General features: G+C 49.8%; 1 protein-coding gene across 4 annotated transcripts; it reads left to right on the top strand.

Moving 5' to 3' along the window:
- Window positions 1-27,114: 27,114 nt before the first annotated feature.
- Window positions 27,115-63,222, top strand: LOC138649236 (uncharacterized). 4 transcript variants are annotated; one of them, XM_069739457.1, is made up of 11 exons: window positions 27,115-27,219; window positions 40,838-40,911; window positions 41,405-41,526; window positions 43,984-44,052; window positions 44,166-44,279; window positions 48,110-48,225; window positions 48,303-48,358; window positions 48,494-48,546; window positions 49,156-49,283; window positions 53,446-53,618; window positions 62,816-62,951. In XM_069739457.1, exons 3-11 carry the CDS (start codon window positions 41,426-41,428, stop codon window positions 62,819-62,821), a joined length of 816 nt encoding a protein of 271 aa, XP_069595558.1. In that variant the 5' UTR covers window positions 27,115-27,219; window positions 40,838-40,911; window positions 41,405-41,425; the 3' UTR covers window positions 62,822-62,951. The 4 variants fall into 4 exon arrangements, with proteins under 4 accessions (XP_069595558.1, XP_069595555.1, XP_069595554.1 ...); XM_069739454.1 differs by having other exon boundaries at window positions 27,133-27,219; window positions 40,838-40,925; window positions 62,816-63,222; XM_069739453.1 differs by lacking the exon at window positions 27,115-27,219 and adding an exon at window positions 29,557-29,849 and having other exon boundaries at window positions 40,838-40,925; window positions 62,816-63,222.
- The last annotated feature ends 2,389 nt before the right edge of the window (window positions 63,223-65,611 follow it).

The following is a 65,611-nucleotide window of genomic DNA, read 5'->3' as shown; positions in this document are numbered from 1 at the left end:
AATGCAGTTCAATTTTCGTATTTCATGTTTGCATGTTTCAGCGCAGTGTGCTGCCTTATTTACTTAACAAAACCTGAGGAAATGAACAACACAGAAAGCCGCATCCCCAGGAAAAGAAGTCAGTAACATGCGCCATGCTGTATGACCGGTGATTACCTCAATGTAATGTCACGATGGAGGCCCAGTGCTATCACATCGGGAGGGCGGTAATGTCACGATGGAGGCCCAGTGCTATCACATCGGGAGGGCGGTAATGTCACGATGGAGGCCCAGTGCTATCACATCGGGAGGGCGGTAATGTCACGATGGAGGCCCAGTGCTATCACATCGGGAGGGCGGTAATGTCACGATGGAGGCCCAGTGCTATCACATCGGGAGGGCGGTAATGTCACGATGGAGGCCCAGTGCTATCACATCGGGAGGGCGGTAATGTCACGATGGAGGCTCAGTGCTATCACGTCGGGAGGGCGGTAATGTCACGATGGGGGCCCAGTGCTATCACATCGGGAGGGCGGTAATGTCACGATGGAGGCCCAGTGCTATCACATTGGGAGGGCGGTAATGTCACGATGGAGGCCCAGTGCTATCACATCAGGAGGGCGGTGATGTCGTGATGGGGGCCCAGTGCTATCACATCGGGAGGGCGGTAATGTCACGATAGAGGCCCAGTGCTATCACATCAGGAGGGCGGTGATGTCGTGATGGGGGCCCAGTGCTATCACATCGGGAGGGCGGTAATGTCACGATAGAGGCCCAGTGCTATCACATCAGGAGGGCGGTAATGTCACGATGGAGGCTCAGTGCTATCACATCAGGAGGGCGGTAATGTCACGATGGAGGCCCAGTGCTATCACATCAGGAGGGCGGTAATGTCACGATAGAGGCCCAGTGCTATCACATCGGGAGGGTGGTAATGTCACGATGGAGGCCCAGTGCTATCACATCGGGAGGGTGGTAATGTCACGATGGAGGCCCAGTGCTATCACATCAGGAGGGCGGTAATGTCACGATGGAGGCCCAGTGCTATCACATCAGGAGGGCGGTAATGTCACGATGGAGGCCCAGAGCTATCACATCGGGAGGGCGGTAATGTCACGATGGAGGCCCAGAGCTATCACATCGGGAGGGCGGTAATGTCACGATGAGGCCCAGTGCTATCACATCGGGAGGGCGGTAATGTCACGATGGAGGCTCAGTGCTATCACATCGGGAGGGCGGTAATGTCACGATAGAGGCCCAGTGCTATCACATCAGGAGGGCGGTAATGTCACGATGGAGGCCCAGTGCTATCACATCAGGAGGGCGGTAATGTCACGATGGAGGCCCAGTGCTATCACATCAGGAGGGCGGTAATGTCACGATGGAGGCCCAGTGCTATCACATCGGGAGGGCGGTAATGTCACGATGGAGGCCCAGTGCTATCACATCGGGAGGGCGGTAATGTCACGATGGAGGCTCAGTGCTATCACATCGGGAGGGCGGTAATGTCACGATGGAGGCCCAGTGCTATCACATCGGGAGGGCGGTAATGTCACGATGGAGGCTCAGTGCTATCACATCGGGAGGGTGGTAATGTCGTGATGGAGGCCCAGTGCTATCACATCGGGAGGGCGGTAATGTCGTGATGGGGGCCCAGTGCTATCACATCGGGAGGGCGGTAATGTCGTGATGGGGGCCCAGTGCTATCACATCGGGAGGGTGGTAATGTCGTGATGGGGGCTGGCTTTGCAACACTGAGAATCTCTCCCCCCATGTGCTCACAGCTCCTGGACAGGGGAGGAAGCAAAAGATAATACTGACAACACAGCAGGAGATCGCAGAGGATACGTTTTGTGAGGTAAAATATTTTTTAAAAACAGTCAGTGAAATATTTTACCTGACGAAATGAATCCTCTGTTATCCCCTGCTGTAATGTCAGTATTGTCTTTTGCTTCCTCCCCTGCCCAGGAGATGTGCTATGCTCCGTACACGGTCAGACACAGACAATCTTTAAAATGAACTTTCGTTCGAGGGAAAACCCCTTTAATGTGAGCGGCTTCCTCTGCCTACAGACACGTCGTGCATCTGCCACCGGGATCAGCCGAAAGATTCACTGAACCTGCCCGTAATTCGGGCAGATGCTGTAAATCCGACCCTCGCCATCTTTGTATAGACAAATAGCGGCGGTCACATTAAAACTGCGCTTGCGCTTCTCCTTACAAAGATGGCGGCATGTTCGCAACGGTGTTACCGTGCAAGAAGCTGCGTGAGAGTGTGTGAGATGCGTACAGTGTATATTATGTGTGTGAGGTGCGACGGTGTTCTGCTGGTGGTACCGCGCAATAGGTTGGTGACAGCAGCAGTTTCCATATTGAGACACCCATCACTTGGGTGTCAAAATATGGCGGTCGATGACCTTCCTCCGCTTGGATTTCTGGGATACGGTGACATCTGGACAGAACAGGAAATAAAAACATTACAAGGCAATTATATAAATAGATGTGGGGCAGTGCAGCACTGTGGAGGGGACACATGGGTGATAGACAGATGAGGAGATGTAGTGCAGTGCAGCACTGTGGAGAGGACAGGTAGGTGGTAGACAGAGATGAGATGTAGGGCGGTGCAGCACTGTGGAGAGGACGGGTAGGTGGTAGACAGAGATGAAGAGGAGATGTAGGGCGGTGCAGCACTGTGGAGAGGACGGGTAGGTGGTAGAGATGAGTAAATGTAGAGCAGTGCAGCACTGTGGAGAGGATGGGTAGGTGGTAGAGATGAGTAGATGTGGGGTGGTGCAGCACTGTAGAGAGGATGGGTAGGTGGTAGACAGATGAGATGGGCGATGCAGCACTGTGAAGAGGACAGGTAGGTGGTAGACAGAGATGAGATGTAGGACGGTGCAGCACTGTGGAGAGGACGGGTAGGTGGTAGACAGATGAGGAGATGTAGGGCGGTGCAGCAGTGTGGAGAGGACAGGTAGGTGGTAGACAAAGATGAGGATTAGATGTAGGGCGGTGCAGCACTGTGGAGAGGACAGGTAGGTGGTAGAAGGAGATGAGGAGGAGATGTAGGGCAGTGCAGCACTGTGGAGAGAACAGGTAGGTGGTAGACAGATGAGGAGGAGATGTAGGGCGGTGCAGCACTGTGGAGAGGACAGGTAGGTGGTAGACAGATGAAGAGGAGATGTAGGACAGTGCAGCACTGGAGAGTACAGGGAGATGGTAGACAGAGATGAGGAGGAGATGTAGGGTAGTGCAGCACTGTGGAGAGGACAGGGAGGTGGTACACAGATGAAGAGGAGATGTAGAGCAGTGCAGCACTGGAGAGGACAGGGAGGTGGTAGACAGATGAAGAGGAGATGTAGGGCGATGCAGCACTGGAGAGGACAGGTAGGTGGTAGACAGATGAGGAGGAGATGTAGGGTGGTGCAGCACTGTGGAGAGCACAGGTAGGTCGTAGACAGAGATGAGGAGGAGATGTAGGGCAGTGCAGCACTGGAGAGGACGGGTAGGTGGTAGACAGAGATGAGGAGGAGATGTAGGGCGGTGCAGCACTGGAGAGGACGGGTAGGTGGTAGACAGAGATGAGGAGGAGATGTAGGGCAATGCAGCACTGAAGAGGACGGGTAGGTGGCAGACAGAGATGAGGAGATGTAGGGCGGTGCAGCACTGTGGAGAGCACAGGTAGGTCGTAGACAGATGAGGAGGAGATGTAGGGTGGTGCAGCACTGTGGAGAGGACGGGTAGGTGGTAGACAGATGAGGAGATGTAGGGCAGTGCAGCACTGTGGAGAGGACAGGTAGGTGGTAGACAGAGATGAGGAGGAGATGTAGGGCGGTGCAGCACTGTGGAGAGGATGGGTAGGTGGTAGACAGAGATGAGGAGGAGATGTAGGGCAGTGCAGCACTGGAGAGGACAGGTAGGTGGTAGACAGAGATGAGGAGATGTAGGGCAGTGCAGCACTGGAGAGGACAGGTAGGTGGTAGACAGAGATGAGGAGGAGATGTAGGGCGATGCAGCACTGGAGAGGACGGGTAGGTGGTAGACAGATGAGGAGGAGATGTAGGGCGGTGCAGCACTGTGGAGAGGACGGGTAGGTGGTAGACAGAGATGAGGAGGAGATGTAGGGCAGTGCAGCACTGGAGAGGACAGGTAGGTGGTAGACAGAGATGAGGAGGAGATATAGGGAAGTGCAGCACTGTGGAGAGGACAGGTAGGTGGTAGACAGAGATGAGGAGGAGATGTAGGGCGGTGCAGCACTGTGGAGAGGACAGGTAGGTGGTAGACAGAGATGAGGAGGAGATGTAGGGCAGTGCAGCACTGGAGAGGACAGGTAGGTGGTAGACAGAGATGAGGAGGATATGTAGGGCGATGCCGCACTGGAGAGGACGGGTAGGTGGTAGACAGAGATGAGGAGGAGATGTAGGGCGGTGCAGCACTGTGGAGAGCACAGGTAGGTCGTAGACAGAGATGAGGAGGAGATGTAGGGTGGTGCAGCACTGTGGAGAGGACGGGTAGGTGGTAGACAGAGATGAGGAGGAGATGTAGGGCAGTGCAGCACTGTGGAGAGGACGGGTAGGTGGTAGACAGATGAGGAGATGTAGGGCGGTGCAGCAGTGTGGAGAGGACAGGTAGGTGGTAGACAAAGATGAGGATTAGATGTAGGGCGGTGCAGCACTGTGGAGAGGACAGGTAGGTGGTAGAAGGAGATGAGGAGGAGATGTAGGGCGGTGCAGCACTGTGGAGAGGACAGGTAGGTGGTAGACAGATGAAGAGGAGATGTAGGGCAGTGCAGCACTGGAGAGTACAGGGAGATGGTAGACAGAGATGAGGAGGAGATGTAGGGTAGTGCAGCACTGTGGAGAGGACAGGGAGGTGGTACACAGATGAAGAGGAGATGTAGAGCAGTGCAGCACTGGAGAGGACAGGGAGGTGGTAGACAGATGAAGAGGAGATGTAGGGCGATGCAGCACTGGAGAGGACAGGTAGGTGGTAGACAGATGAGGAGGAGATGTAGGGCGGTGCAGCACTGTGGAGAGCACAGGTAGGTCGTAGACAGAGATGAGGAGGAGATGTAGGGCAGTGCAGCATTGGAGAGGACGGGTAGGTGGTAGACAGAGATGAGGAGGAGATGTAGGGCGGTGCAGCACTGGAGAGGACGGGTAGGTGGTAGACAGAGATGAGGAGGAGATGTAGGGCGATGCAGCACTGAAGAGGACGGGTAGGTGGCAGACAGAGATGAGGAGATGTAGGGCGGTGCAGCACTGTGGAGAGCACAGGTAGGTCGTAGACAGATGAGGAGGAGATGTAGGGTGGTGCAGCACTGTGGAGAGGACGGGTAGGTGGTAGACAGATGAGGAGATGTAGGGCAGTGCAGCACTGTGGAGAGGACAGGTAGGTGGTAGACAGAGATGAGGAGGAGATGTAGGGCGGTGCAGCACTGTGGAGAGGATGGGTAGGTGGTAGACAGAGATGAGGAGGAGATGTAGGGCAGTGCAGCACTGGAGAGGACAGGTAGGTGGTAGACAGAGATGAGGAGGAGATGTAGGGCGATGCAGCACTGGAGAGGATGGGTAGGTGGTAGACAGAGATGAGGAGGAGATGTAGGGCGGTGCCGCACTGTGGAGAGGATGGGTAGGTGGTAGACAGAGATGAGGAGATGTAGGGCAGTGCAGCACTGGAGAGAACAGGTAGGTGGTAGACAGAGATGAGGAGGAGATGTAGGGCGATGCAGCACTGGAGAGGACGGGTAGGTGGTAGACAGATGAGGAGGAGATGTAGGGCGGTGCAGCACTGTGGAGAGGACGGGTAGGTGGTAAACAGAGATGAGGAGGAGATGTAGGGCAGTGCAGCACTGGAGAGGACAGGTAGGTGGTAGACAGAGATGAGGAGGAGATATAGGGAAGTGCAGCACTGTGGAGAGGACAGGTAGGTGGTAGACAGAGATGAGGAGGAGATGTAGGGCGGTGCAGCACTGTGGAGAGGACAGGTAGGTGGTAGACAGAGATGAGGAGGAGATGTAGGGCAGTGCAGCACTGGAGAGGACAGGTAGGTGGTAGACAGAGATGAGGAGGATATGTAGGGCGATGCCGCACTGGAGAGGACGGGTAGGTGGTAGACAGAGATGAGGAGGAGATGTAGGGCGGTGCAGCACTGTGGAGAGCACAGGTAGGTCGTAGACAGAGATGAGGAGGAGATGTAGGGTGGTGCAGCACTGTGGAGAGGACGGGTAGGTGGTAGACAGAGATGAGGAGGAGATGTAGGACAGTGCAGCACTGTGGAGAGGACAGGTAGGTGGTAGACAGAGATGAGGAGGAGATGTAGGGCAGTGCAGCACTGGAGAGGACAGGTAGGTGGTAGACAGAGATGAGGAAGAGATGTAGGGTGGTGCAGCACTGGAGAGGACAGGTAGGTGGTAGACAGAGATGAGGAGGAGATGTAGGGCGGTGCAGCACTGGAGAGGACAGGTAGGTGGTAGACAGAGATGAGGAGGAGATGTAGGGCGGTGCAGCACTGTGGAGAGGACAGGTAGGTGATAGACAGAGATGAGGAGGAGATGTAGGGCAGTGCAGCACTGGAGAGGACAGGTAGGTGGTAGACAGAGATGAGGAGGAGATGTAGGGTGGTGCAGCACTGGAGAGGACAGGTAGGTGGTAGACAGAGATGAGGAGGAGATGTAGGGCGGTGCAGCACTGTGGAGAGGACAGGTAGGTGGTAGACAGAGATGAGGAGGAGATGTAGGGCAGTGCAGCACTGGAGAGGACAGGTAGGTGGTAGACAGAGAAGTTGAGATGTAGGGCGGTGCAGCACTGTGGAGAGGACAGGTAGGTGGTAGACAGAGATGAGGAGGAGATGTAGGGCAGTGCAGCACTGGAGAGGACAGGTAGGTGGTAGACAGAGATGAGGAGGATATGTAGGGCGATGCCGCACTGGAGAGGACGGGTAGGTGGTAGACAGAGATGAGGAGGAGATGTAGGGCGGTGCAGCACTGTGGAGAGCACAGGTAGGTCGTAGACAGAGATGAGGAGGAGATGTAGGGTGGTGCAGCACTGTGGAGAGGACGGGTAGGTGGTAGACAGAGATGAGGAGGAGATGTAGGGCAGTGCAGCACTGTGGAGAGGACGGGTAGGTGGTAGACAGATGAGGAGATGTAGGGCGGTGCAGCAGTGTGGAGAGGACAGGTAGGTGGTAGACAAAGATGAGGATTAGATGTAGGGCGGTGCAGCACTGTGGAGAGGACAGGTAGGTGGTAGAAGGAGATGAGGAGGAGATGTAGGGCGGTGCAGCACTGTGGAGAGGACAGGTAGGTGGTAGACAGATGAAGAGGAGATGTAGGGCAGTGCAGCACTGGAGAGTACAGGGAGATGGTAGACAGAGATGAGGAGGAGATGTAGGGTAGTGCAGCACTGTGGAGAGGACAGGGAGGTGGTACACAGATGAAGAGGAGATGTAGAGCAGTGCAGCACTGGAGAGGACAGGGAGGTGGTAGACAGATGAAGAGGAGATGTAGGGCGATGCAGCACTGGAGAGGACAGGTAGGTGGTAGACAGATGAGGAGGAGATGTAGGGCGGTGCAGCACTGTGGAGAGCACAGGTAGGTCGTAGACAGAGATGAGGAGGAGATGTAGGGCAGTGCAGCATTGGAGAGGACGGGTAGGTGGTAGACAGAGATGAGGAGGAGATGTAGGGCGGTGCAGCACTGGAGAGGACGGGTAGGTGGTAGACAGAGATGAGGAGGAGATGTAGGGCGATGCAGCACTGAAGAGGACGGGTAGGTGGCAGACAGAGATGAGGAGATGTAGGGCGGTGCAGCACTGTGGAGAGCACAGGTAGGTCGTAGACAGATGAGGAGGAGATGTAGGGTGGTGCAGCACTGTGGAGAGGACGGGTAGGTGGTAGACAGATGAGGAGATGTAGGGCAGTGCAGCACTGTGGAGAGGACAGGTAGGTGGTAGACAGAGATGAGGAGGAGATGTAGGGCGGTGCAGCACTGTGGAGAGGATGGGTAGGTGGTAGACAGAGATGAGGAGGAGATGTAGGGCAGTGCAGCACTGGAGAGGACAGGTAGGTGGTAGACAGAGATGAGGAGGAGATGTAGGGCGATGCAGCACTGGAGAGGATGGGTAGGTGGTAGACAGAGATGAGGAGGAGATGTAGGGCGGTGCCGCACTGTGGAGAGGATGGGTAGGTGGTAGACAGAGATGAGGAGATGTAGGGCAGTGCAGCACTGGAGAGAACAGGTAGGTGGTAGACAGAGATGAGGAGGAGATGTAGGGCGATGCAGCACTGGAGAGGACGGGTAGGTGGTAGACAGATGAGGAGGAGATGTAGGGCGGTGCAGCACTGTGGAGAGGACGGGTAGGTGGTAAACAGAGATGAGGAGGAGATGTAGGGCAGTGCAGCACTGGAGAGGACAGGTAGGTGGTAGACAGAGATGAGGAGGAGATATAGGGAAGTGCAGCACTGTGGAGAGGACAGGTAGGTGGTAGACAGAGATGAGGAGGAGATGTAGGGCGGTGCAGCACTGTGGAGAGGACAGGTAGGTGGTAGACAGAGATGAGGAGGAGATGTAGGGCAGTGCAGCACTGGAGAGGACAGGTAGGTGGTAGACAGAGATGAGGAGGATATGTAGGGCGATGCCGCACTGGAGAGGACGGGTAGGTGGTAGACAGAGATGAGGAGGAGATGTAGGGCGGTGCAGCACTGTGGAGAGCACAGGTAGGTCGTAGACAGAGATGAGGAGGAGATGTAGGGTGGTGCAGCACTGTGGAGAGGACGGGTAGGTGGTAGACAGAGATGAGGAGGAGATGTAGGACAGTGCAGCACTGTGGAGAGGACAGGTAGGTGGTAGACAGAGATGAGGAGGAGATGTAGGGCAGTGCAGCACTGGAGAGGACAGGTAGGTGGTAGACAGATGAGGAAGAGATGTAGGGTGGTGCAGCACTGGAGAGGACAGGTAGGTGGTAGACAGAGATGAGGAGGAGATGTAGGGCGGTGCAGCACTGGAGAGGACAGGTAGGTGGTAGACAGAGATGAGGAGGAGATGTAGGGCGGTGCAGCACTGTGGAGAGGACAGGTAGGTGATAGACAGAGATGAGGAGGAGATGTAGGGCAGTGCAGCACTGGAGAGGACAGGTAGGTGGTAGACAGAGATGAGGAGGAGATGTAGGGTGGTGCAGCACTGGAGAGGACAGGTAGGTGGTAGACAGAGATGAGGAGGAGATGTAGGGCGGTGCAGCACTGTGGAGAGGACAGGTAGGTGGTAGACAGAGATGAGGAGGAGATGTAGGGCAGTGCAGCACTGGAGAGGACAGGTAGGTGGTAGACAGAGAAGTTGAGATGTAGGGCGGTGCAGCACCGTGGAGAGGACAGGTAGGTGGTAGACAGAGATGAGGAGGAGATGTAGGGCAGTGCAGCACTGGAGAGGACGGGTAGGTGTCTTTGTTAAAACTCTTGAAATCTAGTTTTGATTAATACTTATATTTTCCTGGGTGTTGTACCTTTTTTTTTTCTTTTTTTTTTTTGTTATCTGACATCTATCCATGACCATCATCATTGTATTTTTTCTTTGCATCTGAACCCATGATTGTGTGTTTTTGGCATTGGGTACATGGGTTAATCCTTTGAACACACTCACATCTCTATGACCGATCAATATGCACAAATGTTCTTATCTGTACCTGTTTCTCAATCTATTGTTAGACATTTGGAAAATATTCCTTGGGTCGTGCCCCTTATTGGTGCGACATGTGCTAACATCTTTGTAAATCCCGTGCGATGAAACGTTCTTTATTTAGGGTCTCATCCTTCGTAGTATAGGGGCAGCAGATGAACTTTGCTCTATTTGCCAGAGACCATGGTCTGTGCCATTGTTTAACCCCTTTACCCCCAAGGGTGGTTTGCACGTTAATGACCGGGCCAATTTTTTACAATTCTGACCACTGTCCCTTTATGAGGTTATAACTCTGGAACGCTTCAATGGATCCTGGTGATTCTGACATTGTTTTCTCGTGACATATTGTACTTCATGACAATGGTAAAAATTCTTTGATAGTACCTGCGTTTATTTGTGAAAAAAACGGAAATTTGGCGAAAATTATGAAAATTTCGCAATTTTCCAACTTTTAATTTTTATGCAATTAAATCACAGAGATATGTCACACAAAATACTTAATAAGTAACATTTCCCACATGTCTACTTTACATCAGCACAATTTTGGAACCAAAATTTTTTTTTGTTAGGGAGTTATAAGGGTTAAAAGTTGACCAGCAATTTCTCATTTCTACAACACCATTTTATTTTAGGGACCACATCTCATTTGAAGTCATTTTGAGGGGTCTATATGATAGAAAATACCCAAGTGTGACACCATTCTAAAAACTACACCCCTCAAGGTGCTCAAAACCATATTCAAGAAGTTTATTAACCCTTCTGGTGCTTCACAGGAATTTTTTGAATGTTTAAATAAAAATGAACATTTAACTTTTTTTCACAAAAAATTTAATTCAGCTCCAATTTGTTTTATTTTACCAAGGGTAACAGGAGAAAATGGACCCCAAACATTGTTGTACAATTTGTCCTGAGTATGCCAATACCCCACATGTGGGGGTAAACCACTGTTTGGGCGCATGGCAGAGCTCGGAAGGGAAGGAGCGCCGTTTGACTTTTCAATGCAAAATTGACAGGAATTGAGATGGGACGCCATGTTGCGTTTGAAGAGCCACTGATGTGCCTAAACATTGAAACCCCCCACAAGTGACACCATTTTGGAAAGTAGACCCCCTAAGGAACTTATCTAGAGGTGTGGTGAGCACTTTGACCCACCAAGTGCTTCACAGAAGTTTATAATGTAGAACCGTAAAAATAAAAAATCATATTTTTTCACAAAAATGATCTTTTCGCCCCCAATTTTTTATTTTCCCAAGGGTAAGAGAAGAAATTGAACCCCAAAAGTTGTTGTACAATTTGTCCTGAGTACGCTGATACCCCATATGTGGGGGTAAACCACTGTTTGGGCGGATGGGAGAGCTCGGAAGGGAAGGAGCGCCGTTTGACTTTTCAAAGCAAAATTGACAGGAATTGAGATAGAACGCCATGTTGCGTTTGAAGAGCCACTGATGTGCCTAAACATTGAAACCCCCCACAAATGACACCATTTTGGAAAGTAGACCCCCCTAAGGAACTTATCTAGAGGTGTGGTGAGCACTTTGACCCACCAAGTGCTTCACAGAAGTTTATAATGCAGAGCCGTAAAAATAAAACAAAATTTTTTTCCCACAAAAATTATTTTTTTAGCCCCCAGTGTTGTATTTTCCTGAGGGTAACAGGAGAAATTGGACCCCAAAATTTGTTGCCCAATTTGTCCTGAGTGCGATGATACATCATATGTGGGGGGAACCACTGTTTGGGCACATGGGAGGGCTCAGAAGGGAAGGAGTGCCATTTGAATGCAGACTTAGATGGAATGGTCTGCAGGTGTCACATTGCGTTTGCAGAGCCCCTAATGTACCTAAACAGTAGAAACCCCCCACAAGTGACACCATTTTGGAAAGTAGATCCCCTTAGGAACTTATCTAGATGTGTGCTGAGCGCTTTGACCCACCAAGGGCTTCACAGAAGTTTATAATGGAGAGCCGTAAAAATAAAACAAAAATTTTTTCCCACAAAAATTATTTTTTAGCCCCCAGTTTTGTATTTTCCCGAGGGTAACAGGAGAAATTCGACCCCACAATTTGTTGTCTAATTTGTCCTGAGTGCGCTGATACCCCATATGTGGGGGGGAACCACTGTTTGGGCGCATGGGAGGGCTCGGAAGGGAAGGAGCTCCATTTGGAATGAGGACTTAGATGGAATGGTCTGCAGGTGTCACATTGCATTTGCAGAGCCCCTAATGTACCTAAACAGTAGAAACCTCCCACAAGTGACACCATTTTGGAAACTAGACCCCCTAAGGAACTCATCTAGATGTGTTGTGATAGCTTTGAACCCCCAAGTGTTTCACTCCAGATTGTAACGCAGAGCCGTGAAAATTAAAAAAAAAAATCTTTCCCCCCAAAATTATTTTTTAGCCCCCAGTTTTGTATTTTCCCGAGGGTAAGAGGAGAAATTCGACCCCAATAGTTGTTGTCCAATTTGTCCTGAGTTCGCTGATACCCCGTATGTTGGGGGAAACCACCGTTTGAGCGCATGGCAGAGCTCGGAAGGGAAGGAGCGCCATTTGGAATGCAGACTTAGATGGAATGGTCTGCAGACGTCACATTGCGTTTGCAGAACCCCTAATGTACCTAAACAGTAGAAACCCCCCACAAGTGACCCCATATTGGAAACTAGACCCCCCAGGGAACTAATCTAGATGTGTTGTGAGAATTTTGAACCCCCAAGTGTTTCACTACAGTTTATAACGCAGAGCCGTGAAAATAAAAAATCTCTTTTTTTTCCCACAAAAAATATGTTTTAGCCCCGAATTTTGTATTTTCCCAAGGGTAACAGGAGAAATTGGACCCCAAAAGTTGTTGTCCTATTTGTCCTGAGTACGCTGATACCCCATATGTTGGGGTAAACCCCTGTTTGGGCACACGGGAGAGCTCGGAAGGGAAGAAGCACTGTTTTACTTTTTCAACGCAGAATTGGCTGGAATTGAGATCGGACGCCATGTCGCGTTTGGAGAGCCCCTGATGTGCCTAAACAGTGGAAACCTCCCAATTATAACTGAAACCCTAATCCAAACACACCCCTAACCCTAATTCCAACGGTAACCCTAACCACACCTCTAACCCTGACACACCCCTAACCCTAATCCCAACCCTATTCCCAACCGTAAATGTAATCTAAACCCTAACTGTAACTTTAGCCCCAACCCAAACTGTAGCCCTAGCCCTAGCCCTAACCCTAGCCCTAACCCTAGCCCTAACCCTATCCCTAACCCTAGCCCTAACCCTAGCCCTAACCCTAACCCTAGCCCTAACCCTAGCCCTAACCCTAGCCCTAACCCTAACCCTAGCCCTAACCCTAGCCCTAACCCTAGCCCTAACCCTAGCCCTAACTCTAACCCTAGCCCTAATGGGAAAATGGAAATAAATACATTTTTTTAATTTTTCCCTAACTAAGGGGGTGATGAAGGGGGGTTTGATTTACTTTTATAGCGGTTTTTTAGCGGATTTTTATGATTGGCAGCCGTCACACACTGAAAGACGCTTTTTATTGCAAAAAATATTTTTTGCGTTACCACATTTTGAGAGCTATAATTTTTCTATATTTTGGTCCACAGAGTCATGTGAGGTCTTGTTTTTTGCGGGACGAGTTGACGTTTTTATTGGTAACATTTTCGGGCACGTGACATTTTTTGATCGCTTTTTATTCCGATTTTTGTGAGGCAGAATGACCAAAAACCAGCTATTCATGAATTTCTTTTGGGGGAGGCGTTTATACCGTTCCGCGTTTGGTAAAATTGATAAAGCAGTTTTATTCTTCGGGTCAGTACGATTACAGCGACACCTCATTTATATCATTTTTTTATGTTTTGGCGCTTTTATACGATAAAAACTATTTTATAGAAAAAATAATTATTTTGGCATCGCTTTATTCTCAGGACTATAACTTTTTTATTTTTTTGCTGATGATGCTGTATGGCGGCTCGTTTTTTGCGGGACAAGATGACGTTTTCAGCGGTACCATGGTTATTTATATCTGTCTTTTTGATCGCGTGTTATTCCACTTTTTGTTCGGCGGTATGATAATAAAGCGTTGTTTTTTGCCTCGTTTTTTTTTTTTTTTTCTTACGGTGTTTACTGAAGGGGTTAACTAGTGGGCCAGTTTTATAGGTCGGGCCGTTACGGACGCGGCGATACTAAATATGTGTACTTTTATTGTTTTGTTTTTTTTATTTAGATAAAGAAATGTATTTATGGGAATAATATATATATTTTTTTCATTATTTTGGAATATTTTTTTTAATTTTTTTTTACACATTTGAAAATTTTTTTTTTTACTTTTTTACTTGGTCCCAGGGGGGACATCACAGATCAGTGATCTGACAGTTTGCACAGCACTCTGACAGATCACTGATCTGACATGCAGCGCTGCAGCCTTCACAGTGCCTGCTCTGAGCAGGCTTCTGTGAAGCCACCTCCCTCCCTGCAGGACCCGGATCCGCGGCCATCTTGGATCCGGGGCTCGAGCAGGGAGGGAGGGAGGTAAGACCCTCACAGCAACGCGATCACATCGCGTTGCTGCGGGGGGCTCAGGGAAGCCCGCAGGGAGCCCCCTCCCTGCGCGGTGCTTCCCTGTACCGCCGGCACATCGCGATCATCTTTGATCGCGGTGTGCCAGGGGTTAATGTGCCGGGGGCGGTCCGTGACCGCTCCTGGCACATAGTGCCGGATGTCAGCTGCGATAGGCAGCTGACACCCGGCCGCGATCGGCGGCGCTCCCCCCGTGAGCGCCGCCGATCGCGCTGGACGTACTATCCCGTCCATGGTCATAGGGGCCCACCCCACATGGACGGGATAGTACGTCCGATGTCAGAAAGGGGTTAATAATTGGCAGGACTACTCCAGTTCAGGACTAATCCCTAGATTGCCGGGTTGTTGATATAGGTACCTTAAGGCTATGTTCACACATAGCGTCCTGTCCCTGCGGGTTCGATAAATCTGCAGCGCAAACCCGCTGCGGTTATCCCTGCAGATTTATCGCGGTTTGTCCTGCGGGTTCTGCTGCGGGATTTTAACCCTACTATTGATGCTGCATATGCAGCAATATGCAGCATCAATAGTAATGTTAAAAATAATAAAATCATGATATACTCACCCTCTGACGTCCCGATCTCCTCGGCGCTGCAGGCGGCGGTCTGGTTCCAAAGATGCTGTGCGAGAAGGACCTTCGTGACATCACGGTCATGTGACCACGACGTCACCGCAGGTCCTGGTCACATAGCAAACCTGAGTGCTGAGAGGTGAGTATAGCATTATTTTTTATTTTAATTCTTTTTTTTTTTTTTTACACAAATATGGTTCCCGGGGCCTGGAGGAGAGTCTCCTCTCCTCCACCCCGGGTACCACCTGCACATTATCCGCTTACTTCCCGCATGGTGGGCACAACCCCATGCGGGAAGTAAGCGGATCAATGCATTTCTATGGGTGCAGAATCGCTGCGATTCTGCACAAAGAAGTGATATGCTGCGGGTTGTAAACCGCTGCGTTCCCGCGCGGTTTTTCCCGCAGCATGTGCACAGCGGTTTGCGGTTTCCATGGGGTTTACATGTTACTGTAAACGCTATGGAAACTGCTGCGGACCCGCAGCAACAAAATCGCTGCGGTTCCGCGGTAAAAACCGCAATGTGTGAACATGGCCTAAATCTGACGGACCTGGAGCATCTTTTAGTATGTATATTTTTTCCTGCTTACGACCTTTCACAATGTCCTTTCGGCTTGGCCCCAACGTCCTTAGTTCTAGCTGCCGATAAGACATCACATTCAGTTTCCCGTGGTAAGAGCTCTCTGGGTACACAGCCTTCACAGACTCATTTACACAAGCGCATGAGCTCAGCGTCCCCGGTTACCATGGCTATTGAATGTCACTTCCGGGCAGACATATTCAATGAGCCGGCCAGCCTCACAGCATATGGAGCGCAGCCGCAGTATGAGTGCGCCCATGGGAACCATGATGACCACATATCACTCACGGGGAACGCTGTCAATGGTCCCTTTCGGACACCAGCCTCGATCCCTTGGCTGCCGCGCATCTACTCTGATTATTCAGGAACTTATATGGTATACTGCTGCATTGCAGCCACGGCCCCTGAAGAAGCTAGCTTGACTGGCGACACGCGTCTGGATACTTCTTGCTCTGTCCTTCTCCTTTGTCTACCCCTCCAGCTCAGATCTTTGTCCATCTGCCACAGAGGCTGACCAGCCGGTGCTATGCCTATCTTAGGTAGTATCACACTGATGTATGGGTTGTTAACCCACTTGCAGTCTTGATGTTGTATCTGCTGCTTGTACCCTACAGGGAGTGATTATTACGGTATTTGTTTTTTCCTCTTTGTCTTTACTTAATGTTGCTGGTTCAGCCTTAGGCAATAGTTTCATCCCACTTGATAAGCATGGTTATTTTATGCATCTTTTCTATACATTTCTGTGTGCACCTTTACAGTATGCTGATGAGCGTCTAATCATGGATCCTATATGCGCTCATTTTTGGTGTTGAGCCCATGGGCTATGGTTCATTCTTGATCCCCCCAGGGGGCATATCAGACACCAGTACATACAATTGATTCTGTATGCTGACAGTTGTTTTGATTTGGTGGGTTTAAGGTGCTGGTTATAGTGCTTTTGTAAAAAGCACTATATTGTTATTCCCCCGTAGACAACTTCTTATTCTTCTTATTATTATTAGGCTTTTTTCCGCAATTAATGCGGCCCGAACCGCTGCACGCACAGACTCCAGTGAGGTGTCATTTCGAAGCCAGCGTCCATGAGAGGTGTGCTAAGTATTTTTCGTGTCGATCGGATTTGTAGTTTTGGCGCAATTAACGTTTGAAAATTGTTTTTCTCTCATTGGAATGCATTGCCAATGCATTTCAATAGGGAAATTTTGCCATAAGGTATAATGGCTGATTACTGAGGCAATTTAAAAAATAACTGCCAACTGCCACCTGGCTGATCAGCTCATTGATATGCGAAGCCAGACCCAGTTACTATGCCAACGCGTACGAACTCTACATGACCCCACCAGGACACAGTTTTGCCAGATAATATTAGCTCTTAAAGTGACCCGCACACCAAATCTGACCCTGAGGTGCCCAGTGCACCCCCGATCCCGTCTGTGAAAAGTAAGTGCACCCCCGGTCCCGTGTGTGAAAAGTAAGTGCACCCCTGTTCCTGGTGTGAAAAGTAAGTGCACCCCGGTCCCATGTGTGTGAAAAGTAAGTGCACCCCCGGTCCCTTGTGTGAAAAGTAAGTGCACCCCGGTCCCATGTGTGTGAAAAGTAAGTGCACCCCGATCCCGTGGGTGAAAATTAAGTGCACCCCAGTCCCGTGTGTGAAAAGTAAGTGCACCCCCGGTCCTGAGTGTGAAAAGTAAGCGCACCCCAGGTCCCGTAAGTGAAAAGTAAGTGCACCCTCGGTCCCGTGGGTGAAAAGTAAGTGCACCCCGGTCCCGTGTGTGAAAAGTAAGTGCATCCCTGGTCCCGGGTGTGAAAAGTAAGTGCACCCCCGGTCCCGTGGTTGAAAAGTAAGTGCACCCCCGGTCCCGTGTGTGAAAAATAAGGGCACCCTCGGTCCCGTTGGTGAAAAGTAAGTGCACCCCGATCCCGTGTGTGAAAAGTAAGTGCATCCCTGGTCCCGGGTGTGAAAAGTAAGTGCACCCCCGGTCCCGTGGGTGAAAAGTAAGTGCACCCCCGGTCCGGTGTGTGAAAAATAAGTGCACCCCAGTCCCATGGGTGAAAAGTAAGTGCACCCCCTGTCCCGTGGGTGAAAAGTAAGTGCACCCCCAGTCCCATGGGTGAAAAGTAAGTGCACCCCCGCTCCCGTGGGTGAAAAGTATTGCACCCCGATCCCGTGTGTGAAAAGTAAGTGCACCCCCGGACTCGTGGGTGAAAAGTAAGTGCACCCCCGTACCATGGGTGAAAAGTAAGTGCACCCCCGATCCCGTGGGTGAAAAGTAAGTGCACCCCCGGTCCCGTGGGTGAAAAGTAAGTGCACCCCCGGTCCCGTGGGTGAAAAGTAAGTGCACACCCGGTCCCGTGGGTGAAAAGTAAGTGCACCCCCGATCCCGTGGGTGAAAAGTAAGTGCACCCCCGGTCCCGTGGGTGAAAAGTAAGTGCACCCCCGGCCGCGTGGGTGAAAAGTAAGTGCACCCCCGGTCCCGTGTGTGAAAAGTAAGTGCACCCCCGGTCCTATGGGTGAAAAGTAAGTGCACCCCCGATCCCGTGGGTGAAAAGTAAGTGCACCCCTGGTCCCGTGGGTGAAAAGTAAGTGCACCCCTGGTCCCGTGGGTGAAAAGTAAGTGCACCCAGGTCCCGTGTGTGAAAAAGTAAGTGCGCCCCCGCCCCCCAAATCGGACCCTGAGTGACCCCGCCCCCGAATCGGACCCCGAGTGACCCGGACCCCCGAATCGGACCCCGAGTGGCCCCGCCCCCCAAATTGGACCCAGAGTGACCCCGCCCACCAAATCTGACCCAGAGTAACCCCGCCCACCAAATCTGACCCAGAGTGGCCCCGCCCACCAAATCTGACCCAGAGTGGCCCCGCCCACCAAATCTGACCCAGAGTGGCCCCGCCCACCAAATCTGACCCAGAGTGGCCCCGCCCACCAAATCTGACCCAGAGTGGCCCCGCCCACCACATCGGACCCAGAGTGACCCCGCCCACCAAATTGGACCCAGAGTGACCCCGCCCACCAAATCGGACCCAGAGTGACCCCGCCCACCAAATCGGACACAGAGTGACCCCGCCCACCAAATCGGACCCAGAGTGACCCCGCCCACCAAATCGGACCCAGAGAGACCCCGCCCACCAAATCGGACCCGGAGTGACCCCGCCCACCAACTCGGACCCGGAGTGACACCGCCCACCAAATCGGACCCGGAGTGACCCCGCCCACCAAATCGGACCCGGAGTGACCCCGCCCACCAAATCGGACCCGGAGTGACCCCGCCCACCAAATCGGACCCGGAGTGACCCCGCCCACCAAATCGGACCCGGAGTGACCCCGCCCACCAAATCGGACCCGGAGGGGCCCCGCCCACCAAATCGGACCCGGAGTGGCTCCGCCCACCAAATCGGACCCGGAGTGGCCCCGCCCACCAAATCGGACCCGGAGTGACCCCGCCCACCAAATCGGACCCGGAGTGACCCCGCCCACCAAATCGGACCCAGAGTGACCCCGCCCACCAAATCGGACCCAGAGTGACCCCGCCCACCAAATCGGACCCAGAGTGACCCCGCCCACCAAATCGGACCCAGAGTGACCCCGCCCACCAAATCGGACCCAGAGTGACCCCGCCCACCAAATCGGACCCAGAGTGACCCCGCCCACCAAATCGGACCCAGAGTGACCCCGCCCCCCAAATCGGACCCTGAGGGGCCCCGCCCACCAAATCGGACCCTGAGGGGCTCCGTCCACCAAATCGGACCCTGAGGGGCCCCGTCCACCAAATCGGACCCTGAGGGGCCCCGCCCACCAAATCGGACCCTGAGTGACCTCGCCCGCCAAATCTGACCCAGAGTGACCCCGCCCACCAAATCTGACCCAGAGTGACCCCACCCACCAAATCAGCCCAAGAGTGACCCCGCCCACCAAATCTGACCCAGAGTGACCCCACCCACCAAAACAGCCCAAGAGTGACACCGCCCACCAAACCAGCGCCTGAGGGGCACCCAAGTGTGAAAGTCTTGCAGGGGCAGCCCGTGCACCATTCCAAAGCACTATCTGTAGTTCCTTCAGGAAATACCCATCTAGTTATTATTGCTTTTCTCTATTTCAATACACCAAACACTATAAATGTAAAATCTTTTGATTAGCGTGTGGTGACTTGGGTGTATATCAATCCACGGAAAGGAGGAGTTTGAAAGGGCTTGCATCCCTATTATGGGCATCTATGTGTGGTTTTCTTGGTTTTAGTGGTTTTAGCATTGCATTGTTGTGTATGTCAATAAAGATTAATTATTTTATGTATTTTTGAGTGATCCCCGTGGCATCCTATGCCCCTTTCTTTGTTGGTCTTTGAGGAGATGTAGGGCAATGCAGCACTGTGGAGAGGACAGGTAGGTGGTAGACAGATGAGGAGATGTAGGGCGGTGCAGCACTGTGGAGAGGATGGGTAAGTGGTAGACGGAAATGAGGAGATGTAGGGCAGTGCAGCACTGTGGAGAGGACAGGTAGGTGGTAGACAGAGATGAGCAGATGTAGGGTGGTGCAGCACTGTGGAGAGGATGGGTAGGTGGTAGACAGAAATGAGGCGATGTAGGGTAGTGCAGCACTGTGGAGAGGATGGGTAGGTGGTAGACAGAGATGAGGAGATGTAGGATGCTGCAGCACTGTGCATAGGACAGGTAGGTGATAGACAGTGATGAGGAGATGAACGGTGGTGTAGGACTATGGAGAGGACAAGTAGGGTGGTAGACAGATGAAGAGGAGCTGTAGGGCTGTGCAGCACTGTAGAGAGGAGAGCTAGGGTTATTGTAATTCTCATAAAACATGTACAGTAAGGTCTGCTGAAAATGTTCCCTGTCTGTGATTTTGGATAAAAGGTGAAGCATGGAGTGAATTAGAATGGTCACAATACGTTGTGCACATAGACAGTGGTATTACCCTTTATTAACGCAAAAGGAGCACGCCAATATAAGAGCTTACACTCTACAGGAGAGAGAGGACCCCTCTGTGTTATGAAAGGCAATTCAGTATCACAATGGACATGTAGGTCAGAGCACACACAGTGATCTGACAATAATCCAAAATAACAGAACGAGCTCTGAGACGTGGGAACTCTGCAGACCGCAATCCCTGATCCTCTCCAAACACAACTAGAGGCAGCCGTGGATTGCGCCTAACGCTCCCTATGCAACTCGGCACAGCCTGAGAAACTAACTAGCCTGAAGATAGAAAAATAAGCCTACCTTGCCTCAGAGAAATACCCCAAAGGAAAAGGCAGCCCCCCACATATAATGACTGTGAGTAAGATGAAAAGACAAACGTAGGGATGAAATAGATTCAGCAAAGTGAGGCCCGATATTCTAGACAGAACGAGGATAGGAAAGATAACTTTGCGGTCTACACAAAACCCTAAAGAAAACCACGCAAAGGGGGCAAAAAGACCCTCCGTACCGAACTAACGGCACGGAGGTACTCCCTTTGCGTCCCAGAGCTTCCAGCAAAACAAATAGACAAGCTGGACAGAAAAAATAGCAACAAATAGCAAAGAAGCACTTAGCTATGCAGAGCAGCAGGCCACAGGAATGATCCAGAGAAACACAAGTCCAACACTGGAACATTGACAGGAAGCATGGATCAAAGCATTAGGTGGGGTTAAGTAGAGAAGCACCTAACGACCTCACCAGATCACCTGAGGGAGGAAACTCAGAAGCAGCAGTACCAGTTTCCTCCACAAACGGAAGCTCCCAGAGAGAATCAGCCGAAGTACCACTTGTGACCACAGGAGGGAGCTCTGCCACAGAATTCACAACACCTCTGACCATAAGAGCTTACACTCTACAGGAGAGAGAGGACCCCACTGACCATAAGAGCTTACACTCTACAGGAGAGAGAGAGGACCCCACTGACCATAAGAGCTTACACTCTACAGGAGAGAGAGGACCCCACTGACCATAAGAGCTTACACTCTACAGGAGAGAGAGGACCCCACTGACCATAAGAGCTTACACTCTACAGGAGAGAGAGGACCCCACTGACCATAAGAGCTTACACTCTACAGGAGAGAGAGGACCCCACTGACCATAAGAGCTTACACTCTACAGGAGACAGAGGACCCCACTGACCATAAGAGCTTACACTCTACAGGAGAGAGAGGACCCCACTGACCATAAGAGCTTACACTCTACAGGAGAGAGAGGACCCACTGACCATAAGAGCTTACACTCTACAGGAGAGAGAGGACCCACTGACCATAAGAGCTTACACTCTACAGGAGAGAGAGGACCCCACTGACCATAAGAGCTTACACTCTACAGGAGGGAGAGAGGACCCCACTGACCATAAGAGCTTACACTCTACAGGAGAGAGAGGATCCCACTGAGCATAAGAGCTTACACTCTACAGGAGAGAGAGGACCCCACTGACCATAAGAGCTTACACTCTACAGGAGAGAGAGGACCCACTGACCATAAGAGCTTACACTCTACAGGAGAGAGAGGACCCACTGACCATAAGAGCTTACACTCTACAGGAGAGAGAGGACCCCACTGACCATAAGAGCTTACACTCTATAGAAGAGGACCCCACTGACCATAAGAGCTTACATTCTACAGAAGAGATCTCCACTGACCATAAGAGCTTACACTCTACAGGAGAGAGAGGACCCCACTGACCATAAGAGCTTACACTCTACAGGAGAGAGAGGACTCCACTCACCATAAGAGCTTACACTCTACAGGAGAGAGAGGACCCCTCTGACCATAAGAGCTTACACTCTACAGGAGAGAGGACCCCACTGACCATAAGAGCTTACACTCTACAGGAGAGAGAGGACCCCACTGACCATAAGAGCTTACACTCTATAGAAGAGGACCCCACTGACCATAAGAGCTTACATTCTACAGAAGAGATCTCCACTGACCATAAGAGCTTACACTCTACAGGAGAGAGAGGACCCCACTGACCATAAGAGCTTACACTCTACAGGAGAGAGAGGACCCCACTGACCATAAGAGCTTACACTCTACAGGAGAGAGAGGACCCCACTGACCATAAGAGCTTACACTCTACAGGAGAGAGAGGACCCCACTGACCATAAGAGCTTACACTCTACAGGAGACAGAGGACCCCACTGACCATAAGAGCTTACACTCTACAGGAGAGAGAGGACCCCACTGACCATAAGAGCTTACACTCTACAGGAGAGAGAGGACCCCACTGACCATAAGAGCTTACACTCTACAGGAGAGAGAGGACCCACTGACCATAAGAGCTTACACTCTACAGGAGAGAGAGGACCCCACTGACCATAAGAGCTTACACTCTACAGGAGGGAGAGAGGACCCCACTGACCATAAGAGCTTACACTCTACAGGAGAGAGAGGATCCCACTGAGCATAAGAGCTTACACTCTACAGGAGAGAGAGGACCCCACTGACCATAAGAGCTTACACTCTACAGGAGAGAGAGGACCCACTGACCATAAGAGCTTACACTCTACAGGAGAGAGAGGACCCACTGACCATAAGAGCTTACACTCTACAGGAGAGAGAGGACCCCACTGACCATAAGAGCTTACACTCTACAGGAGGGAGAGAGGACCCCACTGACCATAAGAGCTTACACTCTACAGGAGAGAGAGGACTCCACTCACCATAAGAGCTTACACTCTACAGGAGAGAGAGGACCCCACTGACCATAAGAGCTTACACTCTATAGAAGAGGACCCCACTGACCATAAGAGCTTACATTCTACAGAAGAGATCTCCACTGACCATAAGAGCTTACACTCTACAGGAGAGAGAGGACCCCACTGACCATAAGAGCTTACACTCTACAGGAGAGAGAGAGGACCCCACTGACCATAAGAGCTTACACTCTACAGGAGAGAGAGAGGACCCCACTGACCATAAGAGCTTACACTCTATAGAAGAGGACCCCACTGACCATAAGAGCTTACATTCTACAGAAGAGATCACCACTGACCATAAGAGCTTACACTCTACAGGAGAGAGAGGACCCCACTGACCATAAGAGCTTACACTCTACAGGAGAGAGAGGACCCCACTGACCATAAGAGCTTACACTCTACAGGAGAGATCACCACTGACCATAAGAGCTTACACTCTACAGGAGAGAGAGAACCCCACTGACCATAAGAGCTTACACTCTACAGGAGAGAGAGGACCCCACTGACCATAAGAGCTTACACTCTACAGGAGAGAGAGGACCTCACTGACCATAAGAGCTTACACTCTACAGGAGAGAGAGGACCCCACTGACCATAAGAGCTTACACTCTACAGGAGAGAGAGGACCCCACTGACCATAAGAGCTTACATTCTACAGGGGAGAAAGGACCCCACTGACCATAAGAGCTTACACTCTACAGGAGAGAGAGGACCCCACTGATCATAAGAGCTTACACTCTACAGGAGGGAGAGGACCACACTGACCATAAGAGCTTACACTCTACAGGAGAGAGAGGACCCCACTGACCATAAGAGCTTACACTCTACAGGAGAGAGAGGACCCCACTGATCATAAGAGCTTACACTCTACAGGAGGGAGAGGACCACACTGACCATAAGAGCTTACACTCTACAGGAGAGAGAGGACCCCGCTGACCATAAGAGCTTACACTCTACAGGAGAGAGAGGACCCCGCTGACCATAAGAGCTTACACTCTACAGGAGAGAGAGGACCCCACTGACCATAAGAGCTTACACTCTACAGGAGAGAGAGGACCCCACTGACCATAAGAGCTTACACTCTACAGGAGAGAGAGGACCCCACTGACCATAAGAGCTTACACTCTACAGGAGAGAGAGGACCCCACTGACCATAAGAGCTTACACTCTACAGGAGAGAGAGGACCCCACTGACCATAAGAGCTTACACTCTACAGGAGGGAGAGGACCACACTGACCCTAAGAGCTTACACTCTACAGGAGAGAGAGGACCCCTGATACTAGCTAAAACTGGTCCAGCCATTTCCAAAATGCATGGCACTCTTGTTCTTTTAAAGTTATGTATACTGTCACCGATCAGTGCTAGAGAGATAAGGATTATATGCTGCTCAAAATAATAAAGGGAACACTAAAATCCCATATCCTAGATATCACTGAATGAAATATTTCCTTTGCAAATCTTTATTCATGACATAGTGGAATATGTGTTGAGAACAATAAAACATAAAAATTATCAATGCAAATCAAAATGAATATCCCATGGAGGTCAGGATTTGGAATGATGGTCAAAATCAAAGTGGAAAATCAAATTACAGGCTAATCCAACTTCAGTGGAAATGCGTCATGACAAGGAAAAGATGCTCAGTATTGTGTGTGGCCTCCACGTTCCTGTATGACCTCCCTACAACGCCTGGGCATGCTCCTGATGAGAGGGCGGATGGTCTCCTGAGGGATATCCTCCCGGACCTGGACTAAAGCATCCGCCAACTCCTGGGCAATCTGTGGTGCAACATGACGTTGGTGGATGGTGCGAGACATGATGTTCCAGATGTGTTCAATCGGATTCAGGTCTGGGGAACGGGCGGCCAGTCCATAGCTTCAGTGCCTTCATTTTGCAGGAACTGCTGACACTCCAGCCACATGAGGTCTGGCATTGTCCTGCATTAGGAGGAACCCAGGGCCAACTGCACCAGCATATGGTCTCACAAGGGGTTTGAAGATCTCATCTCGGTACCTAATGGCAGTCAGGCTACCTCTGGCGAGCACATGGAGGGCTGTACGGCCCTCCAAAGAATGCCACCCCACACCATTACTGACCCACTGCCAAACCGGTCATGCTGAAGGATGTTGCAGGCAGCAGATCGCTCTCCACGTCGTCTCCAGACTCTCACGTCTGTCACATGTGCTCAGTGTGAACCTGCTTTCATCTGTGAAGAGCACAGGGCGCCAGGGCGAATTTGCCAATCCTGGTGTTCTGTGGCAAATGCCAATCGTACTGCACGGTGTTGGGCTGTGAGCACAGCCCCATCTGTGGACCTTGGGCACTCAGACCATCCTCATGGAGCCGGTTTCTAACTGTGCAGACACATGCACATTTGTGGCCTGCTGGAGGTCATTTTGCCGGGCTCTGGCAGTACTCCTCCTGTTCCTCCTTGCACAAAGGCTGAGGTAGCGGTCCTGCTGCTGGGTTGTTGCCCTCCTACTGCCCCCTCCACGTCTCCTGGTGTTCTGGCCTGTCTCCTGGTAGCGCCTCCAGCCTCTGGACACTACGCTGACAGACACAGCAAACCTTGCCACAGCTCGCATTGATGTGCCATCCTGGATGAGCTGCACTACCATGAGTTTGAAAGCGCAACCAACATTCAAAAGTGACCAAAACATCAGCCAGAAAGCATTGGCACTGAGATGTGGTCTGTGGTCCCCACCTGCAGAACCACTCCTTTATTGAGTGTGTCTCTTGATAATTACCAAATTTCTATCTGTTGTCTATTCCAACAGCATGTGAAATTGATTGTCAAACAGTGTTGTGTCCTAAGTGGACAGTTTGATTTCACAGAAGTTTGAGTTACTTGGAGTTATATTCTGTTGTTTAAGTGTTCCCTTTATTTTGTTGAGCAATGTATATTCCGGATGTCCACCGAAAGATCTATAGCTCACTGAAATCGCTAGGAGCTAAACCCACCGAGTTGCAAGGAGTTGATTTCTCCGTAAGCGGGTCATGTATCTACGTTGTGTTTATACTTAAAAGAACCCCCTGACGTGGTGAACATCCTGATCATTGTGTCGTTCTTATACGAGGTTCATACAGCGAGCTATGTATAGAAATGGTTTGTCATAACTCTATGAAAGGGGAGGATTCAGCCTCTGAGTGAGGCCACCACAGGGGGAGTGCCTGGGTTTTAGGCTGGGAGATAAGTGAGTGAGACAGTGTTCCCTAGTTTTGTCCCGGGTCTAGCTGCGAGACAGATGTGTGATGCATCTAGATGTGTGCCCCTCCCCCACAGCACACGGTCAGCCATGAGATGATATGAACGAAATGTAAGTGTTTTTCAACTTTAATCCCATTTTATTTGTACTGTACACATGACTTGTCTACATTTATAATACCTTTTTATACTTCTGTAAAAACTGCCTACCTTTTCGGAGTAAAATTTATAAAATTACTAGCTTTCTTTCTCCTTGCTCTATAACGTATTGTCACGTCCTCTGAAGTGAATTTCGCTACTAATTTGGGTGGGCTCTGGACCCGTTATTAAGTAAGAAATCGGAGCTGGTGGCAGCGGATTTGTCCTGTGCGTTTGGGAGGCTTTGTAGCGACGGCGGCCTTGATAATTATTGTTCCCACCTGAGTGGGAGTAGTTATATCGCCCTCGCTGCAGTGTAGCCATTAGCCAGTACAAAGTAAGGCAGCCTAGTGACTAATTATCTGTTACGCTCACGCCCTGACTGGTGGGCGTGAGCTCGAGGGTTTTGTGGCCCCACTGTGCCACAAACCAGACTACCCTGGAAGGGGCGTGACTATGACAGCTGCCTGGGTTTTCACGGAGCCTCTGATGGTGAGGACAGGCTTGTGCAGCAGGCAGCTGGCAGGTGCTACTCCAGGGTGGTGTCTGGCTGTGGCTGCTGATCCCACTTGGGAGACAGGAACACCAGAATTGGTGCGGGCATTAGGCAGGACTGGCAGAAGAGCATGGCTGGAACACAGACGAGTAGGCTGGCACAGCTGAGACAGGGCTGGCAGAGAACACAGGGCTGGCAGAGACACGGCAGGAAACAGGAGTGGCTAGGACAGCAGGAACACAGGACTGGAAGGCAGGGCAGGAACGGCAGGACTGGCAGGAACACAGGATTGGGAGGCACGGCAGAGAACACAGGACTGGTTGATGTGGTATATGAAGGAACAGGTAAGGGCCTGTTCACACTGGACGTGCAGGTACAGATATGTAGTTTGGAACACAGGGCCGGCAGAGACACGGCAGAGAACACAGGGCTTGCTAGGACGGCAGGAGACACAGGACTGACTTAGGACGGCAGGAGACAGGACTGGCTAGGACGGCAGGAAACACAGGACTAGCTGATGAGATATTAGAGTCAGGCTGCACTCAGATGACACCCGAGTGCAGTCCAATTGTGAGTGAGATGAAGGAACAGGTAGGGATATATAGTTTGGAGGAACAGGTAGGGACCTGTTCACACAGGAGAGGAGTGAAAGACTGCAGATAGGAATGGAAAAGCAGCAAGCGGTAGCGTAGCGACAAAAGCTGAGCAGAGCCACAAAGAATGTGGAGAGAAGCTGCAGCAAGAGATACTGCAGAAGCTAAGCAAAGTGGAACCGCAAGGATTGCAGAGGGGAACTGCAGCAAGAGGTTTCTGCAGCAACGGGAGCGGAGCAGAGCAAGACGGAGCAGAACAGCAGAAGTGCGGAGCAGCGGCTAAGCCACCAAGATGCAGAGCAGGCAGAGCCGCAAGAGTGCGGAGTGCAAGCAGACCGAGAACACAAGGAAAGACACAGCAGGGAAGGAAGGCACACACAAGGAGACCGAGACAAGACTAAGTACAGACAAGGCAATGGAACGAGACACAAGGACAAAGACACAGGGACAAAGACACAGGGACCAGGATATTCTGCCTCCTGGAGGGCGGACAAAGATAAAGGCAAATGCACAGAGAAAAGCCTCCAGAGAGGGAGCAACACAGAGCTAGACCTGGCAAACTCAGAAGCAAAACACTAACTGAGCAAACACATTGCACAGGCCCAGAGCACAGGGTGGAGCTGCACTATATACAGGAGGCCTCTTGGTAATTGGTCAGGAACTGATTGGACAGGTGCACCTGATTCCTATAAGAACCAGAGAGTTCAGGCGCCGGCCCCCTATACACATAGCCATGAGGCATGCACAGAGCAGAGACACAGAACATGGAGCTGGCATTAAAGAGAAAGCACATCATGGCCTGGAGCAGTGGGTAAGATTGTGTGAGAGATGTGAGGCCATGCTGTGATGCCAGCAGAGATGTTACATTATCCTAGGTGCAGTAACGTGTCTGACCTGAGGATAAGGGGGGCGCCAGAGAGCTGCAAGTTCCAAACCGATGAGATATAGATAAATCGCCTTCAGAAAAGAACTGGGCAACCAAAGAACCCCGGTTCATGACAAATTGGTGAGAGCGGTGGGGATAATAAGGGTATCCTCCCTCTGAACCGTGAGATCCACAACAAATTTATTTGTCTTATTTCCCTTATTCATATTATTTCCCTGTTCACTTTTTTATTCATAATTTTGTGGTGCTCATTCACTGCCTGTTTATATTTCTATCACTGCTATCAGATATTATGTCTACTTATTGTATTTTCAGTACTTCTAGCACGCAATATTCCATTCACAATTATTTTCCTGTAACATCTTATCCTTGCTCAATACTGTCAGTACTTTTCTGTTCTATGCGCATGCGCGCCGGCGCTCCGTTGCTTGGCATTGCTGATGTCGTCTTGTCTCGGCTCTGGGAGGGCTTGCGTTCTTGGTCCCGCTCACGTGTTCCTCCTGTGGACGTGGCCGAGTGACGTGGACTCTCCCATCCGTTGACGCCCTCGGTGATTCTGACCTTTACGACTGAGCATGCGCTGCTGATTGAGCAGCGTCACGTCCTCTGCATACACCTGCCTAGATTAGCATCCTGCATACATATAAGGGTCACATTTCGTCATGATGTATGCCAGGTCCCCGGAAGAAGGCACTGCGCCGAAACGCGCGTTGGGGCGTGTGGCACCATGGTCCTTCAGGTAAATCCTTTGGCACATTTTTACCCTGGCTTTTTGTCATTTCCCTGATACTTTTCATATGTCTTTACATCTTGTATTTTACTGTTACTTCAATAAAGCTTTGTACTTTTAGTGTACTGGTTCTTTTTGGTGCTTTTCTTCTTGATATGATTTTCGTTATTGTGGCACTGAACCTTTTCCACACATCCTTGCACCCTTATACACTGACCCTTTGATTAGTGGTATTAATTGTGGATGTTGGCTTGATGTATAGGGTTTTCCTTTTTCTATATGAGTAGATTCTGGTCAGAGTTATCTTTTATTTGAGCAGATTCCTTGGCGTTATCTGCTTTTGTGGATTGATCCCTTCGTGTGATGATTGATTGCTGCGGAGGATCATCACTTCCGTGTGCATAGCATTTATCCTTGGGGTTTAAGTGCGGAAGCTGCAGTTGGGCAGCGTTCACTTTGCAGGTGCTCAGACACTCAGTGAAGATGATGGCCGTGTTACTTCTTCTTTTTGTGGCTGCCCTTTTCCTGATAATATACTACTTGTTCAGGGCTCCAGCATCCCCTGCAGGTCGGTACCCGTTACCGGGACCATTGTTCTCCATTAAGAGATCCATGTACCTGATGCTAATACGTTTTTCACCTAAAAAAAAGACATCGTATGGAGCTCTGCGGGAACAAGAAATGCATGGGGCCAGTCTCCGCGATTCTCAGCAGCTGACCACACGTGACCTGGAGGTTCCTCAGAAGCTGGTGGACGATCCTTATGTGAGTATACCCCATTGTGAAGCCATAATATAGCGGGTGACGGTGGCAGTGCCAGGCAGCTCACTGGCAGCGGGTGCAGGACCAGGGTGAAATGGTGCCCTACAGGATGAAGCGATAGGACCAAGAGGCACCATCCCAACATGCAAGGTGTGAGGACACTTTTTTTTTTGTGTTCCGCATCTTTTTTGTTTCTCTTCTATTAACTTTCTCCAACACTAATTTTCATCTGATTTGGGTGCAATCCGGTAACTCAGGTTCTGTCGGTGGTTTTGCTTTGCCAGATGTTATATAACACATGTATGACCTTTTATAATGTTACTAAATTGTTTGTAAGTCACTTCCACTGTGAAGATGACCAGAGAAGACTCCTGTGTCACCATCACCTCCCGTCTGAACATAATGCGTGATATGACAAAGATGTCATCACATATCACACCGAAGCCCCCCAGCACTTATTGTACGTGCAGGGTCCATCTTATGTCACCCCATGTTCTGAAACGTTTCTGACATCTTTACATATTACTTGGAAAAATGATTGCTCTGTTCATTTCTCTATGGAATCTCATTACACATATTCATTACTTCAAAGAGAGATTGATACATAGATATGACATGGAGAACTAGATAGATAATAGATAAATAAATAATAGATAAATATTAGATAATGGATAGATGGATAATAGATAGATGATAGCTTATAGATAAATAGATAATAGACAATATAGGGATCCTCAGCATGATCACCTCGCAGGGTGACATGGCTAAAGGTACCTTCACACATAACGATATTGTTAACGATATCGTTGCATTTTGTGCCGTAGCAACGATATCGTTAAGGAAATCGTTATGTGTGACAGCGACCAACGATCAGGCCCCTGCTGGGAGATCGTTGGTCGCTGAAGAAAGTCCAGAACTTTATTTCGTCGCTGGACTCCCTGCAGACATCGCTGGATCGGCGTGTGTGACACCGAACCAGCGATGTCTTCACTGGTAACCAGGGTAAACATCGGGTAACTAAGCGCAGGGCCGCGCTTAGTAACCCGATGTTTACCCTAGTTACCATCCTAAAAGTAAAAAAAACAAACACTACATACTTACCTAACGCTGTCTGTCCCCGGCGCTGTGCTCTGCTCTCCTCCTGTACTGGCTGTGAGCGTCGGTCAGCCGGAAAGCAGAGCGGTGACGTCACCGCTCTGCTTTCCGGCCGCTGTGCTCACAGCCAGTACAGGAGGAGAGCAGAGAAGCAGAGCGCCGGGGACAGACAGCGTTAGGTAAGTATGTAGTGTTTGTTTTTTTTACTTTTAGGATGGTAACCAGGGTAAACATCGGGTTACTAAGCGCGGCCCTGCGCTTAGTTACCCGATGTTTACCCTGGTTACCGGCATTGTTGGTCGCTGGAGAGCGGTCTGTGTGACAGCTCTCCAGCGACCAAACAGCGACGCTGCAGCGATCCGGATCGTTGTCGGTATCGCTGCAGCGTCGCTTAATGTGAAGGGGCCTTTAGTCATAACATTCACAGTATCGGCCTTTGGTGTGATTTTCATCTTCTGCCTCTCCGACTAGACTGATGTGACCAGGTCGGTCAAAGGTTTAGCAAAGGTGGGAGCCACATGCAGGCAGGAGAGCTGTCTGGCAGGGTCACTGAGGGTGGTTGTCGGCTTATCCCCTTTCCAGCTGGTGGCGGCTGACTTCCGTACCTCAGGCGTATGGTCGCCCTTATCGGCATCTGCAATCTGTGCTGCTTTAGCGGCCTCCTTTGGCTCCTGGTCCAGCACGAACTGTCGCACCTCCACAGGGCAAAGCTGGAGAAACTGGTCCTTCGCCATCAGGTCAACTGAGACCCCAGAGAACATGACCAGGGCTGGATTTTCGTTCATGTGATCGCCGTTATTCACTGAATAACGTCAATCAGAAAAAAATGTGTGTTGGCTGTTTCAATGATTTGTCTCTCTTCTGACATGATATGCATGTCAGAGAAGAGAGAAGTGATGTCCCTCAATAACCGTCGGTACCTCTGCCATCCCCTGGTCCCTCTTAATCCGTCTACCAACCCGCCGTCATCTTCCTGAAAAAAAAAATGGCGATCACTGTGATAGACCCTATCACAGTAATCGAAATAAAAAATGTGTAAATTAAATCCCTCTTTGTCACCGCTTTGTTAGATAAAAATTATAAAATATGTTTTTTGTATTTTTCCATTCTTTGCAGTTGGGCTTAGGGTTAGGATTCGGGTTGGGGTTAGGGTTGTGTTAAGGTTGTGTTTGGGTTGGGTTTGTGTTGAGGTTGGGGTTGTCTTAAGGTTGTGTTAGGATTGGGTTTGTGTTGAGGTTGGGGTTGTGTTAAGGTTGTATTAGGATTGGGTTTGTGTTGAGGTTGGGGTTAGTGTTGTGTTAAGGTTGTGTTCGGGTGGGGTTTGTGTTGAGGTTGGGGTTAGTGTTGTGTTAAGGTTGTGTTCGGGTTGGGTTTGTGTTGAGGTTGGGGTTAGTGTTGTGTTAAGGTTGTGTTCAGGTTGGGTTTGTTTTGAGGTTGGGGTTAGTGTTGTGTTAGGATTGTGTTAGGGTTGGGTTTGTGTTGGGGATCGGGTTAGTATTGTGTTGGGGTTAGGGTTGTGTTAACCCCTTTACCCCCAAGGGTGGTTTGCACGTTAATGACCGGGCCAATTTTTACAATTCTGACCACTGTCCCTTTATGAGGTTATAACTCTGGAACGCTTCAATGGATCCTGGTGATTCTGACACTGTTTTCTCGTGACATATTGTACTTCATGACAATGGTAAAAATTCTTTGATAGTACCTGCGTTTATTTGTGAAAAAAACGGAAATTTGGCGAAAATTATGAAAATTTCGCAATTTTCCAACTTTTAATTTTTATGCAATTAAATCACAGAGATATGTCACACAAAATACTTAATAAGTAACATTTCCCACATGTCTACTTTACATCAGCACAATTTTGGAACCAAAATTTTTTTTTGTTAGGGAGTTATAAGGGTTAAAAGTTGACCAGCAATTTCTCATTTCTACAACACCATTTTATTTTAGGGACCACATCTCATTTGAAGTCATTTTGAGGGGTCTATATGATAGAAAATACCCAAGTGTGACACCATTCTAAAAACTACACCCCTCAAGGTGCTCAAAACCATATTCAAGAAGTTTATTAACCATTCTGGTGCTTCACAGGAATTTTTTGAATGTTTAAATAAAAATGAACATTTAACTTTTTTTCACAAAAAATTTAATTCCGCTCCAATTTGTTTTATTTTACCAAGGGTAACAGGAGAAAATGGACCCCAAACATTGTTGTACAATTTGTCCTGAGTATGCCAATACCCCACATGTGGGGGTAAACCACTGTTTGGGCGCATGGCAGAGCTCGGAAGCGAAGGAGTGCCATTTGACTTTTCAATGCAAAATTGACTGGAATTGAGATGGGATGCCATGTTTCGTTTGGAGAGCCCCTGATGTGGCTAAACATTGAAACCCCCCACAAGTGACACCATTTTGGAAAGTAGACCCCCTAAGGAACTTATCTAGAGGTGTGGTGAGCACTTTGACCCACCAAGTGCTTCACAGAAGTTTATAATGTAGAACCGTAAAAATAAAAAATCATTTTTTCACAAAAATTATCTTTTCGCCCCCAATTTTTTATTTTCCCAAGGGTAAGAGAAGAAATTGGACCCCAAAAGATGTTTTACAATTTGTCCTGAGTACGCTGATAGCCCATATGTGGGGGTAAACCACTGTTTGGGCGGATGGGAGAGCTCGGAAGGGAAGGAGCGCCGTTTGACTTTTCAATGCAAAATTGACAGGAATTGAGATGGGACGCCATGTTGCGTTTGAAGAGCCACTGATGTGCCTAAACATTGAAACCCCCCACAAGTGACACCATTTTGGAAAGTAGACCCCCTAAGGAACTTATCTAGAGGTGTGGTGAGCACTTTGACCAACCAAGTGCTTCACAGAAGTTTATAATGTAGAACCGTAAAAATAAAAAATCATATTTTTTCACAAAAATTCTTTTCGCCCCCAATTTTTTATTTTCCCAAGGGTAAGAGAAGAAATTGGACCCCAAAAGTTGTTGTACAATTTGTCCTGAGTACGCTGATACCCCATATGTGGGGGTAAACCACTGTTTGGGCGGATGGGAGAGCTCGGAAGGGAAGGAGCGCCGTTTGACTTTTCAATGCAAAATTGACAGGAATTGAGATGGGACGCCATGTTGCGTTTGAAGAGCCACTGATGTGCCTAAACATTGAAACCCCCCACAAGTGACACCATTTTGGAAAGTAGACCCCCTAAGGAACTTATCTAGAGGTGTGGTGAGCACTTTGACCAACCAAGTGCTTCACAGAAGTTTATAATGTAGAACCGTAAAAATAAAAAATCATATTTTTTCACAAAAATTCTTTTCGCCCCCAATTTTTTATTTTCCCAAGGGTAAGAGAAGAAATTGGACCCCAAAAGTTGTTGTACAATTTGTCCTGAGTACGCTGATACCCCATATGTGGGAGTAAACCACTGTTTGGGCGGATGGGAGAGCTCGGAAGGGAAGGAGCGCCATTTGACTTTTCAATGCAAAATTGACAGGAATTGAGATGGGACGCCATGTTGCGTTTGAAGAGCCACTGATGTGCCTAAACATTGAAACCCCCCACAAGTGACACCATTTTGGAAAGTAGACCCCCTAAGGAACTTATCTAGAGGTGTGGTGAGCACTTTGACCCACCAAGTGCTTCACAGAAGTTTATAATGTAGAACCGTAAAAATAAAAAATCATATTTTTTCACAAAAATTATCTTTTCGCCCCCAATTTTTTATTTTCCCAAGGGTAAGAGAAGAAATTGGACCCCAAAAGTTGTTGTACAATTTGTCCTGAGTACGCTGATACCCCATATGTGGGGGTAAACCACTGGGCGGATGGGAGAGCTCGGAAGGGAAGGAGCGCCGTTTGACTTCAAAGTAAAATTGACAGGAATTGAGATGGGACGCCATGTTGCGTTTGAAGAGCCACTGATGTGCCTAAACATTGAAACCCCCCACAAATGACACCATTTTGGAAAGTAGACCCCCTAAGGAACTTATCTAGAGGTGTGGTGAGCACTTTGACCCACCAAGTGCTTCACAGAAGTTTATAATGCAGAGCCGTAAAAATAAAACAAAATTTTTTTCCCACAAAAATTATTTTTTTAGCCCCCAGTTTTGTATTTTCCTGAGGGTAACAGGAGAAATTGGACCCCAAAATTTGTTGCCCAATTTGTCCTGAGTGCGATGATACACCATATGTGGGGGGAACCACTGTTTGGGCACATGGGAGGGCTCAGAAGGGAAGGAGTGCCATTTGAACGCAGACTTAGATGGAATGGTCTGCAGGTGTCACATTGCGTTTGCAGAGCCCCTAATGTACCTAAACAGTAGAAACCCCCCACAAGTGACACCATTTTGGAAACTAGACCCCCTAAGGAACTCATCTAGATGTGTTGTGATAGCTTTGAACCCTCAAGTGTTTCACTACAGTTTGTAACGCAGAGCCGTGAAAATTAAAAAAAAAAATCTTTCCCCCCAAAATTATTTTTTAGCCCCCAGTTTTGTATTTTCCCGAGGGTAAGAGGAGAAATTCGACCCCAATAGTTGTTGTCCAATTTGTCCTGAGTACGCTGATACCCCGTATGTTGGGGGAAACCACCATTTGAGCGCATGGCAGAGCTTGGAAGGGAAGGAGCGCCATTTGGAATGCAGACTTAGATGGAATGGTCTGCAGACGTCACATTGCGTTTGCAGAACCCCTAATGTACCTAAACAGTAGAAACCCCCCACAAGTGACCCCATATTGGAAACTAGACCCCCCTGGGAACTAATCTAGATGTGTTGTGAGAACTTTGAACCCCCAAGTGTTTCACTACAGTTTATAACGCAGAGCCGTGAAAATAAAAAATCTTTTTTTTTCCCACAAAAAATATGTTTTAGCCCCGAGCTTTGTATTTTCCCAAGGGTAACAGGAGAAATTGGACCCCAAAAGTTGTTGTCCTATTTGTCCTGAGTACGCTGATACCCCATATGTTGGGGTAAACTCCTGTTTGGGCACACGGGAGAGCTCGGAAGGGAAGAAGCACTGTTTTACTTTTTCAACGCAGAATTGGCTGGAATTGAGATCGGACGCCATGTCGCGTTTGGAGAGCCCCTGATGTGTCTAAACAGTGGAAACCTCCCAATTATAACTGAAACCCTAATCCAAACACATCCCTAACCCTAATCCCAACAGTAACCCTAACCACACCTCTAACCCAGACACACCCTTAACCCTAATCCCAACCCTATTCCCAACCGTAAATGTAATCTAAACCCTAACTGTAACTTTAGCCCCAACCCAAACTGTAGCCCTAGCCCTAACCCTAGCCCTAACCCTAACCCTAACCCTAGCCCTAACCCTAACCCTAGCCCTAACCCTAGCCCTAACTCTAACCCTAGCCCTAATGGGAAAATGGAAATAAATACATTTTTTTAATTTTTCCCTAACTAAGGGGGTGATGAAGGGGGGTTTGATTTACTTTTATAGCGGGTTTTTTAGCGGATTTTTATGATTGGCAGCCGTCACACACTGAAAGACGCTTTTTATTGCAAAAAATATTTTTTGCGTTACCACATTTTGAGAGCTATCATTTTTCTATATTTTGGTCCACAGAGTCATGTGAGGTCTTGTTTTTTGCGGGATGAGTTGACGTTTTTATTGGTAACATTTTCGGGCACGTGACATTTTTTGATCGCTTTTTATTCCGATTTTTGTGAGGCAGAATGACCAAAAACCAGCTATTCATGAATTTCTTTTGGGGGAGGCGTTTATACCGTTCCGTTTGGTAAAATTGATAAATCAGTTTTATTCTTCGGGTCAGTACGATTACAGCGACACCTCATTTATATCATTTTTTTATGTTTTGGCGCTTTTATACGATAAAAACTATTTTATAGAAAAAATAATTATTTTGGCATCGCTTTATTCTCAGGACTATAACTTTTTTATTTTTTTGCTGATGATGCTGTATGGCGGCTCGTTTTTTGCGGGATAAGATGACGTTTTCAGCGGTACCATGGTTATTTATATCTGTCTTTTTGATCGCGTGTTATTCCACTTTTTGTTCGCGCGGTATGATAATAAAGCGTTGTTTTTTGCCTCGTTTTTTTTTTTTTTTTTCTTACGGTGTTTACTGAAGGGGTTAACTAGTGGGCCAGTTTTATAGGTCGGGCCGTTACGGACGCGGCGATACTAAATATGTGTACTTTTATTGTTTTGTTTTTTTTATTTAGATAAAGAAATGTATTTATGAGAATAATATTTTTTTTTTTTTTCATTATTTTGGAATATTTTTTTTTATTTTTTTTACACATTTGAAATTTTTTTTTTTTACTTTTTTACTTTGTCCCAGGGGGGGACATCACAGATCAGTGATCTGACAGTGTGCACAGCACTCTGTCAGATCACTGATCTGACATGCAGCGCTGCAGCCTTCACAGTGCCTGCTCTGAGCAGGCTCTGTGAAGCCACCTCCCTCCCTGCAGGACCCGGATCCGCGGTCATCTTGGATCCGGGGCTCGAGCAGGGAGGGAGGGAGGTAAGACCCTCGCAGCAACGCGATCACATCGCTTTGCTGCGGGGGGCTCAGGGAAGCCCGCAGGGAGCCCCCTCCCTGCGCGGTGCTTCCCTGCACCGCCGGCACATCGCGATCATCTTTGATCGCGGTGTGCCAGGGGTTAATGTGCCGGGGGCGGTCCGTGACCGCTCCTGGCACATAGTGCCGGATGTCAGCTGCGATAGGCAGCTGACACCCGGCCGCGATCGGCGGCGCTCCCCCTGTGAGCGCCGCCGATCGCGCTGGCGTACTATCCCGTCCATGGTCATAGGGGCCCACCCCACATGGACGGGATAGTACGTCCGATGTCAGAAAGGGGTTAAAGGGAACCTGTCACCCCCCTGGCGTTTTAACTATAAGAGCCACCTTGTGCAGCACTAATGCTGTATTTTTTCAAGGTGTCTCTTTTATTTGGGGTCCCTTCCAACGCTGAAATATTCATCTTTATAATTTGCCCCTCATACCTGTAGTGTGCCCGGGGGGCACGTCTTTTCCCCCGGACACAAGTCACAATTCTCAATATACCCTTGGATAAAATCCTTGAGGGGTGTGGTTTCCAAAATGGTGTCACTTGTGGGGGGTTTCCACAGTTTAGGCACATCAGGGGCTGTCCAAACACAACATGGCGTCCGCTAATTATTCTAGTAAATTTTGCATTTAAGAAGTCAAATGGTTCTCCTTCCCTTCCGAGCTCTACTGTGCGTCCAAACTGTAGATTTCCCACATAAGTAAGGTATCGGTGTACTCATGAGAAATTTCACAACAAATTTTGTGGTCCATTTTTTTCTGAAACCCCTGTGAAAATTAAAAAAAGTTGGGGTCTAAAGAAATTTTTTTGTGAAAAAAATTTAATGTTAATTTTTTTTCCTTCCACATTGCTTCAGTTCCTGTGAAGCACCTGAAGGGTTAATAAACTTCTTGAATGTGGTTTTGAGCACCTTGAGGGGTTCAGTTTTTAGAATGGTGTCACTTTTGGATATTTTTTGTCATATAGACGCCTCAGTCACTTAAAATGTGATGTGGTCCCTAAAAAAATGGTTTTGTAAATTTTGTTGTAAAAATGAGAAATGGTCACCTTTTAACCCTTATAACTTCCTAACTAAAAAATGTTATTTATTAACTATTTTATGCGACATAACTGTCTGGTTTAAGGGCATTAGAATTAAAAGTTTGAAAATTGTGAAATTTTTTAACTTTTGACCAAATTTCAATTTTCTTCACAAATAAATTCAAGTCATATCGAGCAAATTTTACCACTAGCATGAAATACAATATAGAATAAATATCAATTGCACACTCATTTTGAATGCAAACAAGATTTCTTTTATTAATGTTCAAGACATAAGAGCAACCTTTGAGTGTCGACGCGTTTCAGGCCAAACAGGCCTCATTCACGACAGTTGCATGCAGTAGATATTCTCTTCTGGACAGGGATTTTCTCTTCCCTGGCAGTGCAGTTTAAGTCTGGAGGGTGTTGTTCAAGAGATATCCATGAGTAGGTTGATGAATATGAAAGGCCTATATTTCACATGTCCCGGGCCGGGTGACTTCCCTCACCACTGTGAACATCCACACAGCACCCCAGCTCCTCCCTCCCTGCACCCACGAGTGCGAGCCCGGCCGTCACCACCACAGGAACGCCAGCCAAGCCTTGGCGGGCATTCCACCTCCCTCCCTGCACCCACGAGTGCAAACCCGGCCGCCACCACAGGAATGTCAGCCAAGCCTTGGCGGGCATTCCACCTCCCTCCCTGCACCCACGAGTGCGAGCCCGGCCGCCACCACAGGGATGTCAGCGAAGCCTTGGCGGGCATTCCACCTCCCTTCCTGCACCCACGAGTGCGAGCCCGGCTGCCACCACAGGAATGTCAGCCAAGCCTTGGCGGGCATTCCACTCCCTCCCTGCACCCACGAGTTCGAGCCCGGCCGCCACCACAGGAACACCAGCCGAGCCTTGGCGGGAATTCCATCTCCCTCCCTGCACCCACGAGTGCGAGCCCGGCCGCCACCACAGGAACGCCAGCCAAGCCTTGGCTGGCATTCCACCTCCCTCCCTGCACCTACGAGTACGAGCCCGGCCACCACCACAGGAATGTCAGCCAAGCCTTGGGCGGGCATTCCACCTCCCTCCCTGCACCCACGATTGCGAGCCCGGCCGCCACCACGGGAACACCAGCCAAGCCTTGGCGGGCATTCCATCTCCCTCCCTGCACCCACGAGTGCGAGCCCGGCCGCCACCACAGGAACGCCAGCCAAGCCTTGGCGGGCATTCCACCTCCCTCCCTGCACCTACGAGTACGAGCCCGGCCGCCACCACAGGAATGCCAGCCAAGTCTTGGTGGGCATTCCACCTCCCTCCCTGCACCCACGATTGCGAGCCCGGCCGTCACCACAGGAATGTCAGCCAAGCCTTGGCAGGCATTCTACCTCCCTCCCTGCACCCACGAGTGCAAGCCCGGCCGCCACCACAGGAACGCCAGCCAAGCCTTGGCGGGCATTCCACCTCCCTCCCTGCACCTACGAGTACGAGCCCGGCCGCCACCACAGGAATGCCAGCCAAGTCTTGGTGGGCATTCCACCTCCCTCCCTGCACCCACGAGTGCGAGCCCGGCCGCCACCACAGGAATGTCAGCCAAGCCTTGGCAGGCATTCTACCTCCCTCCCTGCACCCACGAGTGCAAGCCCGGCCGCCACCACAGGAATGTCAGCCAAGCCTTGGCGGGCATTCCACCTCCCTCCCTGCACCCACGAGTTCGAGACCGGCCGCCACCACAGGAACGCCAGTCAAGCCTTGGCGGGAAACAAGATAACCAATAGGTGCTGCCTACATGTGACGACACACTAGGTACTGAGCGGCGCGAGAAACAAGTTAGGGGGCCAACCAACGCGTTTCAAAGAATGGCGTTCATCATGGTGAACACATTCAGAACTCATAAACTCTGACCTCCTTATAAGAATAGCAGATAAAGGAGTTTCTGTTGTTATATTGAATGCGGGACTATATGGAAAACGTGTCTGGGAGGAAAAGATCGCTCCATAATCCAGAAATGGGGTTTGCAGGCATAATAACAGCAGCTGGGGTAGCTCAGCAGTATGGAGTTTGGGCTGGAGCTGAACAGAGGTGTTTGGTGAGCGCGCTGAACCGGAAATACTGAGATTGGTGAGGCTGCTACATTTACCTTGTTTCAAGGTGCCAGAAGAAAGGACCATTTACGGTATGTTATTAGCTTGTGCTGGAGAAAAGATGTTTGCGTTTTGGAGCTGTAACATTTATGATGGACGGTACAGTTTATGTTGTGCCTGTGCCTATCCAAGCTGACCCTCTACAATACATGTAACCATTGATTTCTCCTTCCGTTACAGGCTATAGATTCATCTTATTTCACTGCGTTCACAGAGGTGGATAAAAGTTTCATCATCACTCGTATTGCCAGAAGGTCGGGTAATCGCTGTGAGCTTTGGCTCTTTATGAGGGTGGATGGAGTTGGGGATTTCGAGCTAAGTCTCTGATTTGTTGATTAATATATGGCTGTATTATGTGTGAGGTATATGGCTGTATTATGTGTGAGGTATATAGCTGTATTATGTGGGAGGTATATGGCTGTGTTATGTGGGAGGTATATGGCTGTGTTATGTGGGTGGTATATGGCTGTATTATATGGGAGGTATATGGCTGTATTATGTGGGAGGTATATGGCAGTATTATGTGGGAGGTATATGACTGTATTAGGTGGACAGTGTATGGGAGATTTTTTTTTAGGAATGTTTTTGGTATTGTATTTTAGCATTTTTTATTTATAATACGTGTTTATTTTTTACTGTGAGATTTCTAGAAATGTTGTTCCTGGCCCATTATCTATAGATCTGGGCCCCAGGGTGGGGAGTAGATGGTGATTCACTCCATGTAGATTTACCACCGTTTCTCTGTAGCATCCTGACCACCCTGTCACCATGATGTCTACTAAGCCGAACAGCTGGTGCGCCGGGGATCTCACTATGTTGTGTGTGCAGCCGTTCCAGACATGGAGGATTTCATTCAGTGGTCTCTTAAGGTAGATGACCACCCCTAATGAGAATGAGATAACTGCTGACTCTGCCCCTAATAATGAGATGACTGCTGACTCCATCCCTAATGAGAATGAAATAACTGCTGACTCCGCTCCTAATGCTGACAAGATAACTGCTGACTCTGCCCCTAATAATAATGAGATAATCTCTGATAATGAAATGACTGTTGACTTTGTCCTTTAATGATAATGAGATGACTGTTGACCATGCCCAGTAATAATGGGATCACTGCTGACCCCTTCCTCTAATAATTAAATTACTTTTGACTTCACCTTCTAATAATGAGATGACTGCTGACCCCACCCTGTGATAATGAGATGACTTTTACTCCCACCCTCTGATTATGAGATTACTTTTGACTCCACCTTCTAATAATGAGATGACTGCTGACCTCACCCTCTGATATTGAGATGACTGTTGACCCCACCCTCTGATAATAAGATTCTGCTGACCCCACCTTCTGATAATGAGATGACTGTTGACCTCACCCTCAAATAATGAGATGACTGGTGACCCCACCTTCTGATAATGAGATGACTGCTGACCTCACCACCTGATAATGAGACGACTGTTGACCTCTCCCTCAGATAATGATATGACTGTTAACCCCACCCTCTGATAATGAGATGACTGCTGACCTCACCCTCGGAGAATGAGATGATTTTTGATCTCACTCTCTGATAATGAGATGACTGTTGACCCCACCCTCTGATAATGAAATGACTGCTGACCTCACACTCTGAGAATGAGATGACTGTTGACCTCACCCTCTGATAATGAATTGACAGCTGACACTGGCCTCTGATATTGAAATGACTCCTGACTCCGCCTTCTGATATTGAGATGACTGCTGACCCCACCCTCTGATAAAAGGATGGCTGCTGTCCCCACCCTCTGATAATGAGATGACTGTTGACCCCACCCTCTGATAATGAGATGACTGCTGAGCTCACCCTCTGATATGAGATAACTGTTGACCTCACTCTTTAATAATGAGATGACTGTTGACCTCACCCTCTGATAATGAGGTGGCTGCGGAACCCACCCTCCAATAATGAGATTACTGTTGACCCGTCCTCTGATAGTGAGAAGACTGGTGACCCCACTCTCTGATAATGAGATGACTGCTGACCTCACCATCACAGAATGAGATGAATGTTGACCTCACCGTCTGATAATGAGATGACTGCTGAACCCACCCTCCTATAATGAGATTACTGTTGACCCCAGCCTCTGAGAATGAGATGACTGCTGAACCTTTCCTCCGATAGTGAGATTACTGTTGACCCCACCCTCCGATAATGAGATTACTGTTGACCCCACCCTCTGATAATGAGATTACTGTTGACCCTGCTCTCTGATAATGAGAAAACTGTTGACCCCACACTCTAGTAATGAGTTGACTGCTGACCTCATCCTCTGATAATGAGATGACTACTGACCCCACCCTCTGATAATGAGAATACTTTTGACCTCACCCTCTGATAATGAGATGACTGCTGACCCCACCATCTGATAATGAGTTGACTGCTGAACTCACCCTCTGATAATGAGAAGACTTTTGATCTCACCCTCTGATAATGAGATGACTGCTGACCTCACCCTTTGATAATGAGATGACTGCTCACCTCACTCTCTGATGAGATGACTGCTGACCTCACCCTATGATAATGAGAAGACTTTTGAGCTCACCCTCTGATAATGAGATGACTGCTGACCTCACCCTCTGATAATGAGATGACTGCTGACCTCACCCTCTGATAATGAGATGACTGCTGACCTCACCCTCTGATAATGAGATGACTGCTCACCTCACCCTTTGATAATGAGATGACTGCTGACCTCACCCTCTGATAATGAGATGACTACTGACCTCACCCTCTGATAATGAGATGACTGCTGACCTCACCCTCTGATAATGAGAAGACTTTTGACCTCAACCTCTGATAATGAGATGACTGCTGACCTCACCCTCTGATAATGAGATGACTGCTGACCTCACCCTCTGATAATGAGATGACTGCTGACCTCACCCTCTGATAATGAGATGACTGCTGACCTCACCCTCTGATAATGAGATGACTGCTGACCTCACCCTCTGATAATGAGATGACTGCTGACCTCACCCTCTGATAATGAGTTGACTGCTGACCTCACCATCTGATAATGAGATGACTACTGACCTCACCCTCTGATAATGAGATGACTGCTGACCTCACCCTCTGATAATGAGTTGACTGCTGACCTCACCATCTGATAATGAGATGACTACTGACCTCACCCTCTGATAATGAGATGACTGCTCACCTCACCCTCTGATAATGACATGACTGTTGACCCCACCCTATGATAATGACATGACTGTTGACCCTGCACTCTAATATTTATAATAAAGCCACAGTAAGTATAATATGCTTTCTCTTTCATGCTCTGATTTTTAGGAAGGGGCCATTCCGACACAGTGACAGTGAAGACAATGGCAAGAACGTCCACGTACGATTCACAATGCTGTACGTGAAGTGTTTGTGTTAACAGTAGGACATAATCTGGTGAACTACTAATCTCAGCATAGCCCCAATTTATTGCAGATGTCACATTCACTCACTTTGTGTCTCATTCACAGCTGGACAAACGCCACAGATGTTTTTGACTTTGATTACGACTTTCATCCCAGCACGGCCGCAGACGCAATGGCCATGGAGCCGCTGACCAAGGAATTTTTAGGCATAGTAAAAAAGTAAGAAGCAAAGAGGGCGCTAGAAGGTAGGCAGTGAGGGGAAGGTGGCGAGAAGGAGGCATCATGGGGGAGGTGGCGAGAAGGAGGCATCATGGAGGAGGTGGTTAGAAGGAGCGCACCCAGGGGAGGCAATGAGGGGAAGTGGTTAGAAGGAACGCAAGGTTGGGGAGGCAGCAAATGAGGGATGGTTAGAAGAAGCACAGCAATGGGGAGGCAGTGAGGAGAAGGTGGTTAGAAGGATCACAGAGAGGGGGAGGTGGTGAGAAGGAGCATAGCGATATTGAGGTGTAGACAAGGAGCACAGCCAGGGGGAGCTAGTGAAGAGGAGCTCAGCGAGGGGGAAGCGGTGAGAAGAAGCACAGCGAGAGGGATGTGTAGATGAGCACAGCGAGGGAGAGGTGGTTAGAAGAGATGCTACGAGAAGGAGACAGGGTTTTTGAGGTGCTTAGTAAAAGCACTGCAAGGGTGAGGTGGTGAAAAGAAGCGCAGTGAGGAGAGATGGCAAGAAGGAGCACAGTGAGGAAGATTTGATGTGAAGGAGCGCAGAGAAAGGGAGGTACTGGGAAGTAGTTCAACAAGAGTAGAGGAGGAGCGCAGTGAGGGGAAGGTGGTAAGAAGGTGCATAGCGAAGGGGAGGCTGTGTGAAGCTACAGGGTGGTGTAGAGAAGTTCAGCGAGTGGGAGGTATAGAGGAGCTCAGTGAGGGTGAGGTTGTTAAAAAGAGTGCTGCGAGGAGGAGGTGATTAGAAGGAGTGTAGCCAGGGGTAGGTGTTTAGCAGGAGCGCAGGGAGGGCGAGGTGGTGAGGAGTGTAGCTAGGAGGAGTCAGCAAGTGGAAGGTGATTAGATGGAGCACAATGAGTGGGAAGAGGTTAGAAGGCTCACAGCTAGGGGAAGTGGTGAGAAGGATGACAGCAAGGGAAAAGGAGTGCTTTTAGGAGGAGGTAATTAGAAAGAGCGCAACAAGGGGGAGGTGGAGAGAAGGAGCGCAGTGAGGGAGAGGTCGTGAGAAGGAGCGCAGCGAGCGAGAGATGTTTAGGAGTGAAGCTAATGGGAGGTGGTTAGAAGGAATGCAGCAAAGGGGTGGTGGTGAGAAGGGGTGCAGTGAGGGGAGGCAAGGAAGGGGAGATGCTGAGAAGGATCACAGAGTGGGGAGGTGGGGAGAAGGAGCGCATCAAGAGGATGGTGTAAAGGAGCTCAGCAAGCAGTAGGTGATTAGTGGTAGTACAGTAAGGGTAAGGTGATGAGAAGGAGCACAACAAGTGGGAAGTTGGCCGAAGGAGCACAGTGAGGGGAGACCATGAGGAGAGAAATGGTTAGAAGGATTGCGATGAGGGGGAGGCAGTGAGGGGTGATAGTTAGAAGAAGCGCAGCAAGGTTGAGGCAGCAATGGTAAGATGGTTAGAGGGATCACATAGAGGGGGAGGTGGTGAGAAGGAGCACAGCGAGAGGGGGGTCATGAGAAGGAGCACAGTGATAGAAAGGTGTTTAGAAGGAATGCAGTAAGGGGGAGGCAGCGAGGGGGAGGTGTTGAGGAGCATAGCTAGGAGAAGCAATGAGGGGGAGATGGTGAGAATGATCACAGAGAGGGGAGGTGGAAGTGAGGGGAAGCAAAGAGGGGGAGGTGGGGAGAAGGATCACAGAGAGGGGTAGGTGTAGAGGAGCTCATCAAGCGGGAGGTGGTGAGAAGGAGCAAATCGAGAGGGAGGTGCAGAGGAGCTCATCAAGCGGGAGGTGGTTAGAAGGAGCACAGAGAGGGGAGGTGTTTAGAGGGAGCTCTGCGAGGGGGTGGTTAGAAGAAGCGCAGCGAGGGGAAGGTGATATGAAGAATGCTGTGAGGGGGAGTTGGTGAAAAGAAGTGAAGCTAGGTCATTAGAATGAACGTAGCAAAGGGAAGGTGGAGAGAAGGAGAGCAGCGAGGGGGAGATGGAGAGAAGGAGCGCAGCAAGGAGGAGATGGTGAGAAGGATCACACTGAGAGGGAGGTGGTGAGAAGGCTTGCAGCAAGGGGTAGGTGGTGAGAAGGAGAACAGCAAGGGGGAAATAGTTAGAAGAAACACAGCAAGGGGCAGGTGGTTAGAAGGAGAGCTGCCATGGGGAGGTGGTGAAAAAGAGCACAGCATTGGGGAGGTGATGAGAAGGAGTGCAGCGAAAAGGATGCCACATGGGGGTGGTGATGAGAAGGAGCGCTATGAGGGGAGGCAACCAGGGGGAAGCAGAGAGAAGGAGCGCAATAAGGGGAGGCAGCGAGGGGGTGGTTAGAAGGAGTGCAGCTAGAGAGAGGCAGGGGGGTGGTGATGAGAAGGAGCGCAATGAGGGGAGGCAGCGAGGGGGTGGTTAGAAGGAGTGCAGTATGGGGGAGGCAGTGAGTGGTAGGTCGGTAGAAGGAGCGCAGTGAGGAGGTGGTTAGAAGGAGCGCAGTGAGGAGGTGGTTAGAAGGAGTGCAGTAAGGGGGAGGCAGTGAGTGGTAGGTCGGTAGAAGGAGCGCAGTGAGGAGGTGGTTAGCCGGAGCGCAGTGAGGAGGTGGTTAGAAGGAGCACAGTGAGGAGGTGGTTAGAAGGAGCGCAGTAAGGGGGAGGCAGTGAGTGGTAGGTGGGTAGAAGGAGCGCAGTGAGGAGGTGGTTAGAAGGAGCGCAGTAAGGGGGAGGCAGTGAGGAGGTGGTTAGAAGGAGCACAGTGAGGAGGTGGTTAGAAGGAGCGCAGTAAGGGGGTGGCAGTGAGTGGTAGGTGGGTAGAAGGAGCGCAGTGAGGAGGTGGTTAGAAGGAGCGCAGTAAGGGGGAGGCAGTGAGGAGGTGGTTAGAAGGAGCGCAGTGAGGAGGTGATTAGAAGGAGCGCAGTGAGGAGGTGGTTAGAAGGAGCGCAGTGAGGAGGTGATTAGAAGGAGCGCAGTGAGGAGGTGGTTAGAAGGAGCACAGTGAGGAGGTGGTTAGAAGGAGCGCAGTGAGGAGGTGATTAGAAGCAGCGCAGTGAGGAGGTGATTAGAAGGAGCACAGTGAGGAGGTGGTTAGAAGGAGCGCAGTGAGGAGGTAGTTAGAAGGAGCACAGTGAGGAGGTGGTTAGAAGGAGCGCAGTGAGGAGGTGGTTAGAAGGAGAGCAGTAAGGGGAGGCAGCCAGGGGTAGGTGGGTAGAAGGAGCGCAGTGAGGAGGTGGTTAGAAGGAGCGCAGTGAGGAGGTGGTTAGAAGGAGCGCAGTGAGGAGGTGGTTAGAAGGAGAGCAGTAAGGGGAGGCAGCCAGGGGTAGGTGGTTAGAAGGAGCGCAGTGAGGAGGTGGTTAGAAGGAGCGCAGTGAGGAGGTGGTTAGAAGGAGCGCAGTGAGGAGGTGGTTAGAAGGAGAGCAGTAAGGGGAGGCAGCCAGGGGTAGGTGGTTAGAAGGAGCGCAGTGAGGAGGTGGTTAGAAGGAGCGCAGTGAGGAGGTGGTTAGAAGGAGCGCAGTGAGGAGGTGGTTAGAAGGAGAGCAGTAAGGGGAGGCAGCCAGGGGTAGGTGGTTAGAAGGAGCGCAGTGAGGAGGTGGTTAGAAGGAGCGCAGTGAGGAGGTGGTTAGAAGGAGCGCAGTGAGGAGGTGGTTAGAAGGAGAGCAGTAAGGGGAGGCAGCCAGGGGTAGGTGGGTAGAAGGAGCGCAGTGAGGAGGTGGTTAGAAGGAGCGCAGTGAGGAGGTGGTTAGAAGGAGCGCAGTGAGGAGGTGGTTAGAAGGAGAGCAGTAAGGGGAGGCAGCCAGGGGTAGGTGGGTAGAAGGAGCGCAGTGAGGAGGTGGTTAGAAGGAGTGCAGTGACGGGAGGTGACAAGAGTCGTGCAGCTACTGTCACTTTCATCGTCTTATTTGTTGCATCATTGCAGATCTAAAGAGGAGAGCTTCCGCTATGAGCAGTGGGGAACCCTCCAAGCTGAGGTGGCGATCAGTGGTGACGAAGAGCGCCGGATGTCCATGAGCGGGATCCGCAGCCATGCCTACGGTACGTTCATCATCCTCTGCACGTGTATGCATAGCACGCAGTGCAGACCATGTGACCTCGCTTCTTTCCTCCTGCAGGCCTGAGGAACTGGTCAGATTTCCACAGATACGTCATGTTTTTGATACATTTTGAGGTGAGTGTTATATATAGGCCACGTCCCTTTGTCAAGTGAACCCCCAGAATTGGAAAACACGTATTATATGTGCTGGGAGCAGGTACAGCAGATTCCCGGCACTTTTATCTTAGCAGTGCTTCCTCTGTTCTCTAGGATGGGACGTCCATACACCTGAGTATCGTCAGCTATCACAAGAGCACCAGACAGTAAGTAACGGTCACTGATCATAGAGACCCCCAGCACCGCCACTGCCCCCCAGCACGCAAACCCTCTCATTACATTCATATTACAGGAGGCTCTGGGCATGTAGATGAAGCTGAGAATAAGCTTGGCCTTTCACATTCTGAGGCTGCTGACAAGCCGTCCATACCTAGTCCTGCTCACACAGCTGAGGGTCTGTTACAATTCCATCCAGTGTAGAGAATCCCTGTGAGACAAACACTCCGGACACCAGACTGATATATTTACCTGCATTGATACATTGTGGCCTCATGTTCTCATTCTTGCCCCCCGTATTGTGATACTTGTCCCCTATTTTGTGATACTTGTCCCCTATTTTGTGATACTTGTCCCCTATTTTATGATACTTGTTCCCTATTTTTTGATACTAGCCCCCTGTGTTGATACTTACTGCTTGTGTTGTGACACTTGCCCCATGTTATAATACTTGCCCCTTGTGTTGTTATACTTGCTCCATGTTGTGACACTTGCCCCGTGTAGTGATACTTACCTCATGTAGTGACACTTGCCCCCGTGTTGTATCTCCTGCCCCTGCTCTGTCTTCTTAGGAAGCGCCAGTTGATACTTTGTCTCAGTTTTATCGTAGGTTACGTGTTTTTTCCTGGTGGAGAGAAGGCGGGCATTGAATGGTCTGACGCTCACCTCTCTAGCCTGGCCGAGGACCACGGCATTAAGAAGAATTATCAGATCAAATTCATGGCCGGTGAGTTCAGTTATCACAGCCGGTGCCCTGCGATGTGTCAGTACGGGGTAATCACAGCCGGTGTCCTGCGATGTGTCAGTACGGGGTAATCACAGCCTGTGCCCTGCGATGTGTCAGTACAGGGTAATCACAGCCGGTGCCCTGCGATGTGTCAGTACGGGGTAATCACAGCCGGTGCCCTGCGATGTGTCAGTACGGGGTAATCACAGCCGGTGCCCTGCGATGTGTCAGTACGGGGTAATCACAGCCGGTGCCCTGCGATGTGTCAGTACGGGGTAATCACAGCCGGTGCCCTGCGATGTGTCAGTACGGGGTAATCACAGCCGGTGCCCTGCGATGTCAGTACGGGGTAATCACAGCCGGTGTCCTGCGATGTGTCAGTACGGGGTAATCACAGCCGGTGCCCTGCGATGTGTCAGTATGGGGTAATCACAGCCGGTGCCCTGCGATGTGTCAGTACGGGGTAATCACAGCCGGTGCCCTGCGATGTGTCAGTACGGGGTAATCACAGCCGGTGCCCTGCGATGTGTCAGTACGGGGTAATCACAGCCGGTGCCCTGCGATGTGTCAGTACGGGGTAATCACAGCCGGTGCCCTGCGATGTGTCAGTACGGGGTAATCACAGCCGGTGCCCTGCGATGTGTCAGTACGGGGTAATCACAGCCGGTGCCCTGCGATGTGTCAGTACGGGGTAATCACAGCCGGTGTCCTGCGATGTGTCAGTACGGGGTAATCACAGCCTGTGCCCTGCGATGTGTCAGTACAGGGTAATCACAGCCGGTGCCCTGCGATGTGTCAGTACGGGGTAATCACAGCCGGTGCCCTGCGATGTGTCAGTACGGGGTAATCACAGCCGGTGCCCTGCGATGTGTCAGTACGGGGTAATCACAGCCGGTGCCCTGCGATGTCAGTACGGGGTAATCACAGCCGGTGTCCTGCGATGTGTCAGTACGGGGTAATCACAGCCGGTGCCCTGCGATGTGTCAGTATGGGGTAATCACAGCCGGTGCCCTGCGATGTGTCAGTACGGGGTAATCACAGCCGGTGCCCTGCGATGTGTCAGTACGGGTTAATCACAGCCGGTGCCCTGCGATGTGTCAGTACAGGGTAATCACAGCCGGTGCCCTGCGATGTGTCAGTACGGGGTAATCACAGCCGGTGCCCTGCGATGTGTCAGTACGGGGTAATCACAGCCTGTGCCCTGCGATGTGTCAGTACGGGGTAATCACAGCCTGTGCCCTGCGATGTGTCAGTACGGGGTAATCACAGCCTGTGCCCTGCGATGTGTCAGTACGGGGTAATCACAGCCTGTGCCCTGCGATGTGTCAGTATGGGGTAATCACAGCCGGTGCCCTGCGATGTGTCAGTACGGGGTAATCACAGCCGGTGCCCTGCGATGTGTCAGTACGGGGTAATCACAGCCGGTGCCCTGCGATGTGTCAGTATGGGGTAATCACAGCCGGTGCCCTGCGATGTGTCAGTACGGGTTAATCACAGCCGGTGCCCTGCGATGTGTCAGTACGGGTTAATCACAGCCGGTGCCCTGCGATGTGTCAGTACGGGGTAATCACAGCCGGTGCCCTGCGATGTGTCAGTACGGGGTAATCACAGCCGGTGCCCTGCGATGTGTCAGTACGGGGTAATCACAGCCGGTGCCCTGCGATGTGTCAGTACGGGGTAATCACAGCCTGTGCCCTGCGATGTGTCAGTACGGGGTAATCACAGCCTGTGCCCTGCGATGTGTCAGTACGGGGTAATCACAGCCTGTGCCCTGCGATGTGTCAGTACGGGGTAATCACAGCCTGTGCCCTGCGATGTGTCAGTACGGGGTAATCACAGCCTGTGCCCTGCGATGTGTCAGTACGGGGTAATCACAGCCTGTGCCCTGCGATGTGTCAGTACGGGGTAATCACAGCCTGTGCCCTGCGATGTGTCAGTACGGGGTAATCACAGCCTGTGCCCTGCGATGTGTCAGTACGGGGTAATCACAGCCGGTGCCCTGCGATGTGTCAGTACGGGGTAATCACAGCCTGTGCCCTGCGATGTGTCAGTACAGGCAGCCGGTGCCCTGCATTGTGTCAGTACGGGGTAATCACAGCCTGTGCCTGCGATGTGTCAGTACGGGGTAATCACAGCCTGTGCCCTGCGATGTGTCAGTACGGGGTAATCACAGCCTGTGCCCTGCGATGTGTCAGTACGGGGTAATCACAGCCGGTGCCCTGCGATGTGTCAGTACGGGGTAATCACAGCCTGTGCCCTGCGATGTGTCAGTACAGGCAGCCGGTGCCCTGCATTGTGTCAGTACGGGGTAATCACAGCCTGTGCCCTGCGATGTGTCAGTACAGGCAGCCGGTGCCCTGCATTGTGTCAGTACGGGGTAATCACAGCATGTGCCCTGCGATGTGTCAATACGGGGTAATCACAGCCGGTGCCCTGCGATGTGTCAGTACGGGGTAATCACAGCCTGTGCCCTGCGATGTGTCAGTACAGGCAGCCGGTGCCCTGCATTGTGTCAGTACGGGGTAATCACAGCCTGTGCCCTGCGATGTGTCAGTACGGGGTAATCACAGCCTGTGCCCTGCGATGTGTCAGTACGGGGTAATCACAGCCTGTACACTGCGACGTGTCAGTACGGGGTAATCACAGCCTGTGCCCTGCGATGTGTCAGTACGGGGTAATCACAGCCGGTGCCCTGCGATGTGTCAGTACGGGGTAATCACAGCCTGTGCCCTGCGATGTGTCAGTACGGGGTAATCACAGCCGGTGTCCTGCGATGTGTCAGTATGGGGTAATCACAGCCGGTGCCCTGCGATGTGTCAGTACGGGGTAATCACAGCCTGTGCCCTGCGATGTGTCAGTACGGGGTAATCACAGCCTGTGCCCTGCGATGTGTCAGTACGGGGTAATCACAGCCGGTGCCCTGCGATGTGTCAGTACGGGGTAATCACAGCCGGTGCCCTGCGATGTGTCAGTACGGGGTAATCACAGCCTGTGCCCTGCGATGTGTCAGTACGGGGTAATCACAGCCGGTGTCCTGCGATGTGTCAGTACGGGGTAATCACAGCCTGTGCCCTGCGATGTGTCAGTACGGGGTAATCACAGCCGGTGCCCTGCGATGTCAGTACGGGGTAATCACAGCCGGTGCCCTGCGATGTGTCAGTACGGGGTAATCACAGCCTGTGCCCTGCGATGTGTCAGTACGGGGTAATCACAGCCGGTGTCCTGCGATGTGTCAGTATGGGGTAATCACAGCCGGTGCCCTGCGATGTGTCAGTACGGGGTAATCACAGCCTGTGCCCTGCGATGTGTCAGTACGGGGTAATCACAGCCTGTGCCCTGCGATGTGTCAGTACGGGGTAATCACAGCCGGTGCCCTGCGATGTGTCAGTACGGGGTAATCACAGCCGGTGCCCTGCGATGTGTCAGTACGGGGTAATCACAGCCTGTGCCCTGCGATGTGTCAGTACGGGGTAATCACAGCCGGTGTCCTGCGATGTGTCAGTACGGGGTAATCACAGCCTGTGCCCTGCGATGTGTCAGTACGGGGTAATCACAGCCGGTGCCCTGCGATGTCAGTACGGGGTAATCACAGCCGGTGCCCTGCGATGTGTCAGTACGGGGTAATCACAGCCTGTGCCCTGCGATGTGTCAGTACGGGGTAATCACAGCCGGTGCCCTGCGATGTGTCAGTATGGGGTAATCACAGCCGGTGCCATGCGATGTGTTAGTACGGGGTAATCACAGCCGGTGCCATGCGATGTGTCAGTACGGGGTAATCACAGCCGGTGCCCTGCGATGTGTCAGTACGGGGTAATCACAGCCGGTGCCCTGCGATGTGTCAGTACGGGGTAATCACAGCCGGTGCCCTGCGATGTGTCAGTACGGGGTAATCACAGCCTGTGCCCTGCGATGTGTCAGTACGGGGTAATCACAGCCGGTGCCCTGCGATGTGTCAGTATGGGGTAATCACAGCCGGTGCCATGCGATGTGTCAGTACGGGGTAATCACAGCCGGTGCCATGCGATGTGTCAGTACGGGGTAATCACAGCCGGTGCCCTGCGATGTGTCAGTACGGGGTAATCACAGCCGGTGCCCTGCGGTGTGTCAGTACGGGGTAATCACAGCTGTCAGTCATCTTATTCACCAGTTTTTCTTCCTCCAGGAGGTCAGACATTTGACGTTTCGGCGACTTTGGACCCCAAGAGCAGCCCCTTTGTTTACACTCCTTCTCTAAGTTCTTCATTGAAGCCTATTGGGATCACCCATGAATGTATCGCCACCTTCAGGACGGGCATCGGGGGTAGAGGATGGGGCCTGGTGGAATTCTTCTATGGGGTAAGAGGATTTAGGAGACAGTGAGTGTCTTCTGTTAGTTGTGATCTGCTGTGCAGGAGAAGTGGTGGATGATGGAGACCAATGACCTCCTTTATGTCCTCGATGGAGACAAGTCCGGAGACACTGCAGTCACAGGAGGAGGTTTAGGCCACGGAATCTGCTCACAGTAACGTGTGGCTTGGGGGGTGACATGTTTGAAAGGCTCGTGGAACACTTAGGAGAAATGGGAGCACCACTGGCTCCACCACCAAATCGGTGTAATGCCGGGCTGTTATTGCACCTGGAGATCAGAGCGGTCCGGCTACCGGACATTATGCCCACCCCCTAATACTGTCAGGAGGAGTCTGCATGACAATGGGCTACGAGCCGGACGTTCAATTTCAGGAGTCTATTGACTTCACATCACCGCTCGCTCCCACAGGCCATTATGGTGCGGAGCAAGACAGGAATGGAGGTCTGTCCTTTTCAGTCTTGGCTCTCACTTTTGCCTTGGATGCAATGATAGCCGGGATTGGTCTGGAGACCATGTTGGCAACACGATGCTTCACGAGGGAGCATCACACCAGTCCTTCTACCAGGATTATTGTGTATGGCATAATGTCCGGTAGCCAGAGCCATCTAGTCTTCCCTCCAGGTGGACGAACAGCTCTACGTTACACTGATTTTGTCATGGATCCATGGATTTCTTCAAAGTGTCCCAAGAGCTCTTTTTCGGACTACACTCCCAGGTCACATGTTCCTTTTACTACTGTGAGCTGCCTGTGTGACCTAAACCTGCTCCCGTGGCTGCAGCGTCTCCGGACTTGTCTTCATGGAGCACATCGGGGAATTCATTGGTCGGTGATTACACAGGAGCTGCCAGATGCGTCGACGGACTTGTCTCCATGGAGCACATCGGGGACGTCTTTGGTCGGTGATTACACAGGAGCTGCCAGATGCGTCTCCGGATTTGTCTCCATCGGGCACATCGGGGAAGTCATTGGTCGGTGATTACACAGGAGCTGCCAGCAGCGTCTCTTGGCCTGTTTCCATGGAGCACATCGGGGACGTCTTTGGTTGGTGATTACACAGGAGCTGCCAGCAGGGTCTCCGGACTTGTCTCCATCGGGCACATCGGGGACGTCTTTGGTTGGTGATTACACAGGAGCTGCCGGCAGCGGATCCTAATGATTTGTAAAATCAGCAGCAGAACCATCTTTGGGCGACCATTAATGACCTCAGTGACAGCAGCCGAGGCCGGAGGTGCAGGTTGTGAAAAATGTTCCTTCCATGTGTCCACCATTTGCAGATCAGTGCCGTCTCCGTCCAGTGCTGACATTTCAGTGATGAGGATTTTGTATGTTCAGTATAAAGATAGACACAGCTCTCCCCTCTTCACTATCTTTTCTCCTCTCTTCTTACACCCTTCTCTGCTTACCTCACCTCTCCATTTTCATATTTCTATGCTCGCCTCTAATCTTCTATTACGTTTCACCTCTCTTCTCCTACTTTGCTCTCATTTTTATTTCCCCCTCCTTCTTTCTTCTTATCTCCTCTTCTTTCCTCTCCTATCCCCTCTCTCCTCTCATCTCCTTTTTCCTCACCTCTTTCTTTTCCTCTTCTCTTCTCTTGTCTCCTTTTTTCCCTCCTCTTTTTTCCTCTATTCTTTCCTCTCCTCTTCTTTCCTCACCTCTTCTTTCCTCATCTCTTCTGTTTTCCCTCTTCTTTTTTCCTCTATTCTGTTCTCACCGCTTCTTTCCTCATCTCTTCTTTCCTCATCTCTTCTGTTTTTCCCTCCTCTTTTTTCCTCTATTCCTTTCTCTCCTCCTCTTTCTTCACCTCTTCTTTCCTTTCCTCATCTCTTCTTTCCTCTCCTCTTTTTTTCTCTCCTCCTTTCCTCTCCTCTCCCCACTTTCCCTTCTTTCCTCTTCTCTCCCCCTCCCCTCTTCCCCTTCTTTCCTTTCCTCTCCCTTTCCCTTTATTACTCTCTTCTCCACTCCACTCCTTTCCTTCTTTCCTCTCCTCTCCCCTCTTTCCCTTCTTTCCTTTCCTCTCCTTTGCTTTTCTTTCTTTTCCTCTCCCCTCTCCTCTTCTTTCTTCTCCTCTCCACTCTTTCATTTCCTCTTCTTTCCTCTACCCTCTTTCGCTTCTTTCCTCTCCTCTTCTTTCTTCTCCTCTCCACTCTTTCCTTTCCTCTTCTTTCCTCTCCCCTCTTTCCCTCCTTTCCTTTCCTCTCCTCTGCTTTTTTTTCTCCTCTCCCCTCTCCTCTTCTTTCTTCTCCTCTCCCCTCTCCTCTTCTTTCTTCTCCCCTCCACCCTTTCCTTTTCTTTCCTCTACCCTCTTTCCTCTCCTCTTTCCGTTCATTCCTCTCCTTTTCTTTCTTCTCCCCTCCATTCTTTCATTTCCTCTTCTCTCCCCCTCCCCTCTTCCCCTTCTTTCGTTTCCTCTCCCTTTCCCTTTTTTACTCTCTTCTCCACTCCACTCTTTTCCTTCTTTCCTCTCCTTCTCTCCTCTCTTTACCTTCTTTTCTTTCCTCTCCTCTCCCCCCTTCCCTTCTTTCCTTTCCTCTCCTCTGCTTTTCTTTTCCTCTCCCCTCTCCTCTTCTTTCTTCTCCCCTCCATTCTTTCATTTCCTCTTCTTTCCTCTACCCTCTTTCACTTCCCTTTCCTCTCTTCTTCTCCTCTCCTCTCTCCTCTTCTTTCTTCTCCTCTCCACTCTTTCCTTTCCTCTCCTCTTCTTTCTTCTCCTCTCCACTCTTTCCTTTCCTCTACCCTCTTTTCTTTCTTTCCTCTCCGCTCCTCTTTCCCTTCTTTCCTCTCCTCTTCTTTCTCTCCTCTCCACTCTTTCCCTTCTTTCTTCTCCTCTCCACTATTTCCTTTCCTCTTCTTTCCTCTCCCCTCTTTCCCTTCTTTCCTTTCCTCTGTCTTTCCCTTCTTTCCTCTCTTCTTTCTTCTCCTCTCCCCTCTTTCCCTTCTTTCCTCTCCTTTCTTCTCCTCTAACCTCTTTCCCTTCTTTCCTCTCCTCTCCTCTTTCCCTTCTTTCCTCTCCTCTTCTTTCTTCTCCTCTCCCCTCTTTCCCTTCTTTCTTCTCCTCTCCACTCTTTCCTTTCCTCTTCTTTCCTCTACCATCTTTCCCTTCTTTCTTCTCCTCTACCCTCTTTCCCTGCTTTCCTCTACCCTCTTTCCCTTATTTCCTTTCCTCTACCCTCTTTCCCTTCTTTCCTTTCCTCTGTCTTTCCCTTCTTTCCTCTCTTCTTTCTTCTCCTCTCCCCTCTTTCCCTTCTTTCCTTTCCCCTATTTCCCTTCTTTCCTCTCCTTTCTTCTCTTCTACCCTATTTCCCTTCTTTCCTCTCCTATCTTTCCGTTCTTTCCTCTCCTCTTCTTTCTTCTCCTCTCCCCTCTTTCCCTTCTTTCTTCTCCTCTCCACTCTTTCCTTTCCTCTTCTTTCCTCTACCCTCTTTCCCTTCTTTCTTCTCCTCTACCCTCTTTCCCTTCTTTCTTCCCCTCTCCACTCTTTCCTTTCCCCTTCTTTCCTCTACCCTCTTTTCCCTTCTTTCCTTTCCTCTACCCTCTTTCCCTTCTTTCCTTTCCTCTGTCTTTCCCTTCTTTCCTCTCTTCTTTCTCATCCTCTCCCCTCTTTCCCTTCTTTCCTTTCCTCTATCCTCTTTAACCTTCTTTCCTCTCTTCCTTCTTCTCCTCTCCCCTCTTTCCCTTCTTTCCTCTCCCCTCTTTCCCTTCTTTCCTCTCTTCTTTCGTTTCCTCTACCCTCTTTCCTTTCTTTCCTTTCCTCTGTCTTTCCCTTCTTTCCTCTCTTCTTTCTTCTCCTCTCCCCTCTTTCCCTTCTTTCCTCTACCCTCTTTCCCTTCTTTCCTCTCTTCTTTCCTTTCCTCTACCCTCTTTCCCTTCTTTCCTTTCCTCTGTCTTTCCCTTCATTCGTCTCTTCTTTCTTCTCCTCTCCCCTCTTTCCCTTCTTTCTTTTCCTCTACTCTCTTTCCCTTCTTTCCTTTCCTCTGTTTTTCCCTTCTTTCCTCTCTTCTTTCTTCTCCTCTCCCCTCTTTCCCTTCTTTCCTTTCCTCTACCCTCTTTCCCTTCTTTCCTTTCCTCTGTCTTTCCCTTCTTTCCTCTCTTCTTTCTTCTCCTCTCCCCTCTTTCCTCTCCCCTCTTTCCCTTCTTTCCTCTCCTTTCTTCTCCTCTACCCTCTTTCCCTTCTTTCCTCTCCTCTCTTTCCCTTCTTTCCTCTCCTTTCTTCTCCTCTACCCTCTTTCCCCTCTTTCTTCTCCTCTCCACTCTTTTTTTTCCTCTTTTTTCCTCTACCCTCTTTCCCTTCTTTCTTCTCCTCTACCCTCTTTCCCTGCTTTCCTCTACCCTCTTTCCCTTCTTTCCTCTCTTCTTTCCTTTCCTCTACCCTCTTTCCCTTCTTTCCTTTCCTCTGTCTTTCCCTTCATTCGTCTCTTCTTTCTTCTCCTCTCCCCTCTTTCCCTGCTTTCCTCTACCCTCTTTCCCTTCTTTCCTTTCCTCTACCCTCTTTCCCTTCTTTCTTTTCCTCTACCCTCTTTCCCTTCTTTCTTCTCCTCTACCCTCTTTCCCTTCTTTTTTCTCCTGTACCCTCTTTCCCTGCTTTTCTCTACCCTCTTTCCCTTCTTTCTTCTCTTCTTTCTTCTCCTCTCCCCTCTTTCCTTTCCTCTCCCCTCTTTCCCTTCTTTCCTCTCCTTTCTTCTCCTCTACCCTCTTTCCCTTCTTTCCTCTCCTCTCCTCTCTTTCCCTTCTTTCCTCTCCTCTTCTTTCTTCTCCTCTACCCTCTTTCCCTTCTTTCTTCTCCTCTCCACTCTTTTTTTTCCTCTTTTTTCCTCTACCCTCTTTCCCTTCTTTCTTCTCCTCTACCCTCTTTCCCTGCTTTCCTCTACCCTCTTTCCCTTCTTTCCTTTCCTCTACCCTCTTTCCCTTCTTTCTTCTCCTCTACCCTCTTTCCCTTCTTTTTTCTCCTGTACCCTCTTTCCCTGCTTTCCTCTACCCTCTTTCCCTTCTTTCCTTTCCTCTACCCTCTTTCCCTTCTTTCTTCTCCTCTACCCTCTTTCCCTTCTTTTTTCTCCTGTACCCTCTTTCCCTGCTTTTCTCTACCCTCTTTCCCTTCTTTCTTCTCCTCTCCACTATTTCCTTTCCTCTTCTTTCCTCTCCCCTCTTTCCCTTCTTTCCTTTCCTCTGTCTTTCCCTTCTTTCCTCTCTTCTTTCTTCTCCTCTCCCCTCTTTCCCTTCTTTCCTCTCCTTTCTTCTCCTCTAACCTCTTTCCCTTCTTTCCTCTCCTCTCCTCTTTCCCTTCTTTCCTCTCCTCTTCTTTCTTCTCCTCTCCCCTCTTTCCCTTCTTTCTTCTCCTCTCCACTCTTTCCTTTCCTCTTCTTTCCTCTACCATCTTTCCCTTCTTTCTTCTCCTCTACCCTCTTTCCCTGCTTTCCTCTACCCTCTTTCCCTTATTTCCTTTCCTCTACCCTCTTTCCCTTCTTTCCTTTCCTCTGTCTTTCCCTTCTTTCCTCTCTTCTTTCTTCTCCTCTCCCCTCTTTCCCTTCTTTCCTTTTCCCTATTTCCCTTCTTTCCTCTCCTTTCTTCTCTTCTACCCTATTTCCCTTCTTTCCTCTCCTATCTTTCCGTTCTTTCCTCTCCTCTTCTTTCTTCTCCTCTCCCCTCTTTCCCTTCTTTCTTCTCTCCACTCTTTCCTTTCCTCTTCTTTCCTCTACCCTCTTTCCCTTCTTTCTTCTCCTCTACCCTCTTTCCCTTCTTTCTTCCCCTCTCCACTCTTTCCTTTCCCCTTCTTTCCTCTACCCTCTTTTCCCTTCTTTCCTTTCCTCTGTCTTTCCCTTCTTTCCTCTCTTCTTTCTCATCCTATCCCCTCTTTCCCTTCTTTCCTTTCCTCTATCCTCTTTAACCTTCTTTCCTCTCTTCTTTCTTCTCCTCTCCCCTCTTTCCCTTCTTTCCTCTCCCCTCTTTCCCTTCTTTCCTCTCTTCTTTCCTTTCCTCTACCCTCTTTCCTTTCTTTCCTTTCCTCTGTCTTTCCCTTCTTTCCTCTCTTCTTTCTTCTCCTCTCCCCTCTTTCCCTTCTTTCCTCTACCCTCTTTCCCTTCTTTCCTCTCTTCTTTCCTTTCCTCTACCCTCTTTCCCTTCTTTCCTTTCCTCTGTTTTTCCCTTCATTCGTCTCTTCTTTCTTCTCCTCTCCCCTCTTTCCCTTCTTTCTTTTCCTCTACCCTCTTTCCCTTCTTTCCTTTCCTCTGTTTTTCCCTTCTTTCCTCTCTTCTTTCTTCTCCTCTCCCCTCTTTCCCTTCTTTCCTTTCCTCTACCCTCTTTCCCTTCTTTCCTTTCCTCTGTCTTTCCCTTCTTTCCTCTCTTCTTTCTTCTCCTCTTCCCTCTTTCCTTTCCTCTCCCCTCTTTCCCTTCTTTCCTCTCCTTTCTTCTCCTCTACCCTCTTTCCCTTCTTTCCTCTCCTCTCTTTCCCTTCTTTCCTCTCCTTTCTTCTCCTCTACCCTCTTTCCCCTCTTTCTTCTCCTCTCCACTCTTTTTTTTCCTCTTTTTTCCTCTACCCTCTTTCCCTTCTTTCTTCTCCTCTACCCTCTTTCCCTGCTTTCCTCTACCCTCTTTCCCTTCTTTCCTTTCCTCTACCCTCTTTCCCTTCTTTCTTTTCCTCTACCCTCTTTCCCTTCTTTCTTCTCCTCTACCCTCTTTCCCTTCTTTTTTCTCCTGTACCCTCTTTCCCTGCTTTTCTCTACCCTCTTTCCCTTCTTTCTTCTCTTCTTTCTTCTCCTCTCCCCTCTTTCCTTTCCTCTCCCCTCTTTCCCTTCTTTCCTCTCCTTTCTTCTCCTCTACCCTCTTTCCCTTCTTTCCTCTCCTCTCCTCTCTTTCCCTTCTTTCCTCTCCTCTTCTTTCTTCTCCTCTACCCTCTTTCCCTTCTTTCTTCTCCTCTCCACTCTTTTTTTTCCTCTTTTTTCCTCTACCCTCTTTCCCTTCTTTCTTCTCCTCTACCCTCTTTCCCTGCGTTCCTCTACCCTCTTTCCCTTCTTTCCTTTCCTCTACCCTCTTTCCCTTCTTTCTTCTCCTCTACCCTCTTTCCCTTCTTTTTTCTCCTGTACCCTCTTTCCCTGCTTTTCTCTACCCTCTTTCCCTTCTTTCTTCTCCTCTCCACTATTTCCTTTCCTCTTCTTTCCTCTCCCCTCTTTCCCTTCTTTCCTTTCCTCTGTCTTTCCCTTCTTTCCTCTCTTCTTTCTTCTCCTCTCCCCTCTTTCCCTTCTTTCCTCTCCTTTCTTCTCTAACCTCTTTCCCTTCTTTCCTCTCCTCTCCTCTTTCCCTTCTTTCCTCTCCTCTTCTTTCTTCTCCTCTCCCCTCTTTCCCTTCTTTCTTCTCCTCTCCACTCTTTCCTTTCCTCTTCTTTCCTCTACCATCTTTCCCTTATTTCTTCTCCTCTACCCTCTTTCCCTGCTTTCCTCTACCCTCTTTCCCTTATTTCCTTTCCTCTACCCTCTTTCCCTTCTTTCCTTTCCTCTGTCTTTCCCTTCTTTCCTCTCTTCTTTCTTCTCCTCTCCCCTCTTTCCCTTCTTTCCTTTTCCCTATTTCCCTTCTTTCCTCTCCTTTCTTCTCTTCTACCCTATTTCCCTTCTTTCCTCTCCTATCTTTCCGTTCTTTCCTCTCCTCTTCTTTCTTCTCCTCTCCCCTCTTTCCCTTCTTTCTTCTCCTCTCCACTCTTTCCTTTCCTCTTCTTTCCTCTACCCTCTTTCCCTTCTTTCTTCTCCTCTACCCTCTTTCCCTTCTTTCTTCCCCTCTCCACTCTTTCCTTTCCCCTTCTTTCCTCTACCCTCTTTTCCCTTCTTTCCTTTCCTCTGTCTTTCCCTTCTTTCCTCTCTTCTTTCTCATCCTCTCCCCTCTTTCCCTTCTTTCCTTTCCTCTATCCTCTTTAACCTTCTTTCCTCTCTTCTTTCTTCTCCTCTCCCCTCTTTCCCTTCTTTCCTCTCCCCTCTTTCCCTTCTTTCCTCTCTTCTTTCCTTTCCTCTACCCTCTTTCCTTTCTTTCCTTTCCTCTGTCTTTCCCTTCTTTCCTCTCTTCTTTCTTCTCCTCTCCCCTCTTTCCCTTCTTTCCTCTACCCTCTTTCCCTTCTTTCCTCTCTTCTTTCCTTTCCTCTACCCTCTTTCCCTTCTTTCCTTTCCTCTGTTTTTCCCTTCATTCGTCTCTTCTTTCTTCTCCTCTCCCCTCTTTCCCTTCTTTCTTTTCCTCTACCCTCTTTCCCTTCTTTCCTTTCCTCTGTTTTTCCCTTCTTTCCTCTCTTCTTTCTTCTCCTCTCCCCTCTTTCCCTTCTTTCCTTTCCTCTACCCTCTTTCCCTTCTTTCCTTTCCTCTGTCTTTCCCTTCTTTCCTCTCTTCTTTCTTCTCCTCTTCCCTCTTTCCTTTCCTCTCCCCTCTTTCCCTTCTTTCCTCTCCTTTCTTCTCCTCTACCCTCTTTCCCTTCTTTCCTCTTCTCTCCTCTCTTTCCCTTCTTTCCTCTCCTCTTCTTTCTTCTCCTCTACCCTCTTTCCCTTCTTTCTTCTCCTCTCCACTCTTTTTTTTCCTCTTTTTTCCTCTACCCTCTTTCCCTTCTTTCTTCTCCTCTACCCTCTTTCCCTGCTTTCCTCTACCCTCTTTCCCTTCTTTCCTTTCCTCTACCCTCTTTCCCTTCTTTCTTCTCCTCTACCCTCTTTCCCTGCTTTGCTCTACCCTCTTTCCCTTCTTTCTTCTCCTCTACCCTCTTTCCCTGCTTTCCTCTACCCTCTTTCCCTTTTTTCCTTTCCTCTCCCCTCTTTCCCTTCGTTTCTTTCCTCTACCCGCTTTCCCTTCTTTCCTTTCCTCTACCCTCTTTCCCTTCTTTCCTTCCCTCTCCCCTCTCCTCTTCTTTCCTCTCCTCTTCTTTCTTCTCCTCTACCCTCTTTCCCTTCTTTCCTTTCCTCTACCCTCTTTCCCTGCTTTCCTCTACCCTCTTTCCCTTTTTAACTTTCCTCTCCCCTCTTTCCCTTCTTTCCTTCCCTCTCCCCGCTTTCCCTTCTTTCTTCTCTTCTACCCTCTTTCCCTTCTTTCTTTCCTTCCCTCTCCCCTCTCCTCTTCTTTCGTCTCCTCTCATTCGTCTCCTCTTTCTCCCCCTTTTACTTTACAATGACACAATGTTTCAGAGAATGGCTGACACTGTACTGACTGTCTTCATCCATTTGCTCCGCAGATATGAGAATTGCGCCCCCTCTGGTCAGTGACCTCCCTGAATCTCACAGTGATTTTCATAAAGAATATGATGTTAAACCGCCCACTCCTCCCCCGCCATCCCGCACTCAATAAAGGGCCGGTATCCCGTGTTTTGGAGATGAAGCATAATCATTGTGTGATGATAACTTCTCAGATTTCCTACTTGACTTACTATCTCTAGCTCTTAATGTTTTTAAAATCTCTGCTTGCTATCAGTGAATGGAAACCTTATTGACACCTGTACAGATCTAATACCTCGCACATCTGAAGGGTTGTTGCTATGTATGCAGACCAGAAAATCCTCTGTGAACTAAACAGCCTGGACCCCACACTGATACAGCGTACCTGCACTGACACATTGTAGCAAACTATCAGGAGACAGGTTTCTGGATACATTGTAACAATTATTGCACTGCATTATTCAATGTGGTCCAAAGTCTATAGGAAAGTTCCAGGCCGTCCTATACGTGATGGGCCGTGTTTGCTGTGAGGCTCCGTGTGACCTTGTGCATTGGAGCTCATCAGCTTTGTGACACAATGAAATTACCAGGACTCTGTTCTCAGCGCATTATCTCCATATCATCACATCTGCTGCTTGTAACATTGGTGTGCAGAATGGAGACTGACAGTGATTGTCCTCTGTCAATCACACCCAACGCCAAGACTTATGCACTTGTAATACAAGCTGATGGCGCCATCTGGTGGAAGCGTAGGGGAGAACATGCTGTCAATGTATGAAGTAATAATCATTTATTATTAATAATAATAATCAAAATAATCACTTCCACTCTGGTTAATAATACAGCGATGTCGTAGTACAGGGATAATACACACAGTAATGTCATAAAACAGGAATACTGCACACAGTGATGTCACAGTATAGGGATAATACACACAATGATGTCACAGTACAGGGATAATACACACAATGATGTCACAGTACAGGGATAATACACACAGTGATGTCACAGTACAGGGATAATGCACACAGTGATGTCACAGTACAGGGATAAGGCTCGGTTCACACTGCGTTGAACCCGTTCGTTAGACAGACTATGTTACACCGCGGCATAACACGGTGTAACGTAGTCCGCTAGCGCCGCCATAGAATCTAATGTCGGACGCATCGCTAGCGCACGCCCACAATAGGCGTGCGCTAGCGATGTGCCGTCATTGAGTGACGGACCCTGAGACGCGGGCTACAGCGTTCCCGGGTCCGTCACTGCTAGCGCAGATAGAGCTAGCAGATGCTCTATCTGCGCTAGCGCTCTGCATATACCGGCACTTGCGTTAGCAGCAGCCCGTTAGCGTATTTTGAACAGTCTGCTGTTTAACGCAGTGTGAACCCGGCCTTATACACACAGCAATGTCACAGTACAGGGATCATTCACATCATGATGTCACAGTACAGGGATAATACACACAGTGATGTCACAGTACAGGGATAATACACACAGTGATGTCACAGTACAGGGATCATTCACATCATGATGTCACAGTAGAGGGAGAATGCACCCAGTGATGTCACAGTACAGAGATAATACACAGTGGTGTCTTTATCCATAGGGTTTTTCCATAGCCCGCACTGTTCTCCCTCTTTTTCCATAGCCCGCACTGTTCTCCCTCTTTTTCCATAGCCCGCACTGTTCTCCCTCTTTTTCCATAGCCCGCACTGATCTCTCTCTTTTTCCATAGCCCGCACTGTTCTCCCTCTTTTTCCATAGCCTGCACTGTTCTCCCCCTTTTTCCATAGCCCGCACTGATCTCCCTCTTTTTCCATAGCCCGCACTGTTCTCCCCCTTTTTCCATAGCCCGCACTGATCTCCCTCTTTTTCCATAGCCCGCACTGTTCTCCCTCTTTTTCCATAGCCTGCACTGTTCTCCCTCTTTTTCCATAGCCCGCACTGTTCTCCCTCTTTTTCCATAGCCCGCACTGTTCTCCCTCTTTTTCCATAGCCCGCACTGATCTCCCTCTTTTTCCATAGCCTGCACTGTTCTCCCTCTTTTTCCATAGCCCGCACTGTTCTCCCTCTTTTTCCATAGCCCGCACTGTTCTCCCTCTTTTTCCATAGCCCGCACTGTTCTCCCTCTTTTTCCATAGCCCGCACTGTTCTCCCTCTTTTTCCATAGCCCGCACTGTTCTCCCTCTTTTTCCATAGCCCGCACTGTTCTCCCTCTTTTTCCAGAGCCTGCACTGTTCTCCCCCTTTTTCCATAGCCCGCACTGTTCTCCCTCTTTTTCCATAGCCCGCACTGTTCTCCCTCTTTTTCCATAGCCCGCACTGATCTCCCTCTTTTTCCATAGCCCGCACTGTTCTCCCCCTTTTTCCATAGCCTGCACTGTTCTCCCTCTTTTTCCATAGCCCGCACTGTTCTCCCTCTTTTTCCATAGGTCGCACTGTTCTCCCTCTTTTTCCATAGCCCGCACTGTTCTCCCTCTTTTTCCATAGTCCGCACTGTTCTCCCTCTTTTCCATAGCCCGCACTGTTCTCCCTCTTTTTCCATAGCCTGCACTGTTCTCCCTCTTTTTCCATAGCCCGCACTGTTCTCCCTCTTTTTCCATAGCCTGCACTGTTCTCCCTCTTTTTCCATAGCCTGCACTGTTCTCCCTCTTTTTCCATAGCCCGCACTGTTCTCCCCCTTTTTCCATAGCCCGCACTGTTCTCCCTCTTTTTCCATAGCCCGCACTGTTCTCCCTCTTTTTCCATAGCCCGCACTGATCTCCCTCTTTTTCCATAGCCCGCACTGTTCTCCCCCTTTTTCCATAGCCCGCACTG

Source organism: Ranitomeya imitator, chromosome 9 (assembly GCF_032444005.1).
Source record: "Ranitomeya imitator isolate aRanImi1 chromosome 9, aRanImi1.pri, whole genome shotgun sequence".
Classification (NCBI taxonomy): domain Eukaryota; kingdom Metazoa; phylum Chordata; class Amphibia; order Anura; family Dendrobatidae; genus Ranitomeya; species Ranitomeya imitator.
The sequence above is the reverse complement of the archived record's forward strand: the minus strand, read 5'-3'. Positions and strand labels throughout refer to the sequence as shown.

Bases quoted from the DNA above. Each gene is read 5' to 3' on its own strand.
- LOC138649236 (XM_069739454.1), top strand. From the start codon at position 41,426: ATGATGTCTACTAAGCCGAACAGCTGGTGCGCCGGGGATCTCACTATG. The intron at 48,547-49,155 runs GTAAGTAACGGT...ACTTTGTCTCAG, and splicing joins TATCACAAGAGCACCAGACA to TTTTATCGTAGGTTACGTGT. The intron at 49,284-53,445 runs GTGAGTTCAGTT...TTCTTCCTCCAG, and splicing joins TCAGATCAAATTCATGGCCG to GAGGTCAGACATTTGACGTT.